At 46.7% G+C, this 70,598-nt stretch overlaps 2 protein-coding genes across 5 annotated transcripts in view; one reads left to right on the top strand and one right to left on the bottom strand.

Moving 5' to 3' along the window:
- Window positions 1-17,276, top strand: part of VANGL1 (VANGL planar cell polarity protein 1) — a 48,406-nt gene extending 31,130 nt beyond the window's left edge. For all 4 annotated transcript variants that reach the window (XM_051779659.1, XM_051779661.1, XM_051779658.1 and 1 more), the window contains exons 5-8: window positions 3,831-3,964; window positions 7,353-7,485; window positions 9,450-9,684; window positions 10,888-17,276. In XM_051779659.1, coding sequence (XP_051635619.1) covers window positions 3,831-3,964; window positions 7,353-7,485; window positions 9,450-9,684; window positions 10,888-11,148 — 763 coding nt within the window. In that variant the 3' untranslated portion in view covers window positions 11,149-17,276. The remainder of the gene's footprint in view (window positions 1-3,830; window positions 3,965-7,352; window positions 7,486-9,449; window positions 9,685-10,887) is intronic.
- A 9,074-nt stretch (window positions 17,277-26,350) lies between these two features.
- Window positions 26,351-58,867, bottom strand: CASQ2 (calsequestrin 2). The gene is made up of 11 exons (XM_051779673.1): window positions 58,440-58,867; window positions 45,257-45,341; window positions 43,691-43,791; window positions 41,359-41,470; window positions 40,409-40,482; window positions 39,821-39,951; window positions 34,976-35,021; window positions 32,189-32,243; window positions 31,398-31,498; window positions 30,933-31,007; window positions 26,351-27,165 (listed from the first exon to the last, which is right to left on the bottom strand). Exons 1-11 carry the CDS (start codon window positions 58,671-58,673, stop codon window positions 26,956-26,958), a joined length of 1,224 nt encoding a protein of 407 aa, XP_051635633.1. The 5' UTR covers window positions 58,674-58,867; the 3' UTR covers window positions 26,351-26,955.
- Window positions 58,868-70,598: the final 11,731 nt, after the last annotated feature.

The following is a 70,598-nucleotide window of genomic DNA, read 5'->3' as shown; positions in this document are numbered from 1 at the left end:
TGAGAGAAAAAAAAATAGTTGCTGCCTTTGTGTCACACAGTCCCCTCCTCCGCTTCCTTGGATGCCCTGTAAAAGTTAATTCATTACTGTTTGTGAAGGACTCTGCATTTCTCCGCTACCAGATGCCACTGAGGTACCCTGTGCTTCTGTGGGGTCTGTTTGTTTGCTTTCCCTTTTGGCAGCATGCTGTGGCATGGCTTTTTTCGGGGGAGTAAAAATAATAAATAAAAAAGCCCCGCCCTCCAACTACACAAAATGCAAAGCAACAAAGTGTGTAGAGCCTCACTGATACTGCCTACAAGGAAAACTGTGTTCCCAGTAGACCTGTGCAAGAGATTTTTTTCTCATGTCATAAACTCTGAATTTGAACTGTTGCATGAAAATGCTTTTTATGTCCTGATTTTTGTGCTCTGCCCATGGTGGGGTGGAGTTGGAACTAGATGATCATTAAGGTCCATTCCAACCCAAGACTTTCTATGATGATTTCTATGATATGGTTTTCCCTTGTTCTGTTAGCTTGTTACAGTGCCTGAAATTTATTGGGCTTCCAGGTCCTCTTGACAGGACCTGAGAAGGATCCTCACTCTGACCTTCTCCATGGAAGTGATTAAGTATGGAAACTTTCTGTTTATTTTCTTCCTGCCCCTCCCCATTCTTTCGAAGATGTGAGTGCAAGGAAAGCCTGTTTGCTGAAGCGCGGGGTGAATGAATGCAGTGACCGACACAGTGCTGAACTCTTCCCGAGACAGTGCTGCAAGGAAACAGCTTCCGTGGGCCTCGGGAAGGCTGCCAGTTTCCATTCCCATCGGAGGTGGAGTGTGGATGGAGAGGAGGCTTCCTACAGCCACTCCACTTTGCTCACAAGGCAGCAGTGGATCTGCCCTGCAGTGGAAAGTCCAAAAGCCCTGAGTTTGTGTTGGGAGACAGCAGACTTCCTTTGTTTTGCTTTGCTCCTGCTTTCTCCTCCGGGCTGCTCTGCATGCTTATATGCCCGTGATTACCCTCCTTCTTATGTGTTGTGTTGCACAAGAGCATTGGGGAGCCCTTCTGCCGTGTTTGGGGTGCTGTGGCTGTTTGGGGCGGGGGCTTCTTGTTGCTTTGCAGCGCCTGCGTGGGGCAGGGCTGGCTGTCCTGCACTGTGCAGGGTGAGGCTTCCCCTTGATGTGGGTGAAGAGATTGAGCAACACAGCCCAGAAGGCTCTGATTCAGCCTTCTCCTCACTCTTCTTGTGACTTACTGCAATGCTTCTAATTTTCTTGTCTGCAGTTTCTTCTCTTTAATTTTTTTTCTGTAACAGAGGATTTGAGGAGTCACAGTACAGCTGTCTTTCTAACCTGCACACTTAGGGTGGACTACATGGGAGACAGAAATGGGCTGGTAGAAATTCTGGAAACTGATGTTTAATTACAGTTCTTTTCCCAGAGAGCAGAGCTTCTGTATGATTGGGGTTTTTCATCTGTGGGACTGAGCCTATACTGGATTTACATCAGCAGCAAGTACCTGGGCTTTAATTTTCAGGGCAATGATGGTTGCTTGCTGCAACATAAAAAGTTATTGTGTTTGGATGTTGTTTTATGTGCCAATGAATTGGTGGTGTAGGTTATTTAATGAGGGGATGGAAGGGATACTAGGTGGGGAAGGCTGGCATCCTGATGATAATACTGTCTGTGGGGTCCAGGGAAAATGTGTATGTATAAAAATGAATTATTATCTCCTGTGATGCATTGTGTTTTGTCCTAATAAAACTAGCTGGTCAGTGGAACACCTCCCAGATATTTCCTACTTCTGGGATGGAACTTCCAATGCTGGTTGTAATGAGTGCAGTGTATTAGCAGAGTATAACTGTTAGTTTTTATCTTCTTGTTTTCAGTTTTTCAAACATCGTGTTTTGAGATGAAAGTCTATGGAGTTTTATCTTCCTGGGAAACGGACATGGAAAAACTTGATCATGTTTAAATGCAGTCAGAAGGGGGAATGTGTGCTGCTGCCACATGACTTCTTTTATGAAATTTTGTTTATAAGCTGCAGCAAATTCACAGTAGAAATCAGAAGTATGGCCAGGAGAAATAAAACAGCTTCCCTTTGTTTCTGTGTTAGCATCTCTGTGTGTGGCACTGGGTCAGTCTCTACTACTTCATTAAAGGAAAATTGTTTCCTTGGTTAAGTGGCTTTTTATCTCATAGCAGCAGCTGAGTGCTTAAGTGGAGTTGCTTCTACCAAACCTAAGATGAGGAAATATGAAGGAGTGGCACCTGAAAGGTAAAGCTTCTTTAAGATGCCCTAGCTGGATGCAAAAGACCCTACCAAAGAGTCCTAAAGATGGAATTTGCTTCAAAAGCTAAATTCATCATCTTATAGGTACAGAGCTAATCAAACGTGTGGTCATGTACCATAATACTGACTGATGAAGTTACACAGTGAACAAGTCTGGGTTTGTTCTTCTTTCTCAGAATCTCTTGAATGGACTGGCATGTGTGCTTAATTCACTGATCAGTGGGAGGGGACAGTCGGAGAATCGAGGATGGTGGGGGGGGTGTTTAAATTACTGGGGTGTGATGCAGAAGTTTAGTATTAGCACAAGGAACAGGAAAACTTAAATTGCTCCTCTGGGAGCACACCGTGGTAGTGCTGAGAACTGAATTTTGGTCTTAATTTGTTGGTGTCTTATTTTCCCACATTACCATCCTTGTAATGTTTTCTTCTTATGTTGTAACGTGTGAGAATACTTGGTTGCTTTCCTTAGGAGAAGCTTTATTGGGAAGTGGCAACAAATTAACTGGCAACAAATGTGTTGGCAGTTCCCCTTTCATTTTGAACCCACAAAGATTATATTAAGTGTGGGTCCTTGGCAAACTCCAGTTGGCTGAATCGGTGATCTTGGTGATTTGCTGAGAATACTGCTGCCAGTCGGTTGCCACGCTGAGGCAGGGAGCCAGAGCAACGGGGAGAGAGCTGTGTCCTGGATCCCACGTGTGCATTGGCAGTGTTAAACATCATAGCTCTGGCTTGTTTTGAAGTACTGTCCTATTTGTTGGTAACAGTGCCTACAGTCATTTCTCTCTCTGTTGTCAAAATGATTGCAAAGGAAGATACCTCTGGGTTGAGTCTTTCCTGCTGCTGGCGCGTGTGCTTGTTTTGCTCCCATGTGTCATCATTTTATGTGGAGGCATCCCTTCAAAGGGATGGAGGGAGTGTCACTGCTCCCTGTTTTGTCCCTAGCCTGGGATTTAACGAGCAATACTGAGGTAATCTGTCTCTGGCAGTCATACTCCTCAGACAGCGATCTTATCTTGCTGTGAAAGCTGAAGAGATCGCACTCTAGTCAGTGCTGGGATGGAGGAGATCTGAGGAGCTGTGAGGTGCGGCTGGAAATGACTCAAACGCAAAAGCATCCATCCTGAGCTGGTCTCTCCATCTCGGCTGGCCAGCTACACCAAAACCCTTGTGGTGTTCTGATCTTCAGCCTGAGCAAGGTCTCTGCAGCACAGTGATTGTACTGCCGGGGCGGGCTGAGCTCTAGTTCTGTAATTTACTATACTGCAGTCAGCCTAGTGCTTCACTTCATGTGCTGCCCCTGTTTAGGGATTTCCTGTCATTCTCCTATTAATGTGAGGGCAGAGGCATTTATCTTGCATCTCAAATGAAATTCAGGTCCTAGAGAGAGTAATTAATATTCTGTGTATTGCACAGTTCTGTAGGTGTGACAACCCTGTTCCAACTAATGTGACTATTTCTTCTTTCTTTTCTTTTTTTGAGCATTTTACGGAAGCAAAAGAGCTTGTTTTAATCTGAGGTACTTTGTCTTGCTTTGTTTTTTGTTCTTTCCCTAGCATCCAACGAGCTGCACTGGTGGTTCTGGAAAATTACTACAGAGATTTCACAGTCTACAACCCAGCCTTGTTAACAGCCTCCAAATCCCGAGCAGCCAAGCACATGGCTGGCCTGAAAGTCTACAATGTTGATGGTAGGTGAGGTGAAATGTAGTCTCTGAGAATGGGTGGGATGGGGAGGGGCTGGGTTGGCTTTATGCTTTGTTATGCACACATTCTCACCTTTTTGCTTTGCCAAAGTCTTGTCTCTTGCTGGAAATCTTCCTAACAGTCCTGAGTTTGCCAGTTCCAGACGACTTTACAGATGTGTTTAGCCCACAATAAGGCTTTTGTCTTTGCCAGGTGAAATGGCCAAATTTTATGTCGGGCTTAATTATCATGTGGCTTGATAAGCACTTTTCACTGCTTGTCTTAGGCAGCCTCTGCTTTTTGTCACCCTTGGGTCATCTCCTTAGTTGTGATAGTACAATAAACACAACTTTTAACCTAAATGAGTTCCCCAGTCACTTATTATTCCGTTTCCACATGAAGCCTTCAGGAAAGTGAAGGCAGTTGATACCAATGTGGGAAGGGGAAACAGTCTAAGCATCAGCTGCTGATGAAAGCAATGCTCTCAGTGCTTGTCAGCCTGCAGGCTTAGCGCTAAATTAGCTATGCCTGGCATACACGTGGCCATGCTCCCAAATCATCATGATGCTAAGCAGTTCATGGAAATTCAGAGACAGATAACTATCCCCGTTGAGCTTTGCAATTCTACAAACCGTTTTCAAACTTCAGGGCTTTAAAGAAGCCCGTGGGAGGATGGATGGATATCTGGATGCTCAAAGCAGTGAAAACTGGACTTAATCATTTGACACTCTCAAACCCTATCAGTGAAAGCCAGGCTTGATAAGCAGGGTGTGCCCAGCAACCTTTATGAAAGTGACATTCCTTTGGAAGAGCTGAAGTTATGTAGAGAAGCTTTTATGGTGAAGAATGGCTGAAATCCTGTGACAAAATGTGGTAAGGCACATACTGCCCATGAATTCATTAGCACTGAAAGGCTTTGAGAGCTGGAAAGAAAGAGCTAAAGGGATTTAGCTGGGCAAGGTGGCTCTGCATGGTGTGGGGACTGAAATACAAAGAATATCTGTCACATGGAAAAACATGAGACATGATCGTTTTGCTTTCAACAATGTTTCAGTGCCTTATGGCTGTGGGGTGTTTAGTTTTGGTTTTCCTCTTTTCTTTTTCTGGTTTGTTTTTGGTTGGTTGGTTGGCTGGTTGGGGTTTTTTTTGGTTTTGGTGAGTTTCAAAGACATCCTAAATGCTTCCCCAAACCTGATGCAGTACCCCTGAGCCCATAAAATTAATTGAAGGTTTAGATCCTTACAAGTGAGATATTCCCATCCTGACAGAGGAATGGGGAAGCAAGGGATGGAGAGGGACAGGCTTGCCCGTCATGTGTCCCTTGCTGCCTGAAGTTCTTGATTCAGTTGAATTGGAGAGGGGAAGTAAACAGACTCGCTCTGCATTTCTACAGAGGTGAAATCATTCATTCCAGCTGCTCACTCTCAGTGAGGCCTGGTGTATGGAAGGTGAGGGCTTCCCAGTCCCACAGCTGTCTGCACACCATTCAAACCCCACAGCCTGTGAGGCTGGCTGTGGGATGTGCCACTCTGACAACTAACTGGCTCATCTTCTCCTGCACCGAGGTATCTCTCTGGGAGGTGGCAGGGTCTATTTTCCTGCAGCATCTGCTGGGACATTGGGGCTCCCAAGCTCAGAGGAAAATTAGCCAGTCCAACAGTGTGATAGCACCTTAGGAGCTGCTGGCTCACGAGACTTTATTAGAAGAAAAGGAACCAGAAACAAGCTGCAGATGTGGCTGGCAGGCCATTCCATGTGTCAAGCTTGTGAGCCTACCAGGACCTGGAAACTCATACCTTCCCTTGTGGGGCAGTGCCAGTTGCCTGGGCTGTTCCTTGTGCAGTGTCACTGCCTTTGTGCACATGGCAATCTCAGGCACAGAGGCATGTCCTTAGAAAGATTCCTGTCCATTTTACGAAGCAGTGTAATTCTGGCTGCAACTTACCTTGGCAGCCTGACAGTCTCTTACACCCTTTGTGAAAAAAGACAGGCTACCTTAATAGCATTACTAATTTGTTGACAGCTTTTGTATTTGATACTGCAGCAGCCAGGAAAGAAAAACATCTTACTGTAATCTCTCTTACACAGAGTGGGGAGGCTCACCTTCAAAACCAGGATTTTCATAGTCAGGCATAGTCAATGAGGCAAATTACAAATCTAACCCAAATTTGGGAGCTAGTGTCTCCCTTGAGTCATATCCTCCATTTCAGGGCCGTCAAGCAACATCTGAAGTGTTTAGACTCTTAAGAAGCTTTGTGTTTGAGTGCTTGTCTTTCCCACTGCTGAACTTCAGGCTTCTGTCTTGGAATATGGTTTGTGCTTTTTAGGAAAAAAAATTAAGAGTTGCCCTTGCATGAGCAGGACAGTTTTGTACGTGTCTGTGCAATTGATTGGCCTTAACCACTGCCAGTTGAGAGTGTGGGCTTTCAGAGCAGTTAGCCATAAAAGCAACTCTTAGTGGTTTGGAGGCAGTCCTAGACTACTGCTTCTCTCTGGGCAGACCCAGCTCTATCCTCTGTCTGTATAGAGAGGTTTGTAAACTCTTCTGGGGCAACATTTTTCCCACTCCCTGCCCAAACAGCCAAAGCTGTGGGCTTCATGTGCGAGTTGCAGAACCTACTACTGTATTTTAGAGTCGTAGTTAAGGTCTTATAGTAGACAGCTCTGTCACTTGACTGGGTATTACAGAGCAGATTGCAGTTTCCCTGTTCCTGTAGTTGTGTAGGATCTGCTAACAGCAGCAGAAGATCTATTGACAGATGCTGCTCAAAGTGCCATGAGAAGCTACTACACTTATAGACCCCAGCCTACCCTCATGCAGGATTGCTGTTCTGACAGCTTCTGTCCTTCTGGAAAACCCTATGCTTTGTCTAAAGGTGACTCTACTTCCCCTGCATCCTTTTCTTCCTCCCTGCGAGTAATTGTCTGCCATTTGGCTTTAATTTATTCATCTCCATGTCTCATTATGTTCTTGTGTTTGTCTTTCTCCTTTTTCCAACTTCTCACTTTTTGTGCTCTCACACTGTCTTGATGCTGAAATGTGGTATGTTCCAGCTGGCCTTGCCTTCAAACTGAAAGCGTATATAATGGGGGGTAAGTTGCATCCTCGGCATGTTCACCTTGCTCTGCCTTTGTGTATGTGCCGTGAGATCCTTCATCCCAACTAACTTCCCTTGTCCACGTGCCAGAGCCCCTCTCTAAACCTGTGCTGCCTAGCAGGGTTTCTACCAGAGCTGCTGAGGACCGGGGAAGGGTTCATAATTTTGGCTGGGAAGGCTGGAGCCACAGAGCACTTGCGAGAGATGCCGTGGGGTGCTGGTCTGTCCCAGCCCCAGTCCTGTGGCAGTAACACCGCCTTTCTGTCTCCTTTTTGCCCGTCCTTGCCCCCCAAAGGCCCAGGTAACAACGCGTCGGGGCAGTCCCGTGCCATGATCGCAGCCGCGGCCCGCCGCAGGGACTCCAGTCACAACGAGCTCTACTACGAGGAGGCCGACCACGAGCGCAGAGTGAAGAAGCGCCGTGCCAGGTAAAGCCCTTCCCTTGGCGCTGCCAAACTCAAGTCGTGTGGGGCTTGCCCAGCCTGACGGGGTGTCCCTGACCCGTGATTAAGGGCTGTAAGTCTGTCACAGTGAAGAAGCTTATGAAACCCACATGCATAAGGGATGGTGACAGCTTGCAGCTGGAATTATCTGAAGAACGTGCATAAAGCTGAGCTCATGTATATAAGGCAGATAAGCTAATGCAGTGTCATGGATTAAGGAACAGTCCGGTGCTCGACAAGTCTGTTGTTACTTGCTGCAGGAAATCCCATTATTTTTGCCCATGCCCAGGCTTGTCAGCTCAAGTAATCCAGGGACAGGATCAGTGGAGCACTTGGTGTTGCCCATTCATGGATGAGGAGAATATTTGTCTTTGCAGACTAATAAAAGAGGCAGTTGGACTGCCCTTTTCAATGAATTCAGGAGGAAAGACTTGACCCAGAAGCGGTTACATTTTGTTTTGGAATGTAGTTATATTTTCTGCTAGTCACGCTTAGGCTACAGAGTTGATGCTTTGTTGAGGTGATCCAAGACAGTGTCTCTATTTGCTCTGGAGCCTAATTGCAGTCTGTAGTTAGCATACCTAACAGTTTGAGGCAAGTTGCTTACAGGCAGGCATCCCTTAACTGAGCTATGTTTGGAAGGAATGTGTCATAACTGGAAGGAGCTGGCTTGTTTTGTGTTTTCTTTTGGCAATTTATATTTCATTGGGAAAGTGCTGGCACAATGTGCCCCCTTGACTGCTTCAGTCTGACCTGTGTTCTATAGCTGCTGTCTTTTAGGCTCTCTTCCAGCCTCAGAGCCAAAGGAACTTAAACTTTCCTTTCTGTGGAGTGTAGCATCCTAACTTGGGCACATCTCCTTTGCTTCCGACTTTGGTTAGAACAGCTGCTTAGTCAGAGGAAAACCATCAGTCTCTAGAAGATCAGGCCAGATGTTTCAGACCAGGAGATTAGAAACTGATTTCCACCCCCACCTCCCTTAAGTCAAGTTAAAAAGAACGGACAAGGGTCAGGGCTTCTCATGCTGTTCCTCAGATATAGTCTGAGTGCAGTATGCTAGAACCTCTGCTTGTGGTGAGGCAACTGCCCCTGGCTTTAAGATACTTTGGATATTGAGAGCAGTGTGGACAGTTGTTGGTGACTTGAGTGGAAACTGAGTGTGAAAGAAGTCCTCTTTGGAGGGGCAAGAGAGTTTTATTGGGTGACTCCTCCATTATCATTTTTTCCTCACTAACTGCAACATAGCCCCTCATTTGTAAGTTAGCCCAGAATGAAGTAACGAGTGTTGTAAGGCATCTGTTCCCTTTTTACGGTGTGGTCTTGGTGTTTACTCACCTGAGCCAACACAGGAATGATTTGCAGGGGATGTCTCTAGCTGCAGTGTTACAAGTGAAGATGGAGGGATGTTCTCACCCTTGCTGTTCAGTAGAGGGTGCAGGGCAGTCATTCGGCAGCACAAGTTCTGTACCCGGTTGGTGTAAGAGCAGACTGCAGCTTGTGAGCACAGTGTCTCAGAGTGGTCTGTGGCCTGGGTCATGCTAGTTTATAGCCAGTCTCCTCCTGACTCCCTAAGCTTTGTGCTGCAGTTCTGTGTGCTGGAACTGTTGTATTAAGACATACATTAAACACAAGGGCAGCTGTGTCTTGTTTGAGTCATGCAGCTGATGTTTATGCTGTGTTGGCAGAACCAAGTGCAATGCTCAGGCTTTTAAAATCTTAATCCTGGTTTATGACCCTCAGTTGCTGGATGGCTTAGGCAAGGAAAGAAAAGCTGTTGTCTACCCCTCAGACTGTCAGTAGGGAAGATTTTACGTAAATTGATAGCAGGCAATGACTCAATGGCAGATGGGAATAGGAGCTTGTAAATCCTGACTCCCAGGCTCTGCCTTATCCACAGACCCATCCTGCCTCTCGTTATGACTCTTACCATCCCGACTTTCCTTCTGCAGGCTTGTGGTTGCAGTAGAGGAGGCTTTCACTCACATCAAACGCCTCCAGGCAGAGGAACAGCAGAAAGCTCCAGGAGAAATGATGGACCCCCGAGAAGCAGCCCAGGCAATCTTCCCGTCCATGGCAAGGGCTCTGCAGAAGTACCTTCGCACCACCCGCCAGCAACAGTACCACAGCATGGAGAGCATCTTACAACACTTGTCCTTCTGCATCACCAACAACATGACACCAAAGGTAATGCTTTCTCTAGCACTGGTGCAGGGAGGAGGGAGAAGGGGGTGGCACCTCTGTGTGTTCACACAGAACAGAAAGTTGTCGAGGGAGGTGACTGGATGTTTTCATAGTTGTTGCCTGTGATACGATCAGTGCATTGTAGGTTGCATCAGATCTTAAAGGGAAGTAATATTTCCTCTGCAGCATCTTCTCTCTCTCTTTATCTGAAAATGCCTGTGACATAATTGTTCTCATATCCAGTTCAGCAAAGGGAGTACTGAAGAAGTGTTTGAGATGGTGGCTTTGAGTCATGGGAAGTTCTCCCAGCAGACTCATGGTAGCAGCATGATGCAGGTGGCAACCTGAAAAGGCTTTTTTTGTTTGTTTTTCTACCCCCTGCTGTATTTTGGACTTCTTCTAATTATTGCCTAAATCTCTGTCTCTCTGACAGTGTTTCTAATTCATGGGCTGCTTGGTCAAATGTCAGTTTGCTGCTTCAGGCCCAGATTGTGACTGTTGACTTGCAAACACAGGAAGGGATTGAATGATAAGGGAAACGGGTCACACGATCCCACTCTCCACAACCCACAGTCCTAGGGAAGGATTACTCCTGGGTGTTCACCCAGGTCTTACTACACTAAGAGCAGAAATGCTGTCAAGAGATGGGCCTTATCATCTTCTCTCTGGGAGCCACCTGGGACCTTGCCCAGGTATGCAAGAGAAGGTTCTGCTACCACGAAGATTGCAAAGGAGACTTTAAAACACAAACAGTGTCAAACTGTTTCACGTTCTGCTTCTGGTTTTGCAGGCTCAGGCTGGAAACATGGAAACCTCTGCTTTCCACCTTAGCTTGGCCTGAAGGAGAGAGCCAGCTATCCTATCTCACTGTCTGGGACTGTAGTTTTGGGATGGGTTATGGGGCTGGTAGGGGAGAAATGACCTCTGCTATACTAACTGCTGCCAGATGGCTGTGCTGGTGGCAGAAATCAGGGCTATAACTTTGCAAGCTTGCTGGGATGCACTGAAAGAGGATCTCCTGATGTTTTTGTCTACTGCCGGGGTCTGAAAACCTGGGAGGGACTGGGGAGAAGATGTCTTCTGAAGTGTGAAAACTGGAACAATTTTCAGCATGGCAAGCCTGTGCTCGTGGAGCCATACTTGGGGATGGGAAGAGAGCAGAGCAAGTTGTGGGGCCGGTGCTAACGTGTGTCCCGCTCTTGGCAGGCATTCCTGGAGCGTTACCTCAACCCGGGCCCAACCCTCCAGTATGACAGGGATCGCTGGTTCTCCAAGCAGTGGACGCTCGTCAGCGAGGAAGCGGTCACAAGCGGGTTACAAGACGGCATCGTGTTTGTCCTCAAGTGCTTGGACTTCAGCCTTGTTGTTAATGTGAAAAAAATCCCCTTCATCAAACTCTCAGAAGAGTTCATAGACCCTAAATCTCATAAATTTGTCCTCCGCTTACAGTCTGAGACTTCAGTCTAAGGGATTTGGAGGGTGGGTTGTTTGGAGATTTTTTTTTTCAATATTGTGCTTTTGGGTTTAATTTCCCCAATGCTGACTGAAACTGGCAGATGATGGACCAGTAATATTTGACCATCTGCACTTTATTTGGAAAGGGGAGGGGGGAGTTGGGATATCTTATCTAGAAAGAAGTATCTTAAGAGGCAACAGGGTGACTTGGCTCAGTTAGCTCAGCCTTGGAGACAGAACAGATTTTTTTCTTTTCCCCCCTCTTTCCAGGCATACTGTAAATCTCACGCTCTCTCTTTTTCTGCACAACTGCAACGTCAGTATTTTTGTTGGAGTGCTGCCTTACGCCGTGTGCACGCCTGCTCTGTTGTGTCTCTTCTTTTGCTACCTGTGGCTGTTCCTGAGAGGGTGTTGCTCACCTCTCCGTTATAGAAACCTGCTGACACGGGGGTGCAGCTGCCCCTGTTCACTTGGGGAGGAGGCAATATCAAAGGGCGGGTGTGTGAGAGTACTTCTATTCTCTTTTATTCTTTTTCTCTTCTCCATGTGCCTCTTCTGTCAGTGCCAGACCTGTGTGAACATAGTGGGGTGGTTTCACTCCCTGTGAAGTTTCTTGTCTTGAACTGGATCAGCCCATCTTTCAGCTTTTTGAATTTTTATTACTTTTTTTTATCAGTGCTTGTTAGTGAAATTGTTTTGTGTGGCACGGCTCCCTGTTTTCTCTCACCTGCTTCCCTCTCTTTTGCTTGTACACATCTTTGTTGGGCACTCCCAAGGCTCCCTGTTTCTATCCCCTTCTGTCTGGCTTTCTGAATGTGTTTCCCCAGGCACTGCCACTTCCTTTTGCACCTGCAAGGGCATATTTGCACTGGGGCAGGGGTCAGTGAATAGCTGGCTCCTCCTCAGATAAATCACAGACCCTCCCTATATCTGACAGCCTCTTTGAGGGGAAAGGGGTGCAGGCAGGAATGTGCCCTTCCCTCTCGAACCAGTTTCAAGTGTGTCTGGAGAAAAGACCAGCAAAAGCACTTCCCTCCTTAAGGAGAGGAGCCAGGGATGGGCTGACCCCTGCCATGTTCACTTGCTTTGGAAAATTGTTGTGCTCTGGAAACACTGCAGTGAGCCCTTCCCCACCTTACACCTTCAGCTGTAACTAAGAAATACCAAACAATGTTCTGAATGTTGAAAATCTGCCTGCCTTTCTTGGCCTTGCTGTGCTGTGGGAGTTTCTGCTCAGTGCTAGGATCTGCTCCTGAGAGAGTTTTGTTTGGAAGGCTGCCTTTGGCCACCAGTGCAGCTTTCATGTGTGAATTCAGTGTCACCTGAGTTTTATGGGGTTTTAGAAAGTTTGTTTTTAACAGTGACCTAAATCGGTGTCTGAAGTCTGATTGCCAGCATGGGGGCATCACATCAGTGTTCAGGTAACACAGCTGCTAGGCTGGCAGTGACCTGCCTTCAGTCAGGTACCCCTGAGATCCATGTGAATGTAAATGTTCATTCTACTCAGTCTTTTGCCATGCAAATATCTCTTATCGGGTAGGATCTGGCCTGCCCTCTGGAACCAGGGCCTTCTTCCTTATGTTAACCAGTGCCTTTCATTGCCAGACTGCACAGTCTTCTGAGGAAGGCTGTAACAGCCCCACCTGTCCCCTTGCCTTTCCCAGGCCTTTCCTGGGCTCCTCCAGGAGCTCCTTGAGCTGCCTCCATGCTCCCACCAGGGTGAGGTGGCCAAGCAAAGAGTGGAGCTCGTGGCCCAGCAGGTGTGGGCTGATACTGGTGCCCACCACGAGCTGGTGGGAGGGAGCCGTCACCTTAAGCAGAGACACTGGGGACAGGGCAGGAGGGTCCATCCTCTTCAGCAGCAATGGAGATGCATGTCCAACAGCACCTGTGGATAGTCCTCTTGGGATCAAGGGAGCACCCTGGGGAGCAAGGGTCCAAAGTGATGATTCCCTATCCAAGTGACCCCTGCAGTTTCCTTCACCTTTCTTACAAGTGTGTGGTAGTCTCCTGGATCCTTTTTTCTCCCTGTCATGTGCCAGATGTGGTTATGAAGAAACTAGATGGCATGATACATGATGGGATTAGGCCCTTTGCCCTTAAAGGGTGGGAAGTAGGTAAACTTTTCTCTTCTCCAAACCCAGTGTTTGGGTTTCTTTGTAGATCAAGCTTTCTGGTAGTCTGTATGGGGACTCCTTTATTGCCTGTGGCCTTTGCAGCATTTTACTTTGAAAAAATAGGTGGGTTTATTCCTTTTAAAAAAAATGACAGCATAAAGTATCTTACACTTGGCTCTCCTAAAGATACCTGCACCTGGCTTTTATGATGTGCATAACCAGTAGGGTGGGAGAGACTGGGAGTAGCTTGGGAGACTGTGGAGCACTTAATGCCTGTGTGGAGGCTACTGCCTGTGGCTGAGTTGGCTCATTTCTGTGAAGCCAGAACAAGAACCACCTTGCCAGGGGCTTGGGTGTGCCGTGTATGTGAGAGCACCTTGTCACAGGCACATCTGCAAAACTTTCTTACTTTCCCAGGATTTCCTTCCCCTTTTCCCTGCCCCACAGGGCGGGGGTATCTGACACTATTTGCTCAGGAAACTCATGTCTTAATTTTGTTAAATCCTTTAACACATGGAGAACCAGACAGAAGCGGTTTGTGCTCACTCTGGGTCTGCTTCCTCATCTTCGTGCTGTAGTTCCGTGCTGCCTTTTCTGCCTGCTGCCAAAAAGGACACTGTCAATGGGGGCCAACTCCTACATTAAATGTTCTTCCCTATGTCAGCAGCGTGAATGTTTTGCCGGATAAAATCTGAAGGAAAGGACTTGGCCTCTCAAACACTCTCTTTAGAGATGCAACCTGCTTAGAGGTGAGGACAGACTAAAAGGGGAATCATGACTCCTGAATATTCCCTGTTCTGGTATTTTTAATGAGATTTTTTAGAGTCTCTCTTGTTCCCCTCTCCATGCAAGATCAGGGGACCACTGTCATATCTACCTCACTGGGGTGTTGTGAGGCTAAACTCAACTTGCTGTCAAGTGCTTTGAGATCCACAGGTGAATCTGTGGCATCTATAGGAATTCAAGTTCTTTAAAAAAATACTGAGCGGTGAGAGCAGACTGGTTTGTTTAACTGTGTTTATAGCCAGCTAATGAGTAAGAGTCGAGTCATAGGGAATGAAACTCTGGTCCAATTCCTGCAGCCTTTGCTTCTGCCAAGCTTGCCAAGAGCTGAGCATAAATACAACTTGTAGGGTTTGTCAGCCAAGTGGAGGCTGTTTCTCCGAATGCCTCTCCTATCCTGTACTGTCTCCTTGCACATATTTTCCCTCCTCTCTCCCAGTCTGGATATTTTTACCTGGCTGGGAATTGTGGGGGGATTTTTTAGAATTCAAGTGTTTTTTTAAGACAGCCCTATTTGTGACAAAGTGGACAGTGTCCCCCTCAGAGGAGATCCTTGCACTGGGCATCCTTCCCTGGAAGCTGAACCATTCAATAGGGTGCTGTGTTGTCTAACCAGGGGTGGTGGTGCCCCACTCCTCCCTTCCACGTTGGCATGGTTCCTGTGATTCTCAAGTATGCTGCTTGAATACTTTTAAGGCTTTGGTTTTTAGCTCTCAGATTTGTTACAGCCTAAATCCAAGGCCATGCTGAGATCTTGCAAAACCAGATGCAGCTCAGACTTTCAAGTGTTCCAGAGCAGATGGAAATGGCTGTGGGTTTCCACAAAGGCTGGCTTTCTCTTTTATGGCTAAAAAGTGAAAGATTTGGATTTCTTGCAGCTAATCAGACCGTAGGGGCAGATATTAGACCCCTACTACTTTGCCAGTCTTGTAAATAGGCATGGGCAAAGGTTTTAGCACATCTGTTGACCTCTCATTGCCATGTGGCTTCAGCCATCCATGTGTAGGCTCTGTGGGGCTGCCCCAGTTCTCAGACTCCTTTCCCACTCCTGGGAGACATGCAGACAGCACTCTTGGAAATATAAGCATTGTAGGACTCCCCTCCATACTGTACCAGTCCTTGACCAAGCTCTTGTAATCAGCTTGGGGCAGTTTGCTGTTACCAGTTTTCACCCTGCAGAGGGGAGACATTGCCATCCATGCCCCCCTGTAGGCAGCAGGGTAGCTGAGGAGAGATGCACTGGGCATGAAAAGCTGGTGTGATGCAGCTTGATCACAGAGCAAAGTCATCTCCTGCTTCAGGGGTTGCCCTGGTGCCTTCAAGAGCAATGTCCCCAAAGGAGGGTACTGGAGAGAAAGGCAGATCTGATTTCAGCCTCTGCCAGCTATTTCTCTGACTTCTGCCTCTAAAATTTTTTTCTGCCAGCAAAGCGTGTCTCTCCAGCTTCCATCCTCACTTCTGTGCATTTTTTTCCCCCCAGAGTTCCCTAGTGAGGCACAACAAGTATCTGCTGGGAAGGGAGGTGCTGAGGCTGCAGTTTAGAGCTTGGGGGCAGCTCACAGTAAGGCTCAAGTTTGGGGAGTTCTGAACAAATACTGTCCCTCATAGAACCTCCTAACCTTTTCCTTTGAAATGGAGATATCTGTGCAAAACCTTGGGAATCTGCTGTATGTCAAAAGGTGAAGGGAAGGAGTTTCTGGAGCTGACTCTGCCCCACATAATTAGCTTTGAAAAATCTTGTTTGAGATGTACTCACTTCCAGCACTTGCTGCTGAAGAAACTGGAAAGATCCATAACTTGCTAAACACGGAAACCTATTGAAACCAATTTCATCTTGCTTACCAAAATGTGTAGATCTGCCCTTTTTCAAAGGTAGGCCAAAAGTCTTGCAGTCTTTTGCAAAACTGCTGTAGTCTGGTCCCAGACTGGCTCCTCAGTTGTGCTCAGTTCTGCCCAGCCGTATGAGAGCTGTTCACAAGACGTGTGTGCAGGTGTCTGTTTTCTCATTCAGCTTGTGTGCGTGTCTTATGTGCTTTTTCCCTTCTAGATATGTGCATTATACATGTCTCGAGCCTCAGGCCAGGCTTGGTGGTTTAGTGTTTAAACTGTGTTAAGAAGGAAGTGCTCTTGGAATTGAGCTGATTTTATAAAACAAACAAACAAACAAAAAAAGGTAAAACCCCAAATTTCTCTTCTAAAAGAGATGGCTTTGGGCCATGACGTCTCCTACAGGAGTGTGCGTCCTCCTGTGCTCAGGCTGCTGCCTCCAATAGAGGATGACCAAAAGTTGCCGTTTCTGACAACTGTGACCGGTGTGGATCGCTCCGGGGTGCTCCGGAGCCAGGTCCTCGCCGCCCCAGCGGTACAGCTGGTGTTATCCGCCCATCTGCGTCCCTCCGAGAGACTGCATTTTTTTATCCCTATAGCACACAGAAGCCCTGCAGGCAGCAGGCAGCCAGCCCTGGGTGTGCTCTGCCCAGAGAGGGAATCCCTCCTTCCCTCAGGCTGCTTCCTGGGCACCTCTCACCAGCACCTAAGGATGCTTGGGGCCATCTCCTCTGTGCGCAGTGGGGAGATGCTGTGGCTCGCTACCTGCACAGGCATGACTGTGAAGGAATCTTACACTCTTCTGTGCCTGTTTCTTTGATTCAGCATTATTGTGTCTTGGGGAAGGGGGTGGGGGTGAATGCCCTTCCCTCACCCTCCTTTATCACTGTGTAATACTTTTTCTACACACACTGTATAGTAAGAAGGGTTTTGCCAAGGTTTTCTAATTAATAGACACTAACCAGCATTTCTTTCTTTTTTTCCTCTTCTTTGCACATGTAACTTTAACTGCAATGGTACATGGTCTTTCTGTTCTTTTCTAATTGTGGACTTAAATAAGCAAATTCCTGGTGTCTGTGACATTAATGCACTGTGGGTCTAGCCTTGTAAATTGTTCTGTTCCAAGCTGGGTTCTCTTAAGTTATAGCTGGATGGGGTTTTGTTGTTTTTTAAACTGAAACATAAAACCGTTTTACACTTTGCATATTTTGTACAGTAAAATTCTGGAAATAAACTGAAACCAGATTTGATTGTCCTACTCCTTTCTCTTATCCTTTCAGACGAAAAGCTCTTCTGGTCTTCAAGCATTCCTTAGCTGTGGCTAGGAGGGGCCCTGCAAACATGTGGTTTAGCCTTTTTGAGGCTGTCTTTTTGTCACCCTTGTCCTAGGCCTTTCTGATCTGCCGCGCCACAGTAAAATGCAAACTCATTTATCACTCCTGAAGGAAGACTGGTAGGTGACTGCTTTGAACACCTGAAATCTCAAATGATGGGGAGCAAATGCAGCTGGGGAGGAGGGCATGATTAGAGTGGGAACAGGTTTTTCTGCCTCCTCTGTTCTCATAGTTTGCACACAAATTATGAAGTGCAGGATTCATTGCCGAGTTCCTTATTTGGCTTTGGTGAGAAGAAGGAGTGGCAAGAGGTAGAAAAGCCAGTGCTCCTTGTTGGTGTGGATGCAAGACTGTGCTCTTCTAAAAAAAGGTGTAGGGATCTCGCCTCAGTAGCATCTCGGTATGGCTTTCCCCACCATCAGTTTCAATACGCTTCATGCCAAGAGCTGGGAAAGACCAAGCAACTGTGCCCGAGGAAATGTAGGAGCAGCTTTCTTGCCTAGACATCCTTTGGTACCCACTCTTCGAGCATGCCCCCTTTAAGGCAGAGTACCTTACCTCGCAGCTGTGCCCTGCCCAGGAGATCTTGGTGTCTTCAGCTACTGGAAAAATCCACAGGATGCTGCTGTGCAGTGAAAAAGAGTGCACCAGTTGTGGAAATAAGCAGCACTCACAAACACACTTGTGGAGAGAAACAGACACATTCTCTGCCCGGGGGGAGTAGAATATATTTGGGCTACAGAGAGCTGAACTGAGGCCTGGGAGGAAGCAGGAAGGGTGGGATGAGGCTGTGTTCTGTTCTGCCTCCTGTCCTCCCTTGATCTCCGCTTTTGATCTGTCCCCCTCATCCTGCTGATGCTTTGGCAGTGCCCAGCCCTGGATTGTTTGGAGGGCAGCTCCTGGAGATGGGCAGGGAAAGGAAATGGCATTGCTGCTGCCCTGTAGAGCCTACACTGGGGGTGCAACCATTGCTCGTCCCCACCTGCCCCCCACAGGAAGACCTGACTTGCTGGACTGGAGCTCTGTAGGTAAAGCCTCTGTGGGAGTCGGCCACAGGTGTGTCATGGGAAGGTGAAAGCAGCAGGAATTTGGCATAAACAAGATACTGCACTTGTCAGCCTCATCCAAGGCTCTTAGTTGTGTCTTTACATGTGAGTTCAGTGTGCTCTGTTTCATTTGTGGGTTAGTGCTAATACTGAATCAACACATGACTGCTGCCGTTCATGGCACTTTCTCCCCTGCTGTGGGTTGTGAAAGCTGGTGGAAGGAACAGGCTTTGCTAGAGGCACTAGTTCCCTTGGCCTTCGCCCAGAGCTCAGCTATCTGAATCATAAGGGGCTGTGGTATGTAGCTCAGCAGAAATTAAAGCTGAAGGAGCTGATCTGGTTTGGCCAAGTCTTTCGCTGAAGTTGCAAGGGCCTTTGAGATGTGATGGAGCCTGAGGTGCAAAATTGGGTTAAGTATTACAGATACAAACCTCTGACAGAAAGGGGAGGGAGGTTTTTACTGGAAAAACACCACCACTTGGAGGGACCCGGCATCCTGAACCAGAGGTAAGGACCTTCTCCTGAGGGGCATACTGGACTTGAGGAAGAGTTGCCTTTCCTGCAGTGCCTTTCCTGACTGTATGGGAATTAAACACTGACTGCCCTGAGACAGCACAGCAACAACTAGTGGTGTAGGGTATTTGGTGGCTGAACTGTGGCTTAATTCCTAAGATCAACTGACCCCCATAGGTGATGGAACCAGACCTCACAGCTATGGATGATTGGAAAACATCAGCTTTGGGGAATGAAGTGGGGATCTATGGGGCAAAGGGACCACATGCAGTCAGGGTATAACAAACAGGTTAAGAAAGGGATTTGTCACCTTCAACAACTGGCTCCACAGCCTTGCTTGAAGCACTAGCAACACCTCACCGTACAACTCTGTTAGCTAAATTAATAGTTCAATGAGACATCTGGCTGAGGAGGTCAGCAGGGCTTCAAACCCCAAAACAGCTTCTTCCTGTGCAATGAACTGGTTCTACTGTCTCAGCCCCGGGTCTGGACTCCTAGGAAGTACAGTTGGAATCGACCTTCAGGGCTTCCAAGGGGCCCTGGAGCTCAGGGCAAGTGGGGTGGGTACGAGGGGAAGGGGATCTCTTAGCAGGACATGGTGTCTCACAACAGCATGCAGGAAGGGAAGGTGTTTTGGGAGTTGGCCAAGCAGAGTGCTTTGATTTGTCTTTCAACACCATTCCTAAGTTTATGTTGGAGTGGGAAGGTGATGGGTTTAGGTTACAGTCCTTTCCGGTATTGACAGATAATCCCCTGGGGCAAGGGTATCCGTTCCCTTTTCACATGTGCATCCATGCACCGCTAGGTCAGGAGGTGCTGAGAGAAAAGAGAGCACTGAGTACATGTCTGCAGAAGTGAGCAGGGGCAGTGTAGTGGGGTGATTGCATATGCATAAATCACTGTCTGTGAACAAGGTTACCCGAGTTGCTTTGAAATGCTGTAATAAGTTTTACAGCCCTGCTGTGAGCATGTGTGCTAGTTTATGTCGATGTGTTGCTAATAAAATGGGAAATACGTAGTAGTCTGTGTTCAGGTTGGGGCCCACTGCAAAACTGCCAGCCTATTCCAAAGCCCTGAGCTGGTCTTCCCTTCCTCCAAAATCTGGGGACCTGAGTGGAGTGAAGACTTCTGTCCAGGACCTGGGGCTCGCTGTGGTTCCAGCTAAGTTAGTGCAAATAGCCTGGGGACACAAGAGTCCGCAAGCAGCTGTACTGCTGGTTTTTGACCTCCTGAAGCCCATGAGTCCTGCCCATAGGAGCATGAGAACCATTGTTTGCTGGAGGGACCACAGCCAAGACAAAGGGAACAATCAGTCTTTGGGCTCTGTGTGGGCAGCACTAAGTACAATTTAGAAGAGGATGAAGGAAGATAGCTTTTACCTTGTTTGGATGTGCATTTGGGTCAGCTCAGTGCATCCACCTTGCTTATGTACCAAAATATGGAGCAAACAGCAAAACCTCAAGAGAGAGAGTAAGACAAAGAAGAGGCAATGTGAAGTCAGTGGAAGAGACCTTGGAGATTAGGGTGTGGTTTTTCCCTCCAGCATCCTTAGAAACATGAAGGTACAGAGATTTAGAAAAATGAAGACACCACAAATTGCTCTAGGCATGAAGCTACTCTGTAAATTGAAATATTTTAAGTCTCTTCCAGAGGCAAAAGTCAAGATTCCAAATGGTTAAACATCTACAGTCTTGGTTGTCTTTCTTTTTCTCTTTTTTTACTTACTTATTTGAAAAGGTAGCACACATGAAAAGTGAATGCATGGCAAGGGGCGAGTTCTTGACAAAACACATTTGATTCAGCCTCTTTGAAAGTTTTAAGAGACATTCAGAACATTATAGCTCTTTGGACCTCTCTTCAGCAAGTCAGATGTTGTGGGCATGCTTTAAAAGAGGGAACAAGAAGGAGCTGATTATATCTGGGCCACAGATGTGAAACAGATCTGCAAACCTTTTAGCTTCTATTTTGTAAAAGCTCATTCTTGAGTACTCATAATACCAGATCCTACAGTTAATTATAATTTTGCTTTGTAAGTGGTTGTGAGAAACTGGTTTAGTAATTCAGTAACTAGACTGTGGGAAGCTGTGCAAATTCCTTCAGCAATTTCATTTTGTGGGGACTGAAATGTTCCTCAAACATTTAGTTACTTTTGTTGTTCAATAACCTCTCTCTTTGTCACTAGCAGGAGCAGGGCTTGGACGTGTTGGACTGAATTTTAAAGCAAAAATCTAACACCAGGCAAAATTCGGGGCTGCTCTCTGGTCAAACATGACTTTATTTTTACCTGTGTTACTGAGGGAAGGACCTGATTCAAGCTGGGCTTCCTCCAAATCCAAAAGCAGAAGATGAGGTTGCCCATGGCTATTTAAGTCATTTACCACCCACGACTGAAGGAGAACTCGGTCAGGACAACCACTGGTTGTGTCTCCGGCAGGGAGTTGGCTTTCTGGCTGCTGTTAAAGTATGGGATACCCCCTCCAGCAGACTCAGCTCATTTAGCCCTGGAGGCTTATTTCTTGTATGTGAAGCCATGACGCTTGTCTCCTGCTCAGATGGTGAGCAGAAGCGGTGTGATCGCTGGTGTCACTGGGGGTTACTGGTCTCTTTCCACAGTGGCAACAGTCAGGGCTTGATTGCAGGGTGATGGTTCCTCATCTGGATTTTGGGACAATGGGAAAAGATGCCCACCAAAAAAAATTCTGGTTTTTCCTCAGTGCCCAGGCTGGTGAAATGGCTTCTCCTTGAGCATGTCCCACCTGTCCCCCTCAAAATGAAAGGCAGTGACAGCCTTGTTCGACTGTCTTTCCCCTCAGAAAGGAAATGTTGTCCGTCCCAGTTGTTGTCTGTGCCAGTTCCTGGCAGTGGTGTGGGGGAGGCTGCTGTCTCCTTGGGCTGGGATGAGCCCAAGCAGTAGGGGCAGGGAAGGGCTGTGTCCTTAAGTGACCCTCAGTACCATATGCTTTGGGGGTGGGTTAAGAAAAAGAGGAAGACAGGTTAAATAGAAATGGAGAGAGAAAATAAAGTAGGGCAACCAGTGAGGATCAGAAGAGTAGAAATTCAAGAGGGATGAAAAGAAGGTGAAAAGGCTTGTTTTCTTCTTATTTTCCATAGCATTAGGGACAATGCCCTTTGACAGGGGCTTGGCAAGAGAAAGCATGAGGGGGGAGTGAGGCACCGGAAGGATCTTTGCTTCCATCTCTGTTTGTAATCTGATTCCAGAAATGGATCTTCAAGCTGCAAGAAAGTTCTGTAGCTTTTTTTTTTCCCTTTAAATAGTTTAGCACCTTTTAAACCTGGCAGAGAGTGTTCAGGGAGCAAGGCCAAGAGGGCTGGCTCTGCACTGGACCTGCCTCATGACCTGTGTCATCATTAGACAGCATCTTCTGCCAAACAGGTGTGAGATCCATCCCATGGCTGTCCCCCAGGGGTACTGACCATCGAAGCGCTGCTTTGCTAGATGCCAGTGGTACAAGGGAGTGGCAAAAAGGGAGCAGGGGATGCTGCAGTGCAGTGGGTTGACACACACAGTCTTTCTTGGGTCTCAGGTAGGACACAGTCCTGCTGGTACAGCCTCATTACTGAGGTCAGTTATCCTGCCTGCTGCTCTCTGCTGCTTCCAGGTTCTAGCAGATGGTCTTGCACTGCATGGCATAGACATACCTGGGGTGTAAAAGCAGCCAGGAGGCAGGGTGCTTTGTCTCGGAGGGCCTTGGTGCTTGTTGCCTGTTTACCTGCTCCTCCTTTTCAGACCCCCAGGTCCAGGCATTGGTGTGCAACTGGCTCTGTGTGACACTTCCTCAAAGCCAAAGCTCAAAGCTTTGCTGCAGTGGAGATGAAGCCAGATGCAATCTTGGCCTCTTTTCACAGGACTGCAAGTCAGTGGCAGCTGGGAAGTGATATGTTCCTGTCTAATTAATTATTTTCCTGGGAATAAAAGATGATTTTTTTTTTTGGTTTCTGTAATGAATCAATCATTTCTTTAGGTATGATGTGCAGACAGACATGAAGAAGCAGCTGGTGTCCTCAGCTCCACGTTCATGTTGGTGTCTGGCTGAGCAGCTTTGTTTTGGGATGGGAAGCAGCCAAGATCTCTGGTTTCACTACGGGTCCATTCCTCTCCCAGGGGAGACACAGGAGCCTCAAAACTCCTCAGAAACATCACAGAAACCGCTGACCCTGAAACCGTGGAGTAATCTGCTGGTTCCAAAGTTCCTCTGTTGTCCCCTCTTTCTGGAGCTGTTTCCCGAATGGTTGACATAAGCTCAGAGCAGTTTTGGGTTCACAGAGCCTCTACGTCAGTGACCTTGGGCCCACTGCAGAAACTTTCTCCTCCATGCTGCAGTATGATAGCTGCAGGATGTGGCTCCTGGTGGCTTTCCATCTGCCTTGGTTTTTGCCCATGAGCAGCTCGGGGTGGCCTGTGGTACAGCACACCAAACAAATCCCTTGGCTGTGGCCTCTGGCCCCATGTCTGGTGACTGGGAGGAGGTGGTGGTGTATGACTTGGTGTTCTTGCCATGTATCACTTGTGGGGGGGTGGGGTCCTTAGTGTCATTGGGGGCTGGTAAGACTATCTTTTGGGTTATTTTGGGTACTTACTTGGCAGTGGTGGATTAATGGTTGGACTCTATGATCTTAGGGGTCTTTTCCAACAAAAATGATTGAATGATTCTATGAAGTAACTGATCAGCTTGAAGTACTCACAGTTGGATGAGGGAAAAATCCAATTACTTGTCTTTATGCGTGTTAAGACTCATTTAATATGTCTAATTAACATACTGGAGAAAAAGAACTATTCTTGAAGAGAGGGACAGTCTTAACAGATGTGCTTGCGGAAACACTCAGTGCTGCTCATGTACACAATTTCTTTTTTTTTTTTTTTTTTTTTTTGATTAAGGGTTTTTTGCAGGTTCCTCACCCAAATCAACCTTTTGCTTGTCAGTATGTAGTGGGGGGAGTTAGGCTGACTTAGTTCCTCAGGGCCACCACTGCCTTTCAGATGCCAGTTGTACCTAGTTCTGACAGAGGAGCCCAGGAATACCTGTGCCTGGAGTCCTGTGTGTCCTCCCCATACCACTGTTTTACCGATCCCTGCAAGGAAGTCACTCAAGTTTAAGCTGCCATCTCCTTCACAAGAGGTATTGCCTCATTCAGCAGTTTGGTCACTAGGATCTTGGGGCAGATGAAGTGTTACAGGTAAATGGGTTTGCTGCCCACCCATCCTCATCGCTGGAATCCTTCCTCTGCTGCAACATTTCTTAACTTTTCATGTGTTTGTCCTAAAAGCTGATAATAAACAGTTCCTGTTTGTGGGCAAAGAGAATGATGAAAATTGTACTGGGGGGATTAGGCAAGAAAGAAAGGGCAGCCCCATCAAGGACTTCACTGGCACCACGAGGGAGTGGCAGCTGTAGCATTAGCCCTTTCATAACTCAAGGAAAACTGTCCATAAAACACTGGCACCAGTCCACCAGCCCCCATATGAGCTCAACCTCTACACTTCTACATTATTTATTCTATTTTCCCCCCAGAACTCTGTTGCTTTGAAATATATGAATGCCTGTGAAACACCTGTGCACTTGAACGTGTCCGTAGCATTATTTGCAGGGTCTGCCTGCTCTGCCTAGGTAAGTTGTGCTTCTCAGTGCGTCTGGAGAAGGGCACATTAGAATAGACAGGCATCCACAGCAGGAGGGGAGCTACATGGAAAGTATCCAGGTAGTTGAGATGTCCGGAGACTGTGCTAGTTAGGAAAGGCAGTAGAGCAGCTCTTCGTTTATTCTTTATGTTTAGAGTGACTGATATGGAGCTGCAGGGCCTGTGCAGGCTGTTGCCTTATGAAGGGTGAAACTGGGCATGTTTAACTCCTAGGAATAGCCCCAAGGTAAAAATAAGCATGTATTTTTCTCAGGTGAGTAGTTGTCCCTTAATTGCAGACTGGGAGACCACTAGATGGCCAGTTTTGCCTCTTCTTGCTCTTTACCAGTGTGCATGAATGAGACCTTGAGTCCTGCCTGCTCCCTCTCTCTCTGAGCCAGGGTCCTCCAGCAAACCTCTTGAGGAAAGAGCTCAAAGGAAAGAGCAGAAGGAGAGTGCTGGACACCCTGTTGGCCAGAAGAGAGGCAAATGTGAGAGAAAAGGAGAAGGGGACCTCCATGCTGAGAGCACTCTGCATTTCAAGGCTTTTGAAAGTTGTTCGTCCCCCCAGAGCAACCAGGTGAATGGTTTCCCCCAAAAAGTTGGTTCGTCTTCCAGGCAATGCTTATGTATCATAAGGAAGCAAGAAAGCATGAAAAGTTGGCCTGGGGGCTTTGCTGCCTTGTCTATTCTTCTAATAGCTGTGTCTTAAAAGCACATGTTGAATGTTTTATATTCAATGAGGAGCTAACTTGGCCTACAGTCATATGCCATATTAGCACAGTATTCATTCATATGCATAGAGATATATAGATATCCAGCCATGTGTTGTTCATACTGGCATTTTCTACCAAGGGATATGGCATACATAGGAATATATCAATACTTTAGTTTTTTTATACCAGTAGTTTCAAATTTCTGTTTCAGCCAATGTAGAGGAGACTCGAAGAGACTGATCAACAGGCAGCAAAAAAAAAAATCTATAAAATCTTGCTTTGTGGTTCATCTGATAAAGGAAATATATAGTGTGTGAACCTTGTTTCTCATCAGGCTGATTCACACTTGTGTAATGAGCTCTGATTCTCCTGTCCCTCACACTGTTATTTCCTCTAATATCACTTACCTCTGACGTAAGCCAGTAAAAGAACAGTCAGGACAATGTTTTCCATCTGTAGCAAGAAAGGAGATGCATACCCTACCTATGCTAACAAGCCTGAACAACCAGAGAACATCCTTATAAATGTGTATATAGAGATAAAACTATCTCCGAACTCTCTGTTCATTGTACTATTGTCAAACCTAATAAGCTAAGACAATTGAAATCTGCTGGCATGGGAAAGCAGGGAGATTTAATGCTGCTGCCACAGTGACCTGCATGTGGATGGTGCTGCACTCACCAGGACTGTGTTGCAGACCCTTTGCTTTGTGAGCAACCCCCTTGACTGCTAACTGGCACCCTGAGCTCCTGCAGTCAAAAGATGCTTCTCGCAGGCTACTATGGGACATCCAAGTCTCTAAGCAGGGAGTAACTGTGCAAATAAATACTTAAAGCCAAACAACTTGAATCCATTCGCCGCTCATGGCCCGACATACCTCATCCAATATCAAATGTAGTTGGATGGGTGTGTTCCCTCCCAACATCTTGGTCATGGGAATAGATGCTACGTGGGCTTTGAGTGAAGAGTCAGCTAAAGCCAGAAGGTCATGGGGAATAGGAGAGCTTCAGGGTGGGCCCCTACGGATGTTTCCATTGGCTTGACTCAGTGCCATGGTCTTCAAACTCAAGAGTTTGGACTCAGACCTGGATCAGCCTTTCCAGCAGTTCAGGAACTTGCGAGCTTTTATGCCTCCTATCAGACCATCTGCACTTCCCCAGCCATGGCCCGAGCTTTCAAGAAAAGAGGTTCAGACAGAGGGCATGGTGACTGGTTTTGCATCACACTGCCAGACAAGAATATCCTGTTGTTATGTGGAATCACCAAAAACTTTAATAGCATCCCTAAAACCTTCCTCCCCTCCCAAAGCATTTTGCTGCTCCTAGTGTTAGCTAGGGACTCCCGCAGCAGGACTTGCAGGATTGAGTGGTCTTGGCAGAGTATCTGCAAAGGGCATTGTGTTTAATAAAAGGACTAAACTTTACAGAGGCCTTCTCAATGTCTTGAAGGGAGATTTGGTCTTTGGATGTTAAGTGCTGGGCTGATGAACATGGAAAACACAAACTGGCTCCCTGCGTCCCTCTGGCAGCAAGCAGGCAGGCACTTTTCTCCTGCCCTGGGACACTCGGGGCAGATTCCCTGCAGATTCCTATTGTCCTTACTAAGGAGGCATGATTTGCAGTGGTGCTGGGTGCCTGCAGGCACTGCCCACCGCAGGGGCAGTCCCGGTGGCTCAGCACCACTGAGAATCAGGCCAGGGGGTCCCGGCAAGGGCAGGGGCACGGGGAGCAGGGCAGGGGGCAAATAGGAGCAGCGGTGCTTGCTCAAACACAGGCCTTCCAATGGAAGGACCTGCCGCAGGGGGAGGGCTCTCGGGCCCCACAAGTCAAACTGCACAGAGTCACAGTTAGTCATCGTCATCATCGTCGTCTTCATCATCGTCGTCATCATCATCGTCATCATCGTCGTCATCGTCATCATCGTCGTCGTCATCGTCGTCATCATCATCATCTTCAGTATTTATCTTCCCAGAAAGCACATCTTCTATCCAGTCTTCCAGCTCCTCAGCTGTGGGCAGATCATCATCATCTCTGATGTCCATCCAGATGCTGTCAGCCTGCAGGGACAGGTGATGGGGGATTAGCTGCCCTCAGAGACACAGGCAAGAGTTGGGGTTCACTACTATTGTAGGAGTAAGGATTGGACCGTGGGTGGGATCCAGGGTTGGTGGCAGCATTAGCTCCCTCTTTGCCACAGCTTGTGGGCAGACTCAAGCAAGGCATCTCTCGGCCCATGCACTGGGATTACCGCTTCTCTCTGTAGTGTTGTTGTATCTGACCAGAGGCAGTGGGACTGGTCGATGGGCTTACATGGGTGTGTGGTATTGTGTGCCCTGGGTGAGATGTGTGACTGCTGCCTGTTCCTCTCCTGCACTGCCTACACCTGTGAGCAAGAGCATTGCCTACCCAATGCATTGTCCTCACTCTGTCTGGGGAGTTCTGTAGACTCCAAGTCTACATAAAGAGATCTCAAAGAGACCAACTGTGCCAGTTCCCCCTGCATTACCCCAGTTCATAGGACATCACAGCATTTCCCTCCTTCCATCCTGAGCCCTTTTGGGACCTCTTCCTTTGAGCTTTTATACCCCTCTGTCATCACTCCTTCTCCCCAAATTTTTACCATCACCTTTGCTTCAGGATTGTTTTCTGGACTCTCCACTTGTGATACTGGTTCCTCCTCTTGGAAGACCCTTTCCTCAGATCATCTCAGCCATGCTACAGCTGAAGAATGGTGAAAACCACCAATGCCCTGGTGCCCCTGCTCTTTCCCTCCAGCTGTCTGCATTACCTCCACAAACCAGAGCGGATGGGGGAATTCAGTAAGAAGATGATGACTAAATTATAACTGTTACCCAGGGACAGCAAGCATAGCTTGAATGGTCTCTGAGGCCTGGAAATCAAGATTTTCCTCTCTGCTTTGCTGTAGGTTCCTTGGGTAAATACCTGGGTCAGCCCCTTTCCCTTCACTGCGTCCCTTCCATAAAACAGGATCAGCATCCTATTTTACAGAGGTGCTGTGAGGTTATCTCATTCAGTGTTTGATGTTGTGGAAGCAAGTGATCTTCATATCTCAGAAGAAAACTACCAGCTTTTGAAAATGCATCCAACTTCTTTCCCTGTCTGTGCTATCTAATTCTCTTTGGTTTGCTAAAACTCTAGACCAATTTCTGCTCAAGGAAAGCTATTTCTCCCATACAGTATTTTCCTTCTAAACTACCAAAACTGAAATAAAAAATAGCAATGGAGAGGCATGCAGCTCTTGCTTCACACAAATGATCTTGTCCTTAACCTCAGGAATATTTGTGTGGAAAAAAGTGACACATTTAAATAATGGGAACAGGAGTGGCCCCATTTTACCTAGAGAAGATGCTGTGCAAATAAAGCAGCGATATTTTGCAGAGCAGAGCATCATGGCCCTAAGTCCTGAGCCACCACAATGTGATGAGCCAGTTGGGGCAGCTGGGAGCTCCAGTGTTTGTTTTGGCAGGTTTTTAGAGAAGATGTGGGGTCACAGGGGTTATGTCCACAGAAGCCAACAGCAGTGTTTATTTTTACTCTGTTGTGTAAGCCCCACTTTGTACCTGTGTAACTTGGCTGAATGTTGTGATGTAACACTGAAATAATGAAATGAGCTCAATGTTTGTTTTAGTTATCACCCACCAACCTAGAACTTTCTTAAATCTCTCTCAAGAAATAAAAAATGGACTTAAGAGGAATGAAATAAAAACTGCAAATACTATAATCAACAACCTGAAACATTTACTATATCAAAGCCAGATAATGCATGAGTTTTTACAGGTCTCTGAGTGACTGCTGGATAATAAGGCATATGTTCTTACTTAATACTGCTTTCTATATGATTCTCATGCCTCTGACAATCCCACTTCCATGAATTTCCATTGATTTCTGTTTAATGTAACTTTGATGTGACTTAAACATGACCAGTCACAGTAAATATAATGAAGGAAGGTACTGCAGACTAGTGAGAAGGTCAAAAGACTGGAAGACTTGGGCTCTATTTTTGGCTTATCTGTTCATTCCTCTTATGATCTGAAGTGACAAGTGCTATCTTGGTCCCCTTCCCTTTTGTCTCTCCCTTAACAATTCTGCTAACAAGGCTTAAATCACTGGGTCTTCATGGTCTGGAGGATTACTGCTCTACTGCAGGTAAAGAGCTCACATCCAGCCAGCGCTGCAACCACTCAGTGACTCCCAAGTCAGCCTCTCATCCCCATCAACGGGATGGGCAATATCCGGGGGCTCTGCCTTCTTCATGACACCATCACTTTGCCTTCACCACCCCATCTTCCATCTTATGGTCTTACAGCATCTGCTTTAACCATAGGCACAACCGTCCAGTACACACTTGCTGTCCCTCTTTTTCTGGGGCGATACAAGAGAGAGGATGTGAAGGCTGGAAGCAAGGTCAGTGGTGGTGCCAGAACCAGCACCCAGCCCCAGACATTTGTCCCAACTCTTAAATCCCTCTCTGCTCTCTTCTAATGAAACATCAAGTTCACATACACTGAAATTGCAAACACAAAGTCAAGCACCAATTTACTTCTGCAGTGGAGAGATTTCTGTTTCCAGAGACTCTTACGTACCCACACAGGTTCATTTTTAAGAGGTTAAAACACCTGGCACTTAACCACCAAAAATAAACTCAGGTAATAAGTGAGCCAGGCTGCAGCATGCTGCTTTATGGGCTCTCTGATCATCTGGACTGCTATGGTCAGACTGAGGAGAAAACAGTTTCTCTCTGTAGTCATGTTAGGGCTGTGAAGCATGTTACACTGCACTTAGCAACTCTCCTGAGATCTCTGCTGGTGAGGGTCAAGTGGGTCCCTCTCCCACCTGCCTTAAAAACTCACAGTGTGTGGGTAACCTGATGTCAGTCCCGTGGCTTGCTGGCTTGAAGGCAACCATAGTTAAAACAGTAGCTGCTAGAAAGTTGGCTCAGTAGCACAGCTGTGAGTGCTGTGGGTGCTGTGGGTAGCACCACTACTGCAGCTGTGCCAAAGCAGCACCTGCCTCTCCAGCTCTCCCTCTGCAGTGCTGCTGGCTGTGGGACGGTGTGGAAACCCTTCACTACCACCAGGTATGGCTTGGGTGGGTCTCCTCTTCCCACCCAAATCCCTCCAGCACTACCTGCATGGCAGTGGCTGAGAAGGAGGAGGGCCTAGATGAATCTCAACACACCCTCTTTACCACAGGAGGATCCCTCGATTACCGGTTTATGCTGTACTTTTATTAAAACTGTGTATTTATTTAGTTTTTTTCAAGCTGTACAGTTTCTCCCTGTCATCTGTTGGAGACCATTTTTCCCTCCTACGCTCAAGCTGTGCCATTCTGCTTCTGCTGCAAAAACAACCTCCTTTTTCTCCTCTTCTCTTCCCTAAGCATGGCTTTCTTTTGTCCTTACACACACTTTTCCTCCACAATCCCACACAGGCTGTCACAGCAGGGAATGGATAAAGGTTCATGCTGTAATTTGGGGTGGAAATGTGAGACCTTGAAACCTAAACTGGGCAAAGCCCTGAATCTTAGGCCACAGGAGCTGGTCCTGTCTTCAGTAAATGTAGTTTGTGTGTGACTCAGCAGCAGAAACACACTCAGACCAAAGCCCTGAAGCTGGACATCGGAGCTATTAAGAACTCCACTGCTTGTGGGAATGGTGAGGTCTTCACACTTTTTCCCAGGGCAAAAGCCTGGTCTACGTGTACTTAAGAGCAGAAATCCCACTGATTCCAGTGGACCTCAAGTCCCATCCTTTCTAGCACCCTAATCTTGGGGTCCCTGGATTTTCTGGGCACACACTACTCACGTCTGTGACATTCACCACCCCGATCTGTGGTCTGAACAAGTCGATCTTGAAGGTCTTCTCCCAGTAAGTGATCAGCTGCAGGAGTGAGAAACAAAAAGCTCAGGAAAAGATGTTTGTAATGCCCCCTTGCACTAGTTTAGTCAACTGGGCTGTGGTGTGAGGGATGTGCATTGACAAGTGCATGGGAGAGAAGAGAGTTCTGAACATAAGCTTGGGTTGCCACACCTGGCAAAGGAAAATGCCAACTCTGGGAATGTTCCCAAGATAACACCTTCATGGGAGGCAGACCCAAAAGACCCAAACAACAAACTCTCAAGGGGATTGCCTGTGGTCCAGTTTCCCATCCTTCCCTCTCCCAAATTCCCTGGGCAATTCCTGCACTTGTGTGTGCACATGCACACACCCCCCCACACCCACCCCATCCACAAATTAAACCAAGAAAGGCAAGGAGCCTCTGCCACTCACCAGAGGAAAGTCATCAGGGTCAATCCAGACAATGCTCAGGTCAGGATTATCGGTGTTGTCCCTGGCAACCTGCTTCAGAACTTCCAGGAACTCAAAACCATCTGAAATGACACATGAACCACTGTAACTCTCTCCTACAAACACACTGGTACTTTTTGCTTGTGGGGTTTCCAGCTTCCCTGGCTCCCCTATGCACACAGGAGTTGTTTATAGTTCTCATTAAAATGCTGTCTCCCAGCGCTTTATTTCGATAATAAAGCTTTTAATTTCAGGCATCCTCCCCGGGTATTGAAATTAGTTACACATGAATTAAGTCTCATAATCCTTCCATGGAGTGGAACAATGTCACTATTTTCTTGTGATGAGGGAGGAACTGAGCCCCCAAGAGGCCAAAACATTTCGACATGCTGATGGCTCTGAGACGCATTGATGCCACGGCTTTTCAGGAGTTTGTGGCCTCTGGTTTCCCACATGCCTATCACACACCCAGACTTAAGCACTTTCCCAGATTCACACAGCAAGATGGATGCAGAGTTAGGGAGAAAATTCTGGTGCTGGGTGGAGGGATGACTTTTTTTTTCCCAGGTAGTCATCCATTTATATCCAGAATTTGAATCCCAGCTAGCACGCCTGCTAGCATAAACACCCAGAAGCATCCTGGCTCCCCATCCCATCATGCTGGGGCTCCCCATCCCAGCCAGGGTGCTAGGCTCCACTATGCAAACAAAGCACAAGAAAACACACTTCCTTGAGGGATGGAGAGTCACACAAGGAAGAAAATAGCCTTTTACCTGGGTCGTCTTCTTCAGCGAAGGCTACGATGTGGATACCCTCCATGTCATCCTCCTGGAAACAACAAAACCATTACTGATGGGCCAGGGAGGGAGGGCAGAGTCCGGGCAGTTGCTGGAGATTGAGAGCAGTGGGATGCCTTCAAACAAACAAGAAAATTGCAAATGGAAGCTTGACTGGAGCCCCCCTGAGAAGCCAGAAATGGAAGCTGAGGTGAGGCCGAGTCATGAAGGTATTCGGTGCTGAAGTGGGTAGTTTGGGTAGTGTTGCTGAAAGTCTTCAGTTAAAAATGATGTGTGTGCACCATGATGGCAAAGGTGAGGGAGCTTCTGATGGTGTGGGGCAAAAGTTTGTCTGCAGAGAAGGTCGAGGGCTCTCTAGCATGGGAATATAGGCTTCCCATTCATGCCTGAGGCCACCTACCCTCCTCAATTTGCAGATCCCAGGGGACAGTTTACAGGGAAACAAGTATCTGCCACCATGCTTAGTCACAGAACACGCTCCTCGGGGACCAGCAAAGGAGATTTTATCACAATATGAGAGGAAAGGTGGCTCCCTTTTGGGAGGTGAAGGGTCTCCGCTTTAGGTGAGGCTCTCTATGAGCGGTGAGAAGAACTGAGGGGGGGCTCATTTCAGGGCTCCAATGAGTGGAGGACAGAAATGACAGCCTGCTAGGCTGCTTTTCTCCATCAGACACATGAGTAATGGGTAACGATATCGGCAAAGGCCAATGGATCTGCTGGCCGGTTCATCATCCGCCTGCTATGAATGTCATCTCTGAATTATCCCATGGATCGGTTTCGCCTTCCTCACCCGCTGTCGGTCCTGGTTTCCATTTCAATTGGTTTTAATGCAAGAAAAAATTCCCATCTAAATGCTAATTTCTTTTCCCTTCTGAGCCCAGAGGTGACAAAGCCACCATCAAAAACTGAAAGGGAAAAAGCCCCTGAAAGATTAAGTGGAAAACATTATCTTTAAAAACAATAGCGGATGCTGAGCCTTTGTGGATGTCTTCAGGGAATACGTTTTCACTGGGACATTCTGGGCAGATTTACTTGGAATTCAGACCACTTACAGCTGGCAAAATCTGCACTGTTACTTTTTCTTCATATTTGCCAGCAGCATTGTCAGACAGTAAAATAAAATGTATGTATATATGCCATATATATTTATATGTATATAGCTATATAACATAGCTCTATTCTGACCTCCAAGGCAGCAAATGAAACTGGACTAACTCCAGTGAAAGCATTGAGCATGTTGTAAACTTCCAGTGAGATCAAAATCCAGCCCTCTCTCTTCTGTAGGTATGAGTTCCCTGCTTGTAGTGGAGGCAAGCTCTGTATTCCCAGGCTGCTGGTAAAGAAATGTCCCACCGCTGTGAATTCACACTTTTCCTGAGGCTAATTTAGAATCTGTTCAGTTTGAAAGTGAAATTTGGGTCTCACTGAAGCTCCGTTAAAAACCTTGGAGGGGCTTCAATGGATCTTGGGAGCTATGTTCTATACAGTCTGTATTTCAAAACAAAATGAAAAGCTATCATGCCTAAGTGACTCATAACTCCTGGTTCAATTTTATTACCTCTTGCTAGTTGTATTAAAGACTCCCAAGGTTTTTGCCACTTCAGAGTCTCGCAGCATTTCATGTTACACAGCCAAGCAAGGGGACATCTGAATATGCTGTTATAAACATGTCAAGCCTTCTGGAGGAATGACTGCATCTTCCTTAGTGTCTGTAAAGCACCTGTTCAGCTTTGTTTTTCAGCATTCATCTGGGACTTGAGGGTCCCTGACTAGCTTTTAACATTGTATTCATTCACAGTGAAGGGATAATTTGTTATACACAATTTTTCTTTCATTTTCACTCTTTCCCTCTTCCCCAACCCTGCAGACCAGGGAGAGTGTGTGATAGGGGCTAAGCTGCTGGTTACTTCTTCACAGTTGCTGATTTGCAGCTTGCATACACCATAATAAGTGCAATCAATGCATGATCTGCTTTGAAATCTATATAATTAACTGTACTGCCTGCCCTCACTTGCATTTTGAATTGTACAACTACTCTGTTACTTTTACAAGGACATGTAGTGACAGGGTGAGGGGGAAAGGGTAGATTTAGATTTAGGAATTAGGACTTAATATTAGGAAGCAATTCTTTACTGTGAGGGTTGTGAGACACTGGAACAGGTTGTCCAGAAAATTTGTGGATGCCCCATCCCTGGAAGTGTTCAAGGCCAGCTTGGATGGGGCTTTGAGCAATCTAATCTGGTGGAAGACGTACCTGCCATGGCAGGGGGGTTGGAACTAGATGATCTTTAAGGTCCCTTCCAACCCAAACCAATCTATGATTCTGTGAATTTCCATGAGACATCTGTACAATCTGTGCAGCTCACCCAGCAAGCAGGCCACTGAAATCTTCCTGCTACCAACACTGATATCCATTAGCTGAGATGGAGCATCCTGCAGCGGAATGTCCTCCACAGCTCTGTCATGGTCCCTACACAGGCCCAACACCTGCCTGGCAAACCGCTTGGCTTTCTCTCTTCCAAACGGGAAGCAAACGGGACCCAGTTCAGCTGTCCACCGCTGTTGAGCAAAGCATTTGAGCACACTGTTTGAACTCGGGCACTGGGCATCACAGCCAAGGCCTTCCCTTCTTTGGAGAAGAGAGAAAGTAGCTTTGCAAGGAAGGAAAGATAGTGTTTTGCCCAGCCAGAGACTGGAGTTGGGCAGCGGTTCCTTGTTGAAAGCCGGCAGGGGACACAAGGCTTCCCATCCTCATGTACTTACCCACGTCTCAAACATGTCCTCTGGGCGCAGCTTCCTCAAGGTGGCCCTGAAAGGAAGACAGAAATGCTCTTTGAGGACATATCCAGCACTGTCACATGTGATGCTACCAGAAACACAGAAATGGTCACCATGGCATATTTGACTGTGGCTGGATCAGCCACATTTTGAATGCAACGTGGGGGCACTGTAGGTCAACTTATGCTTTTACTTATGGTGATAAAATCCTGCCCCTGGCCCCACTGGAGTCATCGCAACCACTACTCATGCTTGGGAAGATGAGATGCCTCTCTGTGCTGGGATGTGCTGGTGAATTAGTCTCACACGTGGTAGATTGTTCTGTCTGTGCTGAGAGCATGAGGTGACCCATTCACTTTTGTCTTTCTGTTCTGGGACATTCCTAACGGGCTTTTCTCCTGGTTTTACCTCAGCATAATTTCAGCATAGAAATACCTCCAACCCCTGCTGACACAAAGAAGACAGAATAACCTCTGAAGAAGATTTATAATCTAATAACCACTGAGAAAAAAATTTAAACCCTAAGACTAGTCAAAGTAAATTTTTTTTGAGAAGTAGTTCAAAAAGGACCAAAAAATTAAGAGTAAATATTTTCAGACACAATCATAGCAGGAAGCTTGTCAGAGAGCCTGGCAGGCTGCGAGTTGACTGTGGTGTTAAAGGGGCACCCAAGGAACACAAGGCCATAGCAGACAAGCACAAGTCATCCTTTGCACCTCTGCTTGCTATGACATCAGGTGTTCATGAAGGATCCCCCAGAAAAGCCGGTCTCTGTGGCTGACCTGTCCCAGGACCTGTTGCAAAGAGAAGTGTCAGTCTACAAGGTTTTAGAACAGATTGGTAAAGGGAGTAGAAGAGTGTTGCCAGAACCAGGTGGCATAAGTGAGATGTGTAACTGTAACCTCCCACTTCAGTTTGCCCTGCTATCAGAGCAGTGGCAACAAGAGCATTTTATAGAGCTTCCGGAAGGACCTGAGGAGCCACAGATCTGGAAGGGTGACTTCCTTATGAGCACAGTGTTACCAGCAAAGTTAGAGCTAAGAGAGCTTTGAAGGAACATAATGTGATTTTACAAGAGATGCATGGCCTTTAGGAGGAAAGTTGTGGCTATGGAGCTCCCGGAGCAAGTCAACGAGTAGGGGAAGGTATGCTGGTGAATGTGGTGAGTGGCCTTTGGAGAACCATTGGACAAGATCCTTTATTAAAGACTCTCAGGGAAACTGACTGCAGTTAGATCAGAGGAGAGGATCCTCCTGTGGATTAATACCATTGAGGAATGAAGATGAATGTTCAGTTTTCATGACAGAGGAAATTAACCAATTCATAGCATATTCTTTGGCATGATCACATGCATAACATATTCTCATATAGTCTGAAAAAGATGGGAAATAGGAAGATTTGCTTATCATATCCAGTTCTTTGATGATAACAGAGGTGATACAGAGAGATCTCTTGAAACTTGAGTGTCTGCATGATAAATAGTCATATAGCAAGTAACACACTTGCAGAAAACCAGCCCTGATTATACAGGTGCAACAGTGGGTTCTAAATTAGTTGTAATTAATTATTGCCTCTCGGGAAAGGGGGCAAGTTGTAACAAATTGAGAAAGCATCAACTCCAAAGGAAAATGGCAAAAAGAAGGTTACAAACAGTTGGGAAATTACTAAGGAGAAGGACATATTATACCCTCATGGCAATGGAGAGCTATACTGTGCACCTCCACAGTGAATGTATGTGTAGTTCTGGTCATCCCATCACAGAAATGACATGAACAACTGAAAAAGGCACATGGAAATGTGGCAGTGATGAGTGAAGGTGTGGAATGATCTCTGTTTGGTGAAGATTAAATAGATAAGAATTCTTTATCTTGTAAAGAAGGTGACAGAAGAGGGATTTGGCAGGGGGTGTAAAAAATCAAGAATGGTAAAAAAAAGTGAATATCTTAGAGCACTAATGGCACTAATAATGCCAAAGTCATGGGTTTGATCCCCGTATGTGCCATTCAGTTAAGAGTTGGACTTGATTATCCTTGTGGGTTCCTTTCAACTCAGAATATTCTGCAATTCTCTCCCTACAGATTACCTAAAGTGTTAGTCATTGTTCCTCTTAACACAAGAGTTAGTAGGTGTACAGAGAAATCATTAGGGAGCAGGTATAAACTGAACAAATAGGAATGGTCTTTTGATGCAATGCATAATTCAGCTGCTGAACTCATTACAATAGGGTATTTTTAGCATCAAAATAGAAATAAGGTAGAAACTACTATAGACATTGAAGAAATAGCCAATAAGATAAACAATTTTTGACCTAGCAATCCTCTCATTGTTAATAGTCCAAACCCAGAGGTTATATCAGGTGAATGCACATTACGTATTTAGGCGTATTGGTAGCTTGCTTTCAAGACACTTTCCCTAAGCTGTTCTCTGGGAGAAGCACTTGGAGAAAGGAAACTCAGTGGGAAGGATTTGATCACACCCACAGGAACTGATTGCTGTGTTGTTGCTCTGGATACCTCCCTATGCTGGAGGGAGCGAAGTAAGTGGGGTTTTGTTAAGTAAGAGGGAGCAGAATTCAGTCCCCCGGGTTGCTACACCACAATTGCAGAGAACTGGGGGTCCAACCCCAGCATTTTACATGTGAAACAGGCATAAACCCAAAGGCCTCTTGCTGCAAGCAGAGGAGCTACCATGTAATTTGGTTTTGTGCAACTGGGAGCAAAATCTGGGCTGAGACCTCGGAGTCCCATCGCCTGGTCTCTGCGCCCAGATGGACACCCATCTGCTGTGCAGCCTTGGACAAGTCACCCCACCACACTGAACACCGACTTCCTGACCTGCTCAGGAGAGGATGAACTTTCCCACCACAGTCTGCAGCTGCCTGGAGAAGCCTCAGCTGGGAGGCTGTGTGTGGGCTCCTCCTGGGCACCTGCTTCAGATCCTGTCTTGAGGCTGCGATGGAAGCGCAGCAAATCCCAGTTTCTGGAGGAAGTGGTAGTGCAGCCTGCTTGGGCACAGTACTGGGGAGCCATTTTTGCAAGGGCTCTTTAAGGCATGACAAAGAGCCTGGATGCTGCTGACCAGTAGTAGCTTTCCCCATTGATGTGACATGGCTCCTTTAGTGGGATGGAGAGGTGGCAGCGGGGCGTTGCACCTCAGAAGGGTTAATCCATGCCCATGAAGTGAGAAAATCTGTTGTGTGAGGGGGAGGAGGCCAATGATCCTCTATACCTTCCTGCAGAGAATAACCTGCCAAGTTGCCTACAGGGAACCAGCATGTGGCAGCTGCTGAGGTTACTTCATTTTAGTCTACAGGTCTGATCATCTCCATGTCTGACTAATTCCCATCTGTGGCTTTAGGTCCTTTACTGGTGGCAAGGTAGGAAGAAGTACTTCTGCTCTGAGACGCTCAGCATTAACTGCTAGGAACACATCACTGTCACCCCAGGGTTCCTCCCCTGCCACAGCAGCACCTTGGTGGGTTTGGGATTTCAGGCATCCGATTTTACAAGACTCCTTTTAATTCTCTTCTGAGCCTTGGCACTTGCAAAATGCATGGCCCACCCCCTTGATCCTAGCAAGGACCACATAGCATCTTGAAATATATAAGACTTAGGGCATTTCGCTGCAATTTTGTGCTGGTGAAGAGCTTGCCTTATTAGGCTAGCATTTAGCTGACTGTGCTTAATCAGCCTCCTGATGCTACTGCTCAACAGAAAGAGCTTGGAAAAAAAAGATGGGAAGGACTGAGGTCAAGGAGTCTCGGAGGTCAGCAAAGTGAATTTCTAGTACATGGGAGATAGAGGAGCTTTTCATGTTTCAGAAAAAGCAGAGCTCTGTTTCCTAGTCTGGTGAGTTGTGGATTCCAGAGATGATCTTCTGTCTCTAAATCCTCTGTGGTTGAACACAAACCTCCAGCTGAGCCCAATTTGAGATCCCCCTCTGTATCAATGGTCCTGCTTTCCTGAAACTCTGGCCTGGCCCCTTGAATGTCTGCTGGGAAATGCTATTGCAGGAGCAGCAGGTTAACTGTGCCATTATCCTGCATGGTGTTTTTAGGGGTGTAAAAACACAGCACCTTATCAGTAGCTGTGCCTGTATATTTAACCTCACCCTTTTACACAGGATCATCCTCTCCGGTGACTTCCAAAACATTGGTAGCTGAGTCCCTGAACAACTGTGCAATAAACCTGATTGCAAAAAGCATGGAGCATCCACAGCTCCTGCTGGGTTGACCAAACACTGTAGGTGCTCAGGACCATTGCCACATGAGGCTCAACACAGCCATGACAGCAGTGGCTGCCTCTCTGTGCCCTTTGTCAGCAGGAGTCTCTTAGTCCATCGCAGTTCCTCCGAGCTCCGTCTAAGCTCAGAGCCTCCTCCAAATGTACCTGACATTAGGAGAGGAATATAGTCATTAGTGAAGCTGTTTTGGGGAAGGATGGGACTGGACAGATTTGAATTTGACTTGAGAGGCCTTGGAGAAGATTATCTTCTACACAGACCTAAATAAAAAGCATGGAAAGTAGGCCAAGGTTTCCACTCTCCACTGCTTTCAAGCCTCCCAGCTTTTTGAAGGAGGACTAACTAGGGAGGAAAAGGAGGCTGTGTTGTCACAGCCCCATTGTAGTGAGCTCTGATTGCTACACAGATACTTTTACCTCTGGGACTAGCGAAAAACCAGCCACAATCTCCAACCTGGGTCAGCAAATCATGGAAAAGGTGGTTGTCATGCTGATTTTTTCTGAGAGGGTTGCCCTAGAAAGGCAAGGTTGCAATGACAGACACCTTTACTCACCTTCCTTTTCCAGGAGCATCCTGTACACTACCTACCTTCTGTGCTCTCTCACAAATTCAACCAGCTCCTCTTCTGTGTAAGGCTTATCAGGGATGTGAACAGGCTCATCCATAAATGGTTCATAGAAGTCCACCTCATTCATCTTCAGACCTAGCTTCTTGGCAACCTGTTACAGTGCAGATAGTCAGAGGTGAGGGAGCCTGATGTGCCTCTTTGCCTACCCAGAGTCTCTCCTAGTGGCAGAGCTGAGATCAAGGTGCTTGTTCTACCTCAGAGTGCGCTCCTAGGGATAGCCCACAAAACAGAATGGATCTTTCCTTGGTTAAAAACCCACTGATGCTCTCTCCACTACTGGTGTCAAGCACTGGAGTAGAGCAAAGCCAGACTCAAGGTCCCACAGACCTGATGGAGGTCAAACCCATATCAGGACCTCCCTCCATGCTGCAGAAATGGCCTTTTATCTTGTGACAGAGCCAAATCCCAATGTGGACACAAATACCACAAAATATAGGAACACTGAAAATGAGAAGCTGGAGCCAGATAATAAATTTGGGAACATCCTGAGCTCTCAGAAAACAAGTGGTGGCATCTTTGAGCTCCCATTTAGGTCTGTGGGTGCTTACCCCTTTGTCAAAAGTAGCAAAGAACTTGATGTACGGCTGGAATTGTTCAGCAGCTTCTTCAAATGCCTTGAAATCTGGAAGGAGAAAAGGGGAACGAAGAAGATATTTCACAGACAGCTGACCACAGTTTGATCAGCACAGAAGGCATCAGGGAAGAACAAATATAAATTATTGCAAACTCCAACAGATGACAGCCCTATGTTTCTTCCACCCTTTCAGGGTTTACACAGAAGGACCACTTCAAGTGGAGCAACACGCTGCACAGCTCCACAGCGCTCAGGAAAACTACAGATCCCAGCACGCCAGACTTTGTGGCTGAAATCAGCAGCACCATCAAGCAGGTCCAGAGGTAGTTCAGCCTGGGAAATACATGGAATTGCTCCAGCATTAATGATTGCCACCATTCCCTAAGCGGTCACCAAGCATTATTAGGCATGCTTGTCCTGCTGCAGGAGGAGGAGAAACAAGGTACAGGAACAAGGTATGTTTTTACTGTTACTCCTAACAGCACAGTGCTGGGTTCCAGCCTGGCAGGAACAGGCTTTTTACAACAGGCTTTTCCCACTTCTCTTCAGAGTACTTATTACTGAATTTCCTTACCCAGTATAACTGTAACCTCAACTGATTTTGGGTGAGGTAAATTTACTTTACTTTAGGAGCCCTGGATTATGGCCCTCTTCTTTTACCAGCAGACTCCTTGTAGAAGGGTCATGGCTGTTGGTGTAGGAATGGGCTCGTGCATAACACCAGCAGAAACTTGTCTGCAATCCCACCTCATCTTCCATCAATTTTCACATTGTTGCACCCTGCCATATACCCCTAACACCCTTAATGTTCATGCAGAACAACCAACGCCCCGCCCCCTGAGCCCCCAGCCAGGCTCTGAGCCCCCAGCCAGGCTCTGAGCCCCCAGCCAGGCTCTAAGCCCCACAGGAACATATTCATCTTACGTTCAGAGTCTTCTCCTTTAAAGTAGCCGATGAGTTTGATTTCATCATCGATCTGGTCAAAGGCCTGAAGCTCCAGCTTGCTGTTTATGACCTCCACGGGGTCTTCTAGCAACTGCCATGACAAATGCATGTGATAGCACAGTGATTTGCAGCACCAACCTATGCCTGGCAGGGTGGGTCACAAGCAGCCTAAGTGAGGAGAAAGGGGTCACCCAATTTCTTCACTGTTGGAAACCCTAATTAGTGCTCTCTGCCTTAATGTGAGGAACCGAGAGATGCAGGTCACCTTCAAAGGGAGACATTAGTAGGTTCCCTGCATAGGTGAAAGCATCCAGAGGGAGGCTGATAGAGGACAGAGTAACCTGAATAGATGCTGAGGGACCTGCTGCGATGAGAGATGAGGGGTAGCAATTGCAGCTGGTTTTAGGGAGGTTGAGAAGAAGGAAGAGCAGTCAAAAGGAGTTGGTATGAACACTGTGAGCTTCTGTAAGTGATACATATATACCTACATCTATATATACCTGTTTTCAAGTGTCATTTGGTGGAAGAGTTCACTGCAAAGAACTTGCTTCTGAAAACATTAAAACCAGCACACTAGAGGGTGGCCAAACAGAGGTTTGGAGCAGTGGAAAGTCTGGATGTGAATTTTCCTGGCTGATGCTCCTATGAAGAATGGTTTAAAGCCAGGCTTTGGCCCCACACACATCACAGTGTTGATGAGGAATCTGGAAGACCTATCTGGCACTTTAGCCTGCCATTGATTCAGACTTTGTTTCTGTTTTCTTAACTAGTCACTGCCGTTGAAAAGATTCAGTCTGATTATTTTGCCCAATAATACTGGTATAAATCAGGTGCGTTTTCACTAGAGGAAAAGAAAAACAGGCAGGCCACTGTACAGCCTACAGAGGAGGAGAGAACCTCTGGTTCAGAGAGAACCTCAGATCAGGCTGCTGAGGCATCACAAATGTGTTTGGTTTTATTTCCCTGCTTTACCTACTGTTACCCTACCAAGTACTTTTCCTCTTGAGTGGAAAATGCCCAAATAGAAATCCTTGGTCTCTTCTTTTTCACAGAACATGATTTTTCAGTGTCACACCACAAGGCATAGCAAGAAAAACCTCATCAAGCACCTTACACTGCACTCCTTGTGAGCAGTGCTCCGACATGAGGCTGTGCCTCTGCTGCACCCACAGCAGTATGTGCAGTTTCCTGCTGCCAGTGGCCTGAGCCATGGGAACCAGGGATTCCACTGCTGCGGGGTCATGGCAAAGCCCTGACCTGTCTGTGGCCCTCCTGAGTGGGGCAGATGCCCATTTCTGCCCCTGAATCCACTAGCATGTGTTTTGGCCACAACACCCGATGCATGCAGCCACAGACATTGTCACAGAAGAGCTGAGGTTCTAGGTATCTGTTTCTCTTCCCTGGCTGTGCTTCTTCTCATTGGAAGTCCTGCACCACAGGTGACCATGTAGGCAACCTGCCACCCTGGGAAACAAACACTGCCAGCTCCACTGCTCACCTTACCTCCCTTATCTGCTTTACTGCATGGCTGCTTATAAAGGAGTCTCATTTCAAAGGAAAGCCAAACCACCACAAAATGTTTTCATTACAAAGCAAAGACCATGGTTTTGGGCTGTTGCCTTTCCTAGGAATAAAATGTAAAAAAAGAGAAGTGCAACATATATATGGGGGATTCAGCATCTTTTTTTCATTTAGGCACAAAGGTGAGTACATCATTGTGCCCATGCACGAAATGACCCAAGGGCACTTAGTCCTAGGGCCTTGACCTTCTCTCACTCATGACAGTGCAATTTGGGAAGTTGCCTAAAGAGATATTACATTGTGTGTGTCTAGAAATGGGAAAATACTTTGCAGCATAAGGCCTTTTCAATGCACCAAGCTCTTTTTAGTTGCTCTATAAGAATCCTACTTCTCGGATATTCTTTTTTGAAAATAACTTTTCTTTAAAAAAAAATAATGTGGAAGACTTTGCAAATGGCAAAGTGTTTGCGCACCAGCTTGCTAACTGAGATGGGTGATCAGCAGTCAGTTATGTGGGATTGTTGCTGACTTCCATTCAAATACTCCATAAACAAGAAAGAGGGCATAATGTCTCCAAGACAAAAGAGGTTGGTAGCATATAAAGATACCAGCTTCCCTGTGAACTCATGGTCAGATAAGTATTGGGGAAGATGGCAAATGCCATCTCTACCAGTGAGTAGCAAACAGATGGCATTTCAAACAAAGATACACCTGTGTTTTTTAGCAAACTCAGTATTTGCAAGGTCTTCTCTGAGAGGCTTTATCTAGCTCTGAGCTTATCTGTACTTACATCCAAGAGGAATTCCACCAAGACATCTGTGGCCAGTTCCCCATCAAATTCGATCAACCGCTCATCCTTAAAGACATAGAGACTTCCCTCTTCAAGCAAGCCTGAAAGAAGGAGACAGGAAATATAACGTGGTTAATGTGTCACTAAAAGCATTTTTACTGCAGAGTATCTTGCTTGTTATTCCAATAATGCTGTCTGGGAAAATGCAGTTGCCAGTTAACTGTGTTGGTCTACTTAGAAACAACCTGAGCAATCTCCTGAGTGATGGCACAGGAACAGACCTCAGCCAGAACTGGGGCTAACTTCTTCCCAAATGTTGAACTTTTCATTCAGGTCACGGTTTGGCCTCATCTGGAAAAATTCTGTACCAGGAACTTGTTTTATCTTGACTATCTATCTTACAGTATATACTGGGCTCTAACTGGCAGCTCAGACTTTAACAACCTGTCACTATGGAAAGTGGATTTTCCTGAGGCTTGTGCTCACTGTCTGGAGAAGGCTGGACTGTATGAACATCAACAGTGATCTAGAAGTGAGCTTCAAACTGTCTGAGGCTTATCTGGCCTTGGCAAAAGGGTTAGAAACCAATGGGAGAGATGGCACAGACAGCAGGAGGCAGATGTGAATGCAATATCACTGCACTGAGGACTGAGTGCCGCTGCACTTCATTGGAGGCTCCAAAATCAGCAGCATTGGCCTCCTGTAATGTAGGACAACACAGGTCAAGGTGGTTGGTAGTTTGTTTCTTCTCAGAGGAGCAGAAGCTCTTGTCTTTAGTTGAGCTCCCACTACCTCACACAACCTCTAATTTAGGAAAGAAAATTACAGTCTGGTATGTCTAAACAGTCTCTGACATTAAGCCTAGTGGTATATTTGTGTGCTGTTTTATTTATGTGCCATAGTATTTCCATATTGTTTTGTGGGCTAAAATATGAAAGGATTGTCAGTCCCTGTAATGCAGCTGTGTCCAGGCTTGGGCAGTGCAGCATCTTTCCACCTTTAGAACAAGTTTCCTCTTTTGCTCTGGGGAGCAAACCAGAACAGTTTGGCACCTGGCTGCCAAACCATTGCAAGGCTGTGGCTCCCCCTTTTGTTGACAGAGGTCACCCTGCCGTGGGGCTGGTGACATTTGGGGACCTATGTTATTTCCCTGTATGTTCTGATTCTGCCCCGCTGTATCAGTTATGTCTCTATGTAGGAAGAGCATGAAGTTACTCCATAGCATCTATTCACTGTTCCTGCACAGCAAGCTGTGAGCTTACACCTTGTCATCATTACAGCATGAATTGCCTTTCTTTTTCACTTGATTCGGTTTGGTTTTGGTACTCTCAGACAACAAGGTTTTTGCTGAAAGAGTCTTTCTGGGTTCATTCCTCTCATCCTCACCCCTACCCCTCTACTTGATCCTGCCCTTGGTGAGGTGGGTAGGTGGTCAGTGTGCAAGTGCCACCAACATCCTCCCTATCCTGGTAACAAGGATTTGGCTGCCCTCTATAGGGCTGGCTGTTCGACAACACTCCCACAGTCTCTCCAAGCTGTTCCAGAAATGTCAGACATGGGACTCACCTAATTTTTTGGCAAGTTTGGCATCCTTCTTGGAGTCCACCATCCCAAAACCGATGCTTCTGGGCTCCAGGACCTGAGCTGCCAGCTGTGGGAGGAATCAGAGAGCCCTACATTAGCAGCATTGACACCACAGGGTAGCTAAAGGGCATCACGCCCCACTAGCATGGCATGACAGACACAAATGACCCATATTCTGCTTTTGAACAGCACCAGTGAGTGGGATGTGTCACATGCTGCCTCTCTGCTGAGATAACCAGAGGTCACAAGGGTTGGGTTTCTTCCCATTGTGTTGCAGCAGGGATTTGCTGGCACTACCACAGGCTGTTCGCAGCTGTTTGAGACTGGCATTGGGAGAGGGCTCCTGACTGAATCAGAAACGCTAAAGCAGTGGGCATGGCTGGAAGAAAAAGACCCGTGCTACTGACACAAAGCAAAAACTGTTTCCTCCTTGGTGCCTTATTGGCCTCCTTCGGGGGAGTGCAATGTGGGGGCACTACTAACATTTTAACTCTTGAAGTGCATGGTGCCAGGTAACAGTGGATGCAAACTGGATGGGATGCAGGATACTACAGCATCATGTTTCTTTCATGCATGCAATGGGGTGGCCAAAATAGGCTCACTGTCCTATGAAATAATCGAAGTCATGTCTCCTGTCCAGGCTTCAGTAGCCCCCCAGATCCTGGTCCCCTCTTTTCGCTAAAGAAATGCATCTAATCCCAGCCATGCTCGTATTTACCTCTCACAGCTTCTCTAAACCACTGCCCCCTGTTCCCACCATTTTTGACGAAGGGGCCTCTTGAAGATATCGAGTTCCTGCCTGTTTTGTGAAAATAGATATGTGAGGAAAGGAGAGAAGCTCTGCAAGGGCCCCATGGTGGGAGCAGCCCCGGGTGAGACCCTGTGAATTCCAGATAGGCTCCTAGAGATGCAGTGACCCTGGAAAATGGGTCCACTTAAGCACCAGGTGACTGACAGCCCCACTACAAACATGCTACAGACCATACAAGGTGATAATGATGCTCTGAGACCACCAAGCAGCTGTAAGAGCCTCTTCCTGCTCCCTCTCCCTTCCTGATCCATGAATGCCTTGGTCTTCTTGCTATTCCTCCTCCCAACCCCGTTGGAGAGTGGGGGATGATGCAGATGAGGGGTCAGGGGTCTCTGGGATAGGAATGTCCCTATTAGGGCACAGCTGCCAGTGCTCGGCGGTAGGAGAGGGGCAGATGAAAAGCCATGACCAGAGATATAGAGGGCTGATTTATGAGGAAGCCCCCCTGCCCGACCCATTTTAGTGCCTGCCCCAGAGTCAAAGCCAGTTTGAATGTCACCCAGTGGCGCTGCCACCGCAGCCGTGCGGCCCCGTGGCTCCCCTACTATAAATAGCTTCTGCCTGTGCCCGGCCACTGTGAAAGTGAGCAGCAATTAAAGGTGTTGGGGACCAAAAGTGGTGGGGCAGCTACCTCGCCTGTGCGGTGGGGCGTCATGGGGCCGGCCAACTCCCTGTGCTGGCCGGGACAGCACCCAGCCTGTCCCCGAAATTCTGGAGGATGGTGACAGACACCCTGATGATCAGGTCTCAGGACCTTGCTTGAGCAAAGGGGAATGATGAAGAATGTGGTTCTTTCCTTCCTTCCAACAAATATGCATCCCCAGGCCTGTTCCAAACCCAAAGCCCTCCAGGAGGACATAGTCTACACCAACCCCCACAGCAACACTGCAGCCTTGAACCCCCTGTGGCTATCTGTCCTGTTGTCCTTAAGGGGACACCATGTGAAGCAAAAGGGGTGCTTCTGTTACACAGGAAACAGGCATCTCAATGCTCTTTCCTTGCTCTTTGCCAGTGCTTTAAAACAAAGGTAAGGCTGCACGTTTGGGGCCTGTGCCATGGACACTGCCTGAATGGGGCAGAGCACTGATTCATGTTTGCATATCCAATGATGAGGCATCTGAGCACTAGTTTGACTGGTCTGGCATCCCATCTCCTGGCTCAGACCACGGCTGTACATCTCGGAACACCTGAGAGCAGTTGGCACCCAATATTGCTGTGAGAGATGGACACCTCTTGTGAACTCTCTAGACATCTCCAAGCAAGATGGTGAGAGAAGATCCCCCATAATGGGTATCTGTCTTTCCTGGACAAGGGGATGGAGCCTGTAGGATCATCAGCTTTCTGGGACATTTTCAGCATGCTTGTTGGCAGTTGTGCACACCGGCAAGAGGTTCCTCAGAGTCAATGCTTGAAGCTCTGGCTGCTCTGTGACCAGAGGTAAAACACAGAAAGCCCAAGGGAAGAAGACTTGTTCAGTCATGTCCACTCCAGCTGATACTTATCTAGCTACTCAGAGTTATGTGAGCCATGTGCCAGACAAAGTCAGGGCAGTTTAAGCCCAATAGTTCTTGACCCCTGCACACAGAAGATGGTTAAGGTTTCTTGTGGGTGTTTGAAGAAGGTCAGAAAAGCTGCAACACCTGCTACAAACAAGTGGTTGGGTTGACTGCAAGAGAGGAGGCATTGATCAGGAGTCATGTATGTCAGTATGCAGCTCACACGAGGTAAGTCTGGAGAGGTGTGGGTGTAGCTACGTAGCTGTGAGCATGGGATCTTGCTGGGAAAGAGTAAATGTGTCAAGAAAACATGGGTGATGTGATGAAAGCCTCTTTGTATGAGACTCTGAGAGTGCTCAGTGGTCAAAAATGGCCACAGTAACGCTGGAGGTGTGCCCGTTGGTGTGACAGGGCTTGTGTGACTGTGTCTAGCAAGACTGTCTCTTGGAGGTGTATGTATTGTGGATATGAATGTTTAGAGATGTCCCTCTGAAGAGGCTCATCCCGAGAGAAGATGTGTAACGGTGTGTGCATGTGTACAGGGTGTATGTGTGCCTGTGGGTTATGTTTGTATGAGGGGACAGAGCTGGGAGCCAAGCAGGCACCCTGGCTCCTCTGCTGAGACCTTCATGCTAATGAGACAATGAGGAAAGCAGTACAGCCTGTGCTCATCCTCAGAGCAGTGTCTCACAACAGGGAACTCTTTGTGTAACATGAGACTCTCTTTAGCTCTTTCTACTGTGGCAGTTCCTGGGGGCAGGAGACCTTTGCAGGGTGTCAGTACCTATGTGGTGGCTTTTGAAAGTGCCAGCTATGCAGGGCCTTGCTTTCCCTGCTTTCCACTGCAGCAGGTGAGTCTGACCAGTGCGTAGGTGAAGATATGTTCCCACACCTATACTTCAATCCCATATGGCAGCAAAACATGGAGTATGCCAGAGGCACAGCAGTTTGGCTAGTTGCCCCCTACTCATTACAGTATCAAGCATTTATATATCCCCTTACAGTATTTTCTGATTCCATAATGCTAGTGGGGATTTGAATGCAGATAATGTTTCTAATCTTGACAATCCTCTTGGCTCAGGACCTTGGGTCAGAGGCAACTGTAATCTAAGAACACAGCCCCTCCTCCTTCCACTCCTCCTCCTCATGCTTTTAAATTCATATTGCTTGAAGTCTTGGCCAGCCAGAGGCCTTGCCTTTGTGTCAGCCTCTATAGTGAGTAATTTAGCTTCAACAGCTGCATAGGGAGATGGAGGGTATAAACTGCCCTGGAAGAACTGGACCTACTGATCATGCAATCCCTGAGGTAGAGCAAGAGATTTGGGCAAGCAGAGTTGGCTGAGAGGATGAGCAAAGAGCCCAGTATCTTGTAAGTTCACATCTCATGCACATTTTCCAGCCTTCCTCTCATGTGCATGAAGCCTTTGCAATGCATACTTTCTAACCACAGGATCACAAGCTCTGTTCTGTGCAGCCTTCGGAAAAGGAGGTGTGAGTTTGGGCACACTCCTCCTTTCTTCCACATGGCTCAGGTAATAGGCATACTTGAATTTAGGTAAGCATGAGAGAGTGCATGACCCTCTGGGATGTGCGAGACATGCCAGCCCAAAGTGAAGCTTGAGTACCACCGAGTAAGCAAGAACCACCTCATCTTGTATGGTGTCAGCAGTAACAGGCACTCTGAATAATGGGTGTGGAAAGACACAGCTCCCTGCCGAACATCTCAGCTTCACACCCACTGTACCTATCTGAACTTAGGTGTGATGCTGGGAAGCTTTTGAGATTTAAGAAGTTGCACGGGGTCATTCTAAAATCCCAGGTAATACAGCAGTAGAAATATCACTGTCTGCCTGACCATGCTCCTATTCCAGCTGCAGACAACACTGATTGTGCCAAACCTTGCATTTAGTGTCAGTTTTGCTGCTAAATGGCAGACAAAATCCAGCAGAGAGGGTTACAAATGGGGGTGGAAGGAGTGGCTGTCTCAGCATGGTCAGATTTCTTTGTGAAGTGACATTATGGCATTCTGGTCTGGATTTTCTTCCCACTTCTCTAGCACTGAGCTCCCACAGACAGTAAGGCTCAACTTTCTTAGCTGCTCAGGCTGGGAGACAGGTGTCTGGGGCGTTTGGGTAACTGAAAGCCATTGTAAGTAAAATTCTCTTACACATGGGGAGCTTTCTGTTTCCCTATCTAGCAGTGGAGGAAGAACAAAACTCCAGCAATGCAAGGAGAAGAGCAACAGGGGATGATGAGGAAAAGTTCCACAAGCAGTCTACACTTCTCTACTACTCTCTTTAAAGCTGCAGTTGATGTTGATGGTCAGAAACTGGTTGATGAAATGATGATGATTTTATATTTCAAAATGTTAGGTTTTTATTTTCAGAATCAGTAGGAGGAGATGGCAAGTGTCTAGGGTATTTCCCCAGAAGTTTTGAATCTTAACGCAGGGCTCATGCCTTCACACTATAGTTGGCTTCTCTTGTTTAAGCCAGTGGACAGTTTCTTGGAGAGCAGAGAGGGTTATTTCTCCTTCCTAATGCTGTGCTGTCTCCTCTAGCATTCCCTTGCATAGCACACTATGTTCTTCCATAATTCAGGCTGGTAAATTAGAAGTCCTGAAGCATCATGATGATCAAAGAGCAGGGCCAGAAGCCTGCTGAGCAGTTGCCACTAGAGAAGTCACTCTGCTGGCAGTGAGGATTGAAGAAGAATTGTGTGTCCCACCTTCCAACGCATTTCCACCACCTGAACTGCTTGGAGAGGTTGAACCTCCCCTCCTAGGGGTCACTGCTCCTTGGACTAAAAGGCAAGTCCCCATATATGGGACACCCAAAGGTCACTCCCTCAGAGGTGGCTTTCACAGGTAATGCTCCAAAAACACTGCCTTGGAGCTTCAGTTGCTGCACAGCCACTCTGCACAGTTAGACATACGATGTGCTCTTTGGCTGCCTCCCTAAAGGTTTCACATAGCTAGGGCTGTATTTTTATCTGCTCCAGGCATCCCTAATTTTAGCGAGCTGTAAGCCAAAGCACAGCCCCCTCAGCCACGAACTAACCGAGGCTGATGCCTGTGCCACTGAGCACCCATGGGTGCAGGGGCCACCTGCTGCTGCTCCCAGCCAGTCCTCACTGGTACTACATCACAGATGTTTTGCCAACTCAGCTGTGTAGCTTGTATGCCAAGGACAGACGGGGACGTGTGTGTGTGCACACATGTGCTGCCCCAGGCTGTGGGGTTTGGGATTAGGCTGGAGGCACACCCCCCTAACCTCCCCTTTGGCAAAAGGGAGACTGAAGGTGCAATTTGGGGGCTGTCCCTGAGAAAAGTGAGGCCGTTGCTGCCTTGTTGTCTTTCTGGCCTCAGAAAGATTGCATTGAAACTGACAACTGGATGCGGCTGTGAAACCCATGCAGGGCACAAGCTGGTTCCTTTCATTAGATGCTGGAGGAGGGAAGCATGCTTGGTATTCAGCCCATTCACCTACGCAGACCACTGCCCATGTCATTTGTACGCCTCCAGCTCCCAGGAACAAGCTGGATTTCTCCACTTTCTGACCAAGTGGGTGTAAACCAGCACCTCTGAAATCCCGGAGAGTCCAGGATGCTGCAGGTGAGAACTGGGAGCTCTGGTCCTGCATCTGCAGGAAGGATTAGGGAGGCAGGGTCCTGGGGGAACAGAGGGGTCCTTGAGACAAGAAAACCTTTTACCCAAGGAGTGAGCAGAGAGAAATAAGAACTGAGGAAAGCTTTAAATATACACAGCCCTTTTTGCACAGGGTTCGAGGTGTCAGAGGTCTGCTAGCTGACGGCTGCCTGTCTCCTGCCAGGGCTGGACAGGGTTCCCAGAAAAAGGACGTATCATGTATGGCAGCTGGCCTTCACCGGAGCTGCGTCAGAGAGCACACAGGAATGAGCACCATCAGCACTGCTCAAGAGGGAGCACTGACCCTCCCGGGGCACTGGGGAGGGGAGGAGTGACTGCCTGGGAATTGAGTTCTTCATTGTTGCTGCTTGCTCTATTTCCTTGGGCAAGTTTTTTTTCATGTATGTAGGTAAATCCCAATGTGCAAAGGAGAAAAAAGAAAATAATTTGGACCTTGCTAGGCCTTTCCTAGGCCATGGATTTCTTGCCTGGGTGCCTGTTATTTAGAGACAGAGGCTGCAAAAGGATATCTTTGGTCATCAGACCCATAATCATGTCATTCAATCTCTGTCACAAAGCCGTCAATGTCCATTTAAAACTGGTTAGACTGTTCTCCCCTTGAGCCTTCCTTCTCTGATGATCAGGGACTTTGTAGTTCCAGACTTGTTTTATTCATAGACCATTTGTCCTCAGGCTTTGAGTTTAAATAGCTCTTCTCTCTCTCGGGTGTTTAAAGAGAATTATCATATCCCCTTTCCATTCTCCCTACAAATGATACTCAGGCATGAAGGAAGGGCAGTCACAGGCTTTGATTAGTTTAGTTTTAGATGAAGAGCACTGGCAGACCAAGTTCTGGAATAAGGTCGGGGTGGGCGAGCATGGCATGGCCAACCGTACCCACTCTGCCCTGCAGAGCAACAGCTGCCCCAGCCTGTGGTCAGGATCCTGAGAAATGTCAAGGTCCAGGGTGGAGAACATGAAATGATAACTACAAACACCACAATGTCCACTGACTAGGCAAGTATGAGCTCAAGCAAGCCCTCAGGACAGGCAAAGGAAGAAATTCACCGTTGTGAGAGTGGTGAGACACAAAAACAGGTTGCCCAGAGAAGCTGTGGATGCCCCATTCTTGGAAATGTTCAAGGCCAGGCTGGATGGGGCTTTGAGCAACCTGGTGTGATGACCCACCCTTATTGGGAAGTGACACCTGGTCTAGTGGAAGGTGTCCCTGCCCATGGGCAGGAGGGAACAAGATGATCTCTAAAGCCCCTTCAAATCCAAACCATCCTGTGTTTCTATGAAAGGCACCTCATCGTACAAGAGTGAGACTCTGCCCCCCAGGAACCAGCCCAGCAGGAAGGCACTGGGAAACCTTGCTGGCACTTTTTGGGGAAGCTGACTAGTGTGTCAGGATGGCCAATACCAAAGAGGATGGACTTTTCAACAATTTTCCTCAACTGCATTTCTGAAGGGAGCAGTGACTCAGAAGGAGTCTCCATGCAGCTCAAGATCTTGCATGGAAATGGTCTCAAATTGCACCAGGGGAAGTTTATATTGGATATTAGGAAAATAATAATATTAGGAAAAATTTCTTCACTGAAAGGCTGGTCAAGTCCTGGGACAGTTTGCTCTGGAAAATGGTGGAGTCGCCATCCCTGGAAGTATTTAAAAGACATGTAGTTGTGGCCGTCAGAGGTATGGTTTAGTGGTGGGCTTGGCAGTGCTGGATTAATGGTTGGACTCGATGATCTTAGAGATCTTTTCCAGTCTAAATGATTCTATGACTCTATGGTACCTACAGAGGTTGTCTGCAACAGCTGGACAGTGATAAGAGCTCATTGCTTCAAGGCCAAGGAAGCCTGCAAAGACTAAGCAGACTTGGTCTTGCACTCCGTGAGCAAAGCTAACCCAAGCTGGCAGGGGTCTGCCATGTCTCCAGGGGACATTTGTATTCTTTAGATCCTGGGATTACAGCTAGTCTCTGCTCTAAGATCTGATGTCAGTACAATCCTCTCTCCAATCATAATTTAGCAGATGAGAAAGGTGCCTTTCAAAGCACAGTTATGGCTTTGAAAGTGGTTTCTTATGTTAAATGCTGCTCGTGCAGCCAGTTCAAACTCACTACTGGGAACTGACAGAGGGACTTCAAAGAAAGAAACATGGCAATGATAGGTAATGCAGCCTTGGAAATTATTTCTATCACTGCTATACAGAAAGATCAAGTAACATAGCTGTCCCTGGATGTCAATGTGCCCATCTGTGAAACAGGGAGCTCTCTGTAACTTGTTTTTGTGACTGGCATATCAGTAAGTGAAATCCTCCTGGGTGCTGCTGCTAAAAATCGGTGGTGTGCTGGCTGTTGATGAGTTGAGACCTACTTACATGGCCTCAAAGGGCAAAGTAATTGTTGCACATTTTTTCCTTTTCCTTCCTTCCTTATTTTTTGCATTAGCTTACTTATAGTGGAAGCCACATACCTTTAGTAGCCACATACCTCTTCTCTTACCACTAATCAGACTGGTTTTTGCTAGGGCAGTTCTCCATGAACTTTCAGTCCAGGATCACTGTTGCACTGAAGAGACTAAAATATCTGGACTTGATGAGCCTCTCTTTTTTAAGGATATTACACATGCACACAGATGGCAAGGGAAGAATGACAGGGGAGCCAAGACTGAGCAAGTTTCAGCAGAGGAAAGAGCTTCAAAAGTGCAAAAGGAAAACCCCTAATCCCACTGCTTGTTATTCTTGCTACATGATTCCCTAGAGAGAAAGGCTGGCCCACTGGAAGGCAAAACTCCCTATTTAGGAGATTCAGAGGTGAGAAGAAGGGAGAAGGTCTGAGAAGTGGTGGTATGAGACAGGGTAAAGTATGTTAGGGGAGATACAGAGCAGAAGAAAAGCAGAACTGGTATTTCTCAGCTTCACTGCTTTGATCTTTTCCTCTCTTGACCCTTCTTCCTTAAAACTGAGACCCTTTAGGACAAGCTTTTTCTCTTACTTTCCTGTTAAATAATTATTGTGATTGCTTGGCTGTTTTGCCTTCTTCTTCACTGTGCTCACCTCATGAAGTGTGCAGAGCTCTTGTAAACATTACCACAGACCAGAAATAGCTACTGTTCACTCTGGGACTGCCTGGTTCAACCTCTGCACTGCCCTGTATGAAGGATTTTCCCCGCTCAAGATGTAGGTGCTTTCCAGTAGCCTGTGGAGCAGAGTGGAGTCATAGGAGAAAGGCAAGCAAAGGAGAAGAGTCCTTTAACCTGAGCTATGAAACAGACTGTGCTCATGATATCTCTGCCCTGGGTTGTCTTAGACCAATCGTTCTCCAACCCTTTTCCACCCTAGGCAGAAAACAGTAGGCATCTCCAATCATTGCTTTGGCTATTATCCTGATAGATTAATCCAACAGCCCCTAGCTTTTCCACTGGGACCTGAGGGGCTGTCACTGCTATCCCTAGAGCTGTTGTCATGCACAAAGGATGACAGAGGAGCTCCTTTTGCTCCCAGAAGGGCTCAGTTGTCCCTGGATCCTGTCCTTACCAGGTGGCACCCAGCAGTGTAGGTGGCAAGAGCTCTCAGGACTGCTTCATGATGGTTTCTAGTCTAGAAAGGGACCCTGGGCTGCGTGGGAATCTGGTGATGGTTCCCAGTGCACCTGGGTGCAGGGAACTAAAAACCCCATGTGCTGTGCCAACTGTAATATCAGCCTGATGACATCATCCCTTTTCTGGCGATAGTGGGTGTGGACCCTGAGATTTGGACAGTGTCAGTCAGTCCTCTAAGCTGGTCTTTTGTTTTGGGAAAGAAATGTTTCCTATCATATCACTTCTCAATCTGCTGTTCACAGTTATAGTTTGGTGAAGTCCTTAAATAAGTGCTTAACTTTACTTACGTGCTGTCAGGTTTTCAGTTTTATTTCCTAAGTATATGATAGCCTTGTGATTCTTTCCTCTCTCCACTCCAGTCTGTCTGTCAGCTGCCTCCCCTAGTAACTTTATTGGCTATTGGCCCTTTTGAACCAAATTTTCCAGAGTCACTGATGTCATACATAATAAAGCTATTGCAAGTTTTGTGAAGAGCAGGGTCTTGGAAGGGAAGAGGCTGAAGTGCCCTGAAAGAAGAAAATGTTGCCATGAGAGCTCAAGCCTCGTAGAACACCAAAGGACTCAGTTAGAGAGCCTCATGTGCTCCTCACTCCTGGGAGAGGCCCCAGTCAGATCTTATTACTGATGAGCTACATATTTCAAGGAAATCATGCTGGATCTCTCCTGCTCTTTTCTTGGTGTCTCAGATAATTCTTCAGTTCCTTGTTCTTTGGGATTACTCATTTCTTATAAGGTGCAGGTGGGAGAAACAGAAAGGGTGGACTTTTGGGGGGTTTTCTGGACTTAACATTTATTAAGTCCATTTCCCTCTGTGTGACCACACACATATGTACATCAGGCAACATGATGTAACAACTCAACCACCCGGCTCAGACCTTTGCTTGGCTCCACACCTGCCTGCGTGTCAGATGGAAGCTTCCAATTACTCCTAACGATGGACACCAGTGCCACTGTATGAAAGCGGGGCTAAGGACATGATGTTTTCCAAGCTGTGGAAGCAGCATGTCTCATTGTAAAACTACAGGAAAATTGTCAGTACAGTAAGGTGGAAAAACATAAGGTGCCCCAGAAAGGAGCATCTTACCATAGGCAGCACCCTGCACTGGGAGCCTTCCAAGCCAGCTGGCAGGGAATAGTCAGGGCTGGAGTATTTAAGTCTTAGATACTTCATTTTAGGTGTAAAGGACCTTCAGCACTCAGAACCATGAACCCTCTACTGAAATTAGATATGTAAAGCCTTCCTGAGTGAACTTTTCCCAGGTTTGGCTGGAACGAGAGCCCTGTCACTGCTCCTGTGCCCACAGAGCAGCTCACTACTCTGAGTATGTGCTCAAATTACAGGAGAGCTGGGTTCAGTTGCTGACTGCTTCCAGGGATACTGATCCCAGGCAGCTCATATCACAGGTGAACATAGCCAAGGAGCCACTGCAGCCATTTCTTTCCTTTTCCCTGTGCTGGTGAACATGCAGTGAAATCCAACAGCTGGATGAGCTCTGGCAGAGAAAGTTGAAAATTACCCCCGTGGCACATTATGGTTTGAGGTAAGGGAGGTGAATGATATCACACGAAAGAGCAGATTACAACCTGGCTTGCCTACTCCTTTCCTGAGTGCTCCCATGGTTGAATTAGTACAGAAACTGGGAGCACTAACACCGTGCTGGGCTGTATCCTGTGCAGGATAGGACATATTCTATCTTCTCTGTTGCCTTGTGAGACCCCCTCCCCATCTGATTCCCTTGACTGATAAAGGCAAAGAAATGTTCAGTCTGCAGATTGCTCTGTGCTTGGGCTGTCAGACTGCTGCTGTGGCAGTTCCCAGTCCAGGGGAGGGACTGTGAAACTGTGAGACATGCACTGAATCAGCATTGCAAGTGCTTGGGAAATTTTGAGGTCAAAGCCACAAGTGCCAGCTGATGTGTGGCACAGTTAGCTGGTAGATGAGCGCTAAGGGACTGAAGCACTGCAATTGTGTAAAGTCTCCTGTGGGTCTAAACCTCTGTCTCTTGCCCAAGGTCACATAAGAAGTCCATGGCAGAGAGGCAGTCAGAAAACAAATAAATCATGAGAGTCCTAAGCTCATGTTTTCAACTGCTGAATCCAAACCTGAAAAACAAAAGTTTTAAGCCAGATTGTATTGAATCCATCACACGCTTGATAGGTCTGATTGCTACCATTGGTTTAGGTGTCATGGGGACTCAAACTGATAGTACACAACAGACCACAGAATCATAGAAACATAGAATGGCTTGGGTTTGAAGGTATCTTAGAGATAATCTAGTTCCAACCTCCCTGTCCCTGACAGGGACACATTCTACTAGACCAGGTTTCCAAGCACCCCATTCAACCTGGCCTTGAATACTTCCAGGGATGGGGCATGCTTCTGTCAGGTTTCTATAAATATGTCCCTAGTAACAGTTTGCCACCTATCAAGCACAAAATAGCTATCCTATTAAATAACAATGGAATTATACCACCAACAATACTCATTTCGGCTGGAGTTCCAGCATAATTTTTTTCTCTTCTTTGCCAAATGTTATTTGATCACTCACCTGCAGAAAGTACCTGTTGCCTGACAAGTGACTAAAATCTTGTTAGTTTTTAAATCTTTCTTTCAGGCAGTCATGAGGCTGGCTGAGGAGGTCAGCAGACCTTGAACTTGACACTGGACTTTTTTGGGTCTGAGTCCTCAGCAAGCGTATTTTCTAATTCACATTTGCTATACTTCTAGGGATGCAATGCATTTTCTCTCTGGATCTGATAAATGAAGTTTAAGTGTTTCTTCTGCAATTCGCACTTTCTTTCCAAATGTGTCTTTTAGCTAAGAGGGACTGTTTGCAGGCCTGTGGCAGGAAATAGGCACCTAACAATCCAGGCTTGCAGCTGTATGATTCCCTAGATTACAGCTACACTACAAGAAAAATGCTACTAATCTACATTGCAATTTTTACCATGATTTATTTTACTGAGGATTCGTTCACAAAAGAATTAACAACACTCTTTTTCTAGCACAGAAGTGAATGGTTGCATTAGCAAGCAGGTATAGACTGATTCCAAGCAGGCAACTAAGTGTCAGAAAAACAAAAAGGGATTTAATGCTGCACCAATGGGGAGATTTTGAGATGGGGAGCTAGGACGCCCGTGTGCTGCACGGTTTGATAAGGCTTCTTGGCAGATTTCTCCTAGTGGGATAAAAAGTGGGACTGAATCCAGAATAAGAGTGGGATACTGGCTTGCACAGAATGAGGAAGGATCGAAAAATTTCAAGCTATGTACTCAGGTTTGTGCTGAGATTCGAGAAAGCTCAGCTGAGCTCACTTCATGTTGCTGAGGTTTGCAAGGTTACTCGCTATTGCCTGGGTTTCTGACACACAATCCAGAAAGACTATTTCCCAGCAAACAACTGAGAAGAGCACAAAAGAGGCTTTTTTTCTGGGCTTTCCAGAATTCAGGCAGGGGCTAACTCAAATGCAAGTAAACAAACACAGACTTTTGGGTGCTCAACCTCCCCTGCATGAGACCGTTTGACTGTCCTGTCCTGTGGCTCCTCTCCACAGCTCTGACCAGAGCTGTGATACTGATCCCGACTGGGACATGCAGCAGCACTTACCTCCAGGACCATCTCTGTCATCTGGAATTGCTTTTGGGAGACCTTGTCAGAACTCACAGGCTCATGGAAGAGCAGGCAGAGCATGTCATACTTCTTCAGAGCCTGCTTGTAGTTCTTCTCGTTCAGGTCGATCACTCTGTCTTTCCCATCGTAAGTGGGGAAGTTCAGTCCCTCTTCTGCCTTGCAGCAGAAAAGCAGGTAAAAACCTGCCAGGATCCAGCAAGTTGCCTTCATAGGGGTGCCCTTGGAGTGCAGCAAAGGGTGGGTAAATATCCCTCTCTTTCTTGATTTGGGAAGAGGGGGAGACCAAGGCTTCAGGTGAAGTTTGAACTGAGTTTCTCTTTCTGCTGCCTTCCTGGTGATCAGCCCAAACGCTGCAAGGCTGGTGGGGAGCAGCAAACTTTGCTGTCCTGGACTCACAACAAAGAGAGAGACAGACAGGAGAAGCTGTGAGGCCAAGCCCTGGATACCTTACATAGCTGTGTCCAGCTCCCGTGTCATTAGGAACTCCATTTTTAGGAAGCAGTTGTTTCAGGCTAAAAATAAACCCTGCAATGAATAAAAAGGACAGATATGACACTATTGAGGGACTTGCTGGCACTCTGCATCATCTGAGAGAGAGGGAATGAGCAAGAGGGAGGGAGTGGAAGATGACAGTCCTGGGAATATGCAGGGAGGGTTTGTGAAGGGACAGACCTCACTTATACAGGGAACCAAGGCACACTTGTCCTACTAGGACTTGACAAAAATAGAAGGTATTTACTGCAATGTATAATAAGGGTATCTCTCTTTGCATCCATTTGGGCATCACAGTGATTAGGCTTTTGATAACAGATCTTGGGTTAAACAGTTTCATGAAGAGCCTTCTCTGCACCACTAAAGGAAAAGTCCTGTTTCCTCAGCAGCAAAGGAGGTGAGCACTCCTGGGGCTCCCTCCTCCTCCTGCCTGGGGCACCGTCCCGTAGCTGCTGGCTGACATTCAAGCTGTTTTCTGAAGCACATTCTCTGCTTTCGGGGCAGTAGGAGAATTGCTCGCCCTTGGATCTGTAATCTCAAAGCAGAGGGAAGTTTGTGTTGCAACCTCTCATGCCCACAGCACTCACCAAGTCCCACACATTGCTGGCAAGTGGTTAAAACCTAATCGTACTAAGGGGGATGAAGGGTGGGAAGCGAGTGCCTAGGCCAGCATCCAGGACAGGAGACAGGGCTCTCCTCAAGAGGATAGTCGGATGCCACCATCACCACCAACCTTCCTTTCTGTTGGACCGGAGTGGGTTTTTCATGTAAACCTGTTGCATTTCTGTTGCAAGTTGTTCTGCATATTCCTTCCTCATCATGTCCCGGGAATGATGATCAGTTCCTCCTTTCCTAGGAGCTTGGCACCAGTTGCTGCTTTGCTGTATCACCTGCATAACGCTGCCGGGGGAGAGTGGTTCTGTGGCACAGCATCTCAGCTCTTCCCCTCCTCTGACCAGAGTGTCACCTCTGCCCCATGACTGGCAGCGACAGGCAGGTGGAGGCAGGCCAGCTGGCCACAGGCCAGCACCAGGGCTGGCGTGGATCCGCTGGAGAAGGCATGCTGAGGGGCTGGCAGAGAAGAGCTTGACAGGGGGCACGGCTCCCTCCCCCTGCCAAAGTGATGTGCAGACAAGTGACCTTATCAGGCCTCCTCCTTGCATGCTGCTCCATCACAGCCTTGCTCTATCCACACCAGGAAAGGGATGACATCTCTTCTTGGTGCAGCTGTTCCCATTTAATTGTATGTCCGGAATTATTTCAATATTTGGGGCAAAAGGCAAGCATTACTTAGCTATTACAGAATCAAAGAATCATTTAGGCTGTAAAAGACCAATAAGTCCAGCCATTAACCCAACACTGCCAAGTCCACCACTAATCCATGTCCTAAGCATCACATCTACACATCTTTTAAATACCTCCAGGGATGGTGACCAAAACATTTCCCTGAGCAGATTATACTTACCTCCTGAGTAATTTAGGAGCACACATCCCCCTCAGCTTTCACTTCCAACCTGAACAGCCCACAATATACTAACTGAAACTCTGTGGGCAACAGTTTTCAAATCTGTCTTGTTTCCAAAGTCTTCTCTTACTTCTGCTCATGCTTTTTCAGATGTTCAATGTTTGCTGGCAACTTAAACTACTAATGATGAAACCTGAGGAATCAGGGTAAAAGCCAAAGGCAGACAGCCTCCAAAGTACACTTCCTACAGAGGTGCCCTTCAGGACAGTCATTTTTAGAGGGAGATGTGACAAATCTTGATAAATCTCATTGCTTTTAGTGGGAGACACAAGACTTGTGTCACAGTGGGTGGCAATGGCTGGCTAGGCTTATGGTGAATGTTTAGGATGTAAAACACAGAACTGAATTTGTGGGATGACTAGGCTTACATTAGGCTGGTTGGTTGCCTTTGAAGGACCCCATGGATCCAGGGTGCAGGAGCAGGCTTCTGCTGGCATCACAATATGTTTTAAAGCAGGCACACATCAGACAGGGCTGTAAAAATGAAACATTCACAGCTACTTCAAAAATTGGCTTATGAGTCTCCTGACCTCCTTTATTCTTGGAGAACTTGAGGAATTGCTCCACTTTCATATTGCTCAAGCTATTTTTGAGGCACCTTTTAATTTGCCTAAAAATAGATACAATCCAATTTTCATTTTCTCTTTTTTTCTAGAGAAGAAAAATGCTTTCTATTCACAGAAGTTGTTGCCTCATTAGCCCCACATACATCTAGTTTATCTGCTTGTGACATGACTAGCAAAATCTGTGATTGTTAGGCTTCATCTCTGTGTCAAAGGGAATTCTTCCAGCAGACTGACACTGGGTGTCATGGCCACCATCTCTTTGTGTCTCCACTCAGGACCTTGGTGGTACTGCTAGGGCTAAATCTAGTGGACATTTTCTGTGGTCTTCTAGCTGTAGATGCATTTAATATGAAATTCAAGACGTCTAGTTCACCAAGTCAGAAGTAAGGATGAATTCCTCAAAATCTGAACAACTGCCTCAATCACCTGAAATTCTTAACTCCAATAAACTTTAGCCAAAGTAGATGTTCTCCTTGCAGCCCTGCCGATACAGATCTGAAATCTTGGATTCACGTGTTTTGGAATGTTCGGAACAGCAGTTAAATACTTGAATCTGAAGAGCATTACTTTGTTTTATTCCCTGGGGAGTAATAGAGCTGGGACTGAAGCAGATGCTCCCCCAACCTGACAAAGGCCATAAGTATTGTGTCTTTCTCTTCATCATCTCTCTGGGTGCCAATAGCAGCACACTGAAATGTGCCCATCTTAGCACCAGAAGTAAATCTCCTTGGAAGTTCAAAGCTTGTCCATCCACTCTCAGATAATGTTTTAAATTTGGAATTTTTGGGCAGGCTCACAGTCAAGAAAAGTTCAGTGTGCAGACCTCATGCATTTGGGGAACCTGAGTTTTATTGAAGGCCCATTTCTACAGGACACTGACATAAGGTTTTTCTTTGTGTCAGATCTTCTCCCATGGGATAGGAGCAACAGTTCCCCATGGGAGGGAAGGATGAGGGGAACAAAGAAATTCCACAGATTTCTCTGTGAAATCTTGGATTTTGCACTCAGCAGTTCACTACAAATATTGTGCTATCTTTCTGCATACTCCAGTGTCTTCCTGATCCCATTTAGCTGCCTGTGATTGCAACACATCTGTTTCTGTGGGCAGTGTCATCCAAGGAATGATAAGGTCCTCGCTGTATCCTGGGACACTTGTCTTTCAGCTCAGATAGCTCATTTCCTGGCAAAGCTGGCATCTGTTAATCTCTGATATAAGTTAACTGCAAGGCTCAACCTCCCAACTCTGACTACTCAACCAATTACTCCTTCATTCATTCTGTTACTACATCACTTAGTCCTGCCTCAAGAAACCAGTATAATACTTTTCCCCATCGAACCATCCCTGAAAGCTTTCTGAGAAATGAACTGGTAGAGCTCAGTGTCTGTTCACCTGAGGTGGTGCCCATGTTGTTCAAACAACCTTCAGAATTGGCCCCGAAACTTCAGGCAAAGAAAGAGATAATTAAGAGGAAAAGCTTGCTGTTGGTTTATCCACTATTCTAGGCTCTTTGGGCTCATTCATTGAGCAAAATCCTGGCTCTGGGGATTTATGTCACAAAACCACTCCTGATATTCATTGAAGTAGGATTTTACTTTGTTTCTTCAAATTTTGTGAGGATAGGTAGCCAGCAACAGTGCTCAAAACAGCACAATCTCAGCCCTTCAAATTTGGCTTCCAAAAATGCTGAGTGGGGATGTAGGATAAATAAAAATTTTCTTCTTGTTGATTTTTTTTTTTCTGACTTGTATTATAAATTAAGGATATACACTTCTGCTTCTCCCTCCTGGCTGCTGCAGTTGCACTCTCACCTTCACTGTCCTTTCTATCTCAAACAGTAAAAGAGGTCCCCAGCCACCACTGATCCAAATGCTTCAGTGAGCCTTTTTTCCAGGGCTTCAGGATTTAAGGTTCTACTTCAGCTAATCTCTTTTCAAGCTTCTAAGACCTTGTACGTTTTGCAAGATAGGAGTATTCAGAAAATATGCCTTTTTCCACCAGCCAGCCAAGCAAGGTCACAGCTAGTAGTAACTTGCGGTGTACTGCTGTCATGGGGGTGGGAGCCTCAGAGACACATTGAACCCCTCTAAAGAGACCAAGGGGATCACTATCATCCTGAGAAAAGCTCTGCAGTTTGAGAAAACCCAGTTCTTTTTCCATTCCCTTCAGCCCTAAAAGGTGACAAGTCCTTCATGGTGCTTTACATTGCCTGTACTCTAACACGGACATGCCAGTGATGCCAAGTACAAGGCAGAGAAACTGTATCATTGGCATTCCTGTGCTTTTTTCCTGTTGCAAACTGCCAGAGACCTTTTCAGGACCTGAAAACACTTTGTATATTTTGACTGAGGTGTCCTGAGACCTGCTGTGTGGTAAGAGGATGCTATAAACCTTTCTATTTTACAACACATGGACATTGATTTTGATGAGGAAAATCAAACACAGCACAGGCAAATGCACTTATAAGAAATTATATAAAAGTTGTAAAGGGAAGGCCAACGAGATGACTCAGGAGTCCTGACTCACTCTCAGCCACATGACATTTTCAAAAAAATATGTCTTTTTTAGACATCATGTCCCTCAGAGCAAAGTTGCTCTGTGCCACCTCATGGGCATCATTGCACCTCGGTCTTTGGGAGCTAGTCTGGCACCTGTTACTTATACAGGTCAAAAAGTTCTTTAGAAGGTCAAAACCAGGACTGTCCAAGAAGGATTTGGATAGTTACCTCCTAATGAGCTAATAATCTCTGTACAGCAAGAAAGGATTTAACTAAGATATCACTGTGGCCAAATAGAAATGGGCCCATCCCCATGTATGGAAATTGGTGGGAAAGAAAGAAATAAATTGAAAATGAAAAGCATTAGGAGAAATTCTGGAAGGAGACAAGGCTGCTGCTTCATGCAGAGTTCTGACAAGGGACATCTGAGGGCAACCTGTTGTGGTGGTTCGGGGGACCCCATCAGGTGGACTGGAAAAGGTGGCAGGTAGTTTGCAGCAGGACACAGAGGCAGCGACCTGCCTACCTCTCCCAGCCTGTGGGAGCAGGGTACTACTTATCCACAGGCAACCCACTCTGGAAAGGGTGGAGGCACTCCCTGGGGGCTTCCTGCAGGTAGCAGTGGGATAGGAGAATTTTCTGTATATGACAGCCATCTTTGCTTTGCTGGTAATAATGAGTTGGGATACTCCAGTTGTGATCCAGAACTATTCCAATCATGCTGCATAAAGCAGCCCACGCAGAGACCCAACCATACCTGCAGTGGGCTCCCGCTCACCTCTTCTGCAGGACCTGGGAGCAAGAAGGGGTCTAACATGCATCTGGTACTGGGGTCTTCTACCTTTTTTTTTGACGTATGAGCTCCTAAAATCATGCTGGTGTCAGTGCAGATTTCTGCACAGCAATTTAAAGCTGACTGATGAGAGGTTTTGGGGGTTTTTTTGTTCTGCATCCCCCTCCAATAACTCTAATGCACCCTACTTTAGAAAAACTCCAGAAAAAAAACCACAATATGTTATTGCCACCCCACCCTGTTTTATGTCACCTTCCTCTGCTGAGATGTCACAACTAATGAGTTAAATCAGTTGCCCCTGAGGCAAAAACATAATCTCCTGCCTGGTGGAAAGGTATGGACAGGTGCCTCAGGAGGGAAGGGAGGTGGCTGTGGGTAGGAGATGGATGTTCAGGTTTTCCACAGTCACAGGCTTCCCAAAGGGTTTTGGAAAAATCTTTTCATGTCTCAGTACTCCATCTGAACTGTGCCAGTGTGGTCCAGGATGATATGATGCTGCAAGGTGCTTAGACACCAGACTGAGAGGGATTAATGCTTTAGGCAGGCAGGGAGCCTGGACCAGCTCTGGGCTCTTGGGATGCTGGAGAGGTGGAGAAGGGGATGCAACTGCAGCTGAATAGGCTGAGTATGTTCCTGTGAGAGATGCTGAGATCTCTGTGAAAGCCCAGTGATCCACAGCCAAGCCCTTAGCTGGTGCAAAATTGTGGCCTAAAGATGGTTCCCCAAGATCTGGGGTGTGATTGGTAAGACTGAGCTCTGGCCTGGTACCTCAGAAATTACTAATAATATCATGATAATACAATTATTACTAACAAGGTAGAAGAAATAAAATACATACAGTATGTTCTGTTTTGGAAAACCTTAGGGCACATACAGTCTGGCCATTTCCATCAGTCCCCTGCTGTTTTTCTTGGAGGAGGTGGGGTCGTTGGACTCCTGCCTAGCTTTGGCCATGATTGGTATGTCCTAGCACATGTCTGTGTCTCTGCCTGCACGCACCCTTGCACGCACTAACCACCAGCACTGCTTCCACCCAGCCCTCCGGGGACAGGGTCTAAAAGGATCCTGCACCAGGCAGGGTGGTGGACAGGTCTGGGGTGACACTTGCACCTCGGGTTTCTCCAAGCCATGAGAGCATCAGCATATTTAATGACATCTTGATTGGAGGGGTGTTTAATTTAGTGCTGTGGCGTCTGCTGCTGCTGACGGAGCTGTTCCCAGCAGATTTACACCTGTTGCAGCAGAGTGGCAGCTCAGCTCTCCTTTGCTCCTGGCATCCTGTGTGGCCCCTTAAAACCTTCCCCCTCCCTTGTCTGGACCATGATGCCAGTTGGGGCACAGCCGGCAGGCTGGGAACCACTTGGATAAGCTCACCAGGAGCCTCATTCCTTTTGGATGATGAGCCAGACAAGTTAGTGTGATCCTTAATTAAAGGAGGCAGAGAGGATTTGCTGCTCTTGAATTTCTGCTCCATTTTTACCTCCTTCTTCTCTAACTGGGTTTTGTACAGTCTGGTATAGCCCAAAGTCTCTCTAAACATTCATTGGTACCTGTTAGAAACTTGCATTTCTGGGACAAATGGTTTTCCAGGCAGTACTGATGTCTTACAGGCAATCCCTGGGCATGCTTCTTTTTATTTTTTTTTTTTTAATTATTATTTTTATTTTTAATGCTGGGTAAATTTTTAATTCAAATTCTTCTATGTGAATAAGCCCTACTGGCAGCAAACCCACTGTGGATATTGGTATGTGTCTGAGGTACTGTTACACAGTGTTCCCAAGAATTCAGAAATAATGACTCAGGTATCCCCTTCCCTTGGATCATCAAGTCGGCCTAGAAACTTGAAGATCTGAGAAGTGTCTTGCTTGTGATATCTTTCTCTGGCATGGCAGCTTCAGGGTGCCTGTGTTCAAGCTTTCACCTTCAATCCCAAAAGACAGAAACACACCTCTATTTGAAAATTGAAAAAAGCACCTCTATTAAAATGCCTCTGTTTGAAAATGGAAGCTGAAATGTTTGAGTAACAATGTGAAACCTGCCATGAAGAGCCATAGAAGGATCTGAAAATCACAAACTATATGATGATATGGTGGAAGTTAGCAAAAAGGTGGAGACTTCACCTCACCCCACTCCTTAGGGGTGGCTGAAAATTGCTGTTGAAGTTGATGATGGGAAGAAGCATGCCATAGAATCACAGCGTCATAAAACAGCTTGGGTTGCAAGAGACTTTAGAGATCACCTAGTTCCAAGCCTCCCAGCATGGGCAGGGACACCTTCCACTAGACCATGTTGCTCAGAGCTCCATCCAAGCTGACCTTGAACAATTCCAGGGATGGGGCATCCACAACTTCTCTGGGCAACCTGTGCTCTGTGCCTTAACACCGTAATAGTAAATAATTTCTTTCTAATATCTAATCTAAACCTACTCTTTCAGTTTAAAGCCATCATCCCTTGTCCTATCACTACATGTCCTTGTAAAATTCTCTGACTTACTGAAAAATTGCCTCTGCTTTTACTGAGCCGCCCACAATTCATGCAACTAGTAGATTTTGGCTGGAGGAAACATCTTGCAGCTCCTTTTGAGTCTTTTCGCCCCTCTCCTTAGAAATGGCCACTTATGTTTGAAGAAACATTGGCTTGTTTGATGAAGAGTCTCCTCATCCTGGGACAGAGCACTGGCCCATTGGCCATCTCTGCTGTGGAAGGCTGGAAAGCAGAGACTGAGGCTGCATCTGGATAGGCTGAATGCTCAGAGGAGCCCTGCTAGAAGGAAGATATTTCAGCAGCAGCCTCCTGCACCAGCTCTGTCCTGGGATAGAAAAAAATAGCCCAACACACCCAAAAATGTGCAGCCAATACTTTCCTGAAGGAAAAAGCAGTAGGTGTGTCTCTTCAAGCCTGGGACCAGCAGTGTGTTGTGCCAGAGCATGGCTCGGCTTTTCTTTCTAACTTGAGGTTTCTAGCTAAGCACCACCTGGCAGAACCCCTGAGCTGTAGCCTGGATCATGGCTTCCATAAAGGGCTGCTGGGCTCACTCATATCTATAACACTTGCCCCTGCTGTGGTGTGCCAGTTTGCAGAGGTCAGCTCTCACCTCAGAGCAGGGAGTCATTCCACAGGGTTTGCTCCTGTTTCCATCCCCACCTGCCAATGGGCTTCTCACCCCCTGGCAGATGGGATCTGGGGGTGGCTGGGTGAGGGGCATGGCAGAACGGTCCGAGGGGTAAAGGACACAGGGAAATAGGGTGCACAGGAGATACAATACCTGGTTTCTAGTGTAAACTGTACGAAGTAGGTGTGTGGCTTTATCTAGTGCTGCAGGGAAAGTGGGAACCACTACATCCCTCTGAGAGACAGGCTGTCTGCAGGCAGGTGAGGAGTTTTCTTCTTCAGGTGCATTTCAGTTGGCACTGTGGGTAAGGAGGATCTCAAAATCTAGGGCCTGACTCCAGCTTTGACCCTTCTCCTCTGAGTTTATCAAAGATGACTTTCGACTGACTTGTACAGCTGCCAGCTGTACAACATGGTACACTCCAAATGGAGTTGTAGAAAAGAGAAGATTAGACCACCAGATGCCAGCTTGTGGCCAACATTCAGATATTCCTCATGGGTTGGCAGCGAGAGCATATTATGGCATTGCTCTCAATAGGTCCCTTACTGAGCACCGTGGTCCTAGTGAAGGCTGAAGATCCCCTAATGGGGGTATTTTGGTGGGTAGGAGACAGAAACCACCTTGGAGAATGTGACAGGTTTTAGGTAAGAAGTCAGGCTGTACGTTGACGGTGTTCTTCATTCTCATCTGTCTCAGAGCATGGGGGCGGTGTCAGAAACCAGCAATGCCAACTCGGCTCTTCGTCCTCGGGAGCTGCACGTCACAGCTGTGTGCAGCACCCTCATGCTGATGGCTGCAACTAAGCTCCTACAAAGCTCCCTGGATTAGCAGGTGTGGACATACAGGGCAGGGATGGAGTAATTTGAGCTGGAGTAGTTAGGGCAATCAGGCAAATGTCATATGTAAAAAGAGGATCTAAAATGATCTAGCACAGCAGTTTGTGCACAGTTCTTACTGACCAGTAGCAGAAAACTAAGGTAGCTTTATTTTAGTAAATATAACTGATCCCTGTTCTTCCTTGGTCAATATATTTTTCTTGTCTTTTTTTTTTTCTTGTGTTTCTATGTAGGGTTTTTTCCTTTCTTTCCATTTCAATCTTGTACAGAGGGAAAGATTCCCAGGAGGATTACAGAGCATTCATTATGCTATCTGGGATGCTTTGACAAAGACACAAATGCCTGCCTTACCATAAAGTGGTGTTTTCTGCACTACTTATATTACTGTTTTGTCTGAGTTAAAGCCTGCAGATTTATGAACACAATGCCCTTTTAAAGGACCAGTTTCAGGCTACAGTCATTTCAGGATCATTACTTTATTTGCAAGTAGCAGATTTTCAGGGTTTAAACAGGCAATTAGATATTTTAGTCTTGTGAAGATGTGAAACTTATATTTTTTGCTGCTTTTAGAGTTTGTTCTGATTACTGTTTGTCCAGATTAGACCCATAGAGCAGATATTTAGGCAGCTAAATGAATCAGGACAGGGTCTGATTCAGTGATGCATTCAATATTTTTCAAATCTGATGAAGACTCCAAATACTTAAGTAAGTCCTTTTGACTTCCATGTGTTGTGATCATACACAGAACTATGTGGCTGAACAGCACCATTTATCCTGACAGTATAAATGCAAATAACAGCATCTGCCAAAAAGGGGAGGACAACCCAATAATCATCGCAGGCAGACTTTCAATTACATTAATTGAAGTGCTAATTGAAAAATATCCAGCTAAAATTCTCCAGTGGCAGAAAGCACAGATCCTGCAACATAAAGGACTTTAAAAGTGTGTTTTAATTTGACAGAACTGGTTTGATAAAAAAGTGAAACATTTCTTTTGACTTTTTTAATTGTGATATTTTTATTTTCATCCAAAATTCCCTTCCTGCACCTAACCCGTTTCTCAGATAAGAACCTGGAGACCACTGCTTGAGTATCAGGCCCTAACATGCACATGCACGGACACACATATTTACTGGAAGCATTGTGAAGGAAACCTGGGGAGCTTGGTACTTCGGGAGAGGGTGCAGGAGCAGCCAAATCTGTCCAGAGTTGTCCAGTCCTGAGAGACTTCACTTATTAAACTTTAGTGAAACAAACTCTACGACCAGCTGCTGTCTTCAGCTACCCAGTGACAGTAACTTGGCTTTTTTTGCCTGTAAATTACTGGACACAGGTGGGAAATTTATTAGCATAAGTAAAGTCAGGAAGCAGCACTCCATCCATCTCCCCACTGACACTGACAGTCTGTGAGATGTTGACCTTCTCTAAAGTGTTAGTCTGGATAGACCTGAACCTAGGAAAAGCACTTAGGCCTGTGCTCAGTTTTGCATCCCCGTAGGTCTGCCCTTGTGCTAGAAGTTAAGTATGTGGGTCACTGTTTTCCTGGATCAGAGCCTAACTCCTGACGGTCCGTTAAGATTTAGCTAGATAGAGCTTCTTGAACTAAAATTATGCAATTAATATGTTGGGATCTGCTCTCTTTTCTGTTAGTGGCTGATTTGTGATGAGGAGCTGGGCTGTTCAGAAGTATGCATCCAGTCATCAACAGTTTCTCACAAACTATCAACTATAAACACGTTAAAAATTTCTAAATTACTAACGAAGTCTTTTCTGGGGTGCTTTTTTGTAGCTGATCAAGACTGTCCCTCCTTGCAGATCCAGTACCCTCATGTAGAGGTCTAAATTAGGGTCCGAACTCCAAAGCCCAAAAATTACTTTGCTTTAGCTGGGAGTTGTCAGAAGACTGAGAACAGCTGTTGCAGGATGACCAGGTTATCAGACCGAGCTGGTGGCTCTTGAGTCTCCTTGGTGACGGAATATAGTCCCCTCTGTCACATGGTGGTGTGCTCACCATGGCAGGAAACAGGGACAGATCTCTCTAACCCTCTCACACAGGCAAAGGAGGTAACCATGACCTAGCGTCATAGAATCACAGAATGTTTTCGGTTGGAAGGGACTTTAAATATCATCTAGCTCTAGAGTTCTGAGAATGTCATACTTGGGGTACCTTTCTCTGGCATGGCAGCTTCAGGGTGCCTATGCTCAAACTTTTACCTTCAGTCACAAGAGGGAGAAAAGCTTCTCTACTAAAAGCATCTCTGAAGACGGAAACTGAAATGTTTGGGTAATAAGCACAGACTGTATAATAATACGGT

Source organism: Manacus candei, unplaced genomic scaffold, assembly GCF_025592945.1.
Source record: "Manacus candei isolate 608988 ecotype Guabito, Panama unplaced genomic scaffold, ASM2559294v1 h1tg000014l, whole genome shotgun sequence".
NCBI lineage: Eukaryota > Metazoa > Chordata > Aves > Passeriformes > Pipridae > Manacus > Manacus candei.
Note: the sequence above shows the minus strand (reverse complement) of the source record. Positions and strands in the feature narration are given on the sequence as shown.

What these genes read in the sequence shown, in the direction of transcription:
- CASQ2 (XM_051779673.1), bottom strand. Translation starts at nt 58,673, where the DNA reads ATGAAGGCAACTTGCTGGATCCTGGCAGGTTTTTACCTGCTTTTCTGC. An exon ending in TGACAGAGATGGTCCTGGAG is followed by an intron (nt 45,342 to 58,439) that starts GTAAGTGCTGCT and finishes TTCCTCCCACAG; the next exon opens with CTGGCAGCTCAGGTCCTGGA. An exon ending in GGGTGGTGAATGTCACAGAC is followed by an intron (nt 27,166 to 30,932) that starts GTGAGTAGTGTG and finishes CTGTCCCTGCAG; the next exon opens with GCTGACAGCATCTGGATGGA.